The sequence below is a fragment of the Atractosteus spatula genome, chromosome 12 (genome assembly GCF_055471065.1).
Source record: "Atractosteus spatula isolate fAtrSpa1 chromosome 12, fAtrSpa1.hap1, whole genome shotgun sequence".
Lineage (NCBI taxonomy): Eukaryota > Metazoa > Chordata > Actinopteri > Semionotiformes > Lepisosteidae > Atractosteus > Atractosteus spatula.
Window position 1 is genome coordinate 30,087,534 of NC_142717.1, and position 56,361 is coordinate 30,143,894.

The following is a 56,361-nucleotide window of genomic DNA, read 5'->3' on the forward strand; positions in this document are numbered from 1 at the left end:
CCAATTCCTGCATCTCCCCAGACTCTCCACACTCCTAAAGCCTACCCCTATTTATACCCCCCTCCCGCATGACTCTGGGGGAAAAGAGACTCTGATCTCCTCTTCAGCCCTATCAGCCCACTGGCTGTCCCTTCATTTACAATATCACAAGAACATAAGAGAGGATACAAACTAAATGGTCCATCTAGTCTGATTAGTAGTTAGAAGTTAATTGATCCAAGGTTCTTATCCAGCTGTTTCTGAAAGAAACCAGGGTATCGGCTTCAAAAACATGGCTGGATAGCTTGTTCCACTCTCCCACAACCTTTGTGTAAAGAAGTTTCTCCTGGACGTGGTTTTAAATGCACTTTCTCACCCTCTGGTCTGTGTATCACCTTGTCCATGTCTTTGAGGATTTTGAGTACTTGGATGAGCTTCTCATAGTCGGCTTTCTGTTCAAGACTAGAAAGGTTCAATTCCTTCAGCCCGTCAGTCTAGAACATTCTGTCTATTCTCCCACGGTGCTGTGTGACCAGTTCTGAGATTTTATAGTTCTGCCACACACCCTGCCAGAATTGTGGGTGCTTTTCTCCAACAAGCCCCAGACTATGACACAAGGTGTTCAAAATTTCCTTGAATCAGTAAGACACTAGTGGAGGGAATAAGTGAGGGAGTGGAATATCTAAATCTTAGAAAGCAAATAATGTTTAATAAATTAATATATTTTTATTTGAACAGATGGTTTGATTAACTGATAATAATAATTTACACATCTTTCAAAATCTTTAGCAAGAGATTACTTGTAAAACTAACTGGACTGGTTGTCAAGGACCAGAGTAAGAGACCCCTGCCTTAGCCTGTCTCCACTTATTGAACGCCTGTGACTAGTTAATGGTTTTTTGTAACTGGTTTGCTTTGGGTGGCCGTTTTTCTATGTGTGATACGTGGTAAAATATGAGTTATTCATATGGGCAATGAAACAACAACACAAAACAGATTTTCTGGAATGTTTGTTAATGACAAACTTAATGTTTGTCGTCGGTTATTCTCAAGAGTTGTTAATTAAAAGGATGAAAGTATTTAAATGCGCTATTGCTGTCCTAATTTACGGAAGACTTCAAACATCACTTCTGCGTCGTGAATAAAAAAAAAACTGCAGAATATTTGTAGTTGCAACATACAGTACACGCAGAGAGAGCAAATCGGGAGAAAACAACACAGGGACATACAGTATTTGCTACAGACCAGTCCGTTTCTGTTTTCTATACTGATGAAATGTCTCCTTGCTAACACCAAATTTAAATATGTTGCTCAGCATAAAATGAACTATAGGAGTCACCAGGTGGCGTTCTCAATACTGTCAGTCAGCCTTCCAGCTTTGCTGTGTAGTGTTCAACTGCGCTTTTAGTTTATCAGAATTAGCTTTGCAGCTAGTCGCGACGCGAGTGTCGGGGTTATTTCGGAAATCTCTTTCCTTCTGACTTGATGTGTGAACCTTTTTCCTTTTAGCGGAGTCGCACCTGTGCTGGTTGTTTGTCCGAAAACAACCCGGCTCTGATGGTTTAAAAAGATTTCTGGGATTTGTTCGTTGGGATCTGCATTTCTAACACCAGACCAAATGACCATCCTCTTGGTGAAGGGTTGCTCAAGGAACTTGTAGCTGACCAAAAGCCAAAGAATGGGGAAACCCCAGTCAAAACACGGTGAGATACATTAGCGTCATAGTATGCTGTGTATGTTTTAGATTCTTTAAAAGTTAAACGATTAATTTTCACATTTTAAATGTGTAATTCCTTTCTTTTTTCTTTCCATGCTTCGCTGGGCAAGTAGCGTGTAAACAGAGAGAGAATCCCGAAGGTGAGCGGTTTATCGCCACTTACTGTGTGATATATTTACGTTAATAGATGCGTTACTCAGTTACAGTATATTGTGTTTTCCCTGCTTATGCGTTGTATACATCCTTCTATCCTTATATTAGGACACAGTTTTGTGGTAAACGCACGGAGGGGTTTGGAAGAAGGCGAGAGGTACGGCGCTCTAGAGCACAAAATCAAAGACGCACAGGTAGGTAACAAAAGCGCAAAGTTTTCGTTTGAAAAATAGTTTTAGATTTTTATGCCGTATTTGAGCTGAAATGTGGTAAAAGCTGTGGCACAAAGCGTGCATGAACATAGTACACTTGTTTTAATATCCGTTATTTTAAGCATGCTTATTAATGGAAACAGTTCCTAGTTTTCATGTATTGATGACAAAAATAATTAAAATGATCAAAAACCAACGATCAGTTTCAAGTTCAAGTTTTTGTTGATACTTGAATTGTTCACCTTAATTCTTTACAAATGAGTTCGGTGCAAATCCAAATGGGTGTACAAAACGAGAGACCACCTTCTTTCTAGGTTTTGTGTTGATTTGCATGCAGGTCTTCTGGTGTGTGGGAGACTAACGTCTCCTCCTTTTTAATTACACTCCAATAAAGCATCTCAAGCATTAATTGAAAAACTTAAAGATTTCCCAGAAACATTTTTGTTTTAAGTGAATAAGTAGATGCAGATTGCTGAAAATGAATGTCTAAAATTATCTCCTAATTACTGCCTATTATGTGTAAAGAGGTCCTATTAAGAAACCACACTTTCAAAAAAAAAAGAGTTTGCCTAGGGTGCAGTTTCGTTCTATAATTATAAAAACATCGCTGTGTGGTTGTGAGACTGGACTTGGCTACACTGTTCTAGACTGTCATAGATGGGTCTTTGAGGAGAAGATGAAATAATCATGTTTTTCTTGAATTACAAATCCTTCACACAATTTCCATTTATCCTCACAATTCCATTAATGCATGAATTGTGTTTTAAAATGAGACTACCTATCTCCAGTTTCTATGGAGTTCCATATCACCCCCCAAAGTTTACACCACAGAATATGAGAGACCTTAGGTCCACAGATCTGTTGGTACAATAATAGATCTTGAAGCCTTCTTCAAATTAAATGAACAGGAGCTGGCTGTGCATTTCAAGTGGGCTTTGAGAAGAGGACTTTCATTCAAGAATCCCCTTGTGTTCAATTGCTAACTCAGAGCAGTGGGAGATGTTTTTGCTGCTCTTTCATGGAGATGGGCATTATTAAAGCTGAAATGCAGTCGGTATCATTGGAATGCTGTAGAAGCATCATGAGGTGTATTCCAGTATACTGTTTATACATACTGTAGTATGTTTATAGTGTCTATATTATATTTAGATATATTGCATATTTTCTGCATCATCATAAGTTTCTGTTCAAAGTTGGAGTATGAATGAAGGCTTCCCTGCGATTCTTCTGATAGTCTCATCTAATCTGTTTCCCCATAGTTTTCTTTTGTCACTTTACATTAAGTCTTGATGACAATTCCTTACATTTACTTTATACAGAACTATTTATCCCCAATAGTTGGCCCAGCTTTGCTTGGCTTCTGAGATCTGGCAAATTCAGGCTAGAGGGTGATAATGCTGTTGCTTCTATCTCTATATCCATGTGCCATGTGAGTGTGTCAGATGAAGTAAGGCCAGGGAGTGTCAAGCTCCTCGAGGCCCTTTGATGATTTTGAAAACGGTAGGCTGTCACATCAATACATTAGAACCCTTTCCCCATAAGCAATGCTTGAGAACTCTTAAGTTATACTCTCTGGAGTATAGGACCTAACTTGAAAGGGTAAGTCATAAGGGGCAATGACTGTGGTCAGCTATATTTTTAATTTTAGCAATATTGGAGTGGTATCTCACTCACTTCCTTTATTTTTATATACAATCTGGCTTCACTGTGGTACGCTGTTGAATATCAGTATGATGAAACGGCTAAACACTACCTAAGTCTGTTTTTTTCTGGTTATTATTATTGGAATTTCATGGAAACTAGTTGACATTTCAATCTTGGGATATGAGGGCTGACGTTTTCATTTTGCAGCCAGTTTTAAGTCCTGCTTTGCATTCTCTCTACTGTTGTATTTAATCTGGGTCGGTTGTGAATTTTGTCACTTTAAAATGTGGGAAAACTTAAGTATGGATTGAAAGATGGCACCCTGGCTGGACACACAGATTCTTTTGAGTGAATCTGAATTGGGACTTTTCACAGTTGTTTGTTTTTTTTAAAAAAGGAGTTTAATAAAGCGTTAGCAGCGGACTTTCACAGGCACGCATTACTGAATTCTGATGCTGACATTTAAAAGTAAATGATCGAGCTGAATGAGATTTCCAGGCTCCTAGCACACAGCCAAATGAGTTGGCTAACTTCCCTTTCAAGCAGCAGAATGAACCAGATGCTTCAGAAGAGCTCCTCGGAGATATCTCAACACCTCGTCTTGCCAGAACCAGATTGCTTTCACTGCTCACATTAAGCATTACCGCAATGGCATACAGTATCTTTCATATTTGTATAGTGTAAATCATGCAGTGGTAACAGTCATCCTTCCATTAATTACAATGGGATACTTTATGCCAAGCCCCTCAGATTCCTATAGTTTGCAGCTACATATTTTACCAAAGGTAGCCTGGTGCTACTCACATCTTCTACAATATAAGCAGTCTTGAATGTTAAATGAGCCTCATAGCAATGCCTTGAGGCACAGGGACCACATTTTCACGTAAAGATCCTTTGCAGTAAACGATCCAAAATTAGCGGCATCAGTTTTCATTTGGTCATTTCTTTGTGCTTCTTAGTGATTTTATGGTCTTATGTTTAAGTCCTAGAACTCTCAGTTCTTTTATAAAAGAGTAAATACAGGTTCCCTAAGGCCATATCTGGTAAAATCCTCCAGTAGGAGTCTGAAAACCTAGAGGTCATGGTTTTGAACTTAGCTGTGCTCCTCTCCGGCTATTGCCAAGATTTCCTGATGGTAGACGCCCACAGAGGGATTAGGTGTGAAAGCCCTCAGCCTGCCACAGTGCAGCATGACAGAGCAGCAAAACTTCCTTGGTCCTCCACTTTGCAGTCTGTGCTTCTTCCTAAACGAGCCGGTAGCTCTAAATTGACTTAACATAGTAAAGGTCTTAATCTGGAGTGCAAGGTTTCCTGTAGTCCAGACATTACTGGTTTGAAGTAGGGCGGAGGTGTACAGCCCCATTCCTGGAGGGCTGGAAGGTTTCTGGCTTTCTTTACATCTGAGCCCATAATTACCGAATTTAAGTCTTATTTGCTTAACTGGACAAGATGAGGGCTTTCCTTGTTCTTAAGAAGTTGGGGATTTAAAGAGGATTATAAAACCTGCCTGATGGCCCCCGAGGACTGGAGTTGGACCCTTCTGAAGCAGGGCAATGCCTTTGATTGTGTTTCCCCAAGAGCATCGCTTGTCACTAGCAGATGGGTGGTTTCGTATTTGTCTTGATATCATTAGCTTCCTATACAATAGCAACCTCTGCAGATTTCATACCGGTGACATGCTGCCTGTTCTGTGCTGGAATGAGGACTCTGTGGTAAAAGTAAGCTGAGCTGATCGGGAGGGGGTCTACAGAGAGTTCGGCTTTAGAGACGCATCGTCTATATTCTGTTTCTTCTGGTCAAGAACTGCATTTAATTATTAAATTGTGCTTTGTTCTCCATTCATTTTAAGAAGTATGTATTTGCATTTTTCATACATTGAAATGGTTAATTTGTTTCCTACAGCTGAAACATTGCTCTTCATTTGAAAGATGAGTGGTGTTGAGAATTTTACTTATTGATCAAAGACCGCTTGCTTCAAATACAACGGACTACAGAGTTTTACAAATGTGAACGACTGGAACTCTTAATGAAATAATTTGTCTCTCAGTGAAAGTATGGACTAATTCCATTCACATATCGCATTGTTCCCTCTTGAATTTGCATTGAATTTGTTTAGTGTAGTGTAGCTGTTCCATGAATTAGTGAAAGATTTTCAGTGTTGGCGTTCGTGGTAAAAAAAAAGACCCTTTAGTGTTTTGATATTTGTGCCCTATCCATGCCACACCAAACTTTGTTAGACTCAAGTTCCATTAACTTATTTCCTTCCTTTTCTCTTCAACCCTATCCTATCCCCACTGCTATGTGATTCCCGCCTTACAGTTTATGCCAAGTGTTGTTCCATGGAAGCGATGACATCAGGTTTTCATTATAAATTATGTTCTGTTAAAAATTAATGATTTGCAAATCCCATTTGTTTTTCTTTTGTTTCACTATTGTTTTTAGTGCTTTTCCACGGGGGACATTTATTAGAAGCTGGCTAGTGTACTTGTGGGCACCAAGCCCTTGAAACATGAATGAACCCCCTTGAAACATTTTGTTAAATTCAGAACAGAATTTAAAAATTGCTCCATCTATCCAGGAAGTATAAAGGCATTAAAGTGATGTTTTATGCATTCATTAAACTAATTGAATATGTCTCTTTGAGGCCTGCAAAGTGATGTAGGAAGGTCTGACTCCTTGATAACAAGGTTTTGTACCCTTCAGTCTTGGTAATAATTGAATTGCTGTAAATTTTGTAACGGCACAGTAAAAACAATAACCCCACTTCGATTATGTGATGGATAAAATACAACTTTAAAATACTTTTAGGAGACTTTGCAGTGTGGCAGATATTCAACAAAAAGATGGTATAAAGTCCACAAAACTGAGAGAAAAACAGAAACAACCTGACGTCAGGTCTTGAAGTTATTAGCTTCTAAGGCTAAGCTTTTTTTAGAGGCTAAATAGTTAGTGATGCAAGTGTACAGTAGTTCAGCGTTGTCTGCAGAGGTCAGAATCCAGAGGCAGTTTCCCATGATTAGTAAGTGATCATATCAAAATACATGGCTTCAAAGCTAGCTTATAGAACATTGTACAAAATGGATGCATTATCAGCTTTTATTAAATATTGCTCTGGAATAAAAAGTATATTTAGAATCTAGACAGTTTCATTTGAAATTGTCAATGATTGCAAGTACAGACGGCAACAGAATTTGAAAGCTTTTTGTGGGGGGGGGAATACTTTTGCAAGGTGCTGTAAGTAAGGTTTCTTGTGTATGTAAGGTATCTAAAGTGCAGTATCATCCAGAATTACATAATTGATCATTAAAGCCAGGTTATTTATTATAAGCCTTTCAACAATTGTCACAATGGGCATTGTCGCAATGAAATTTGAAGTTTGAACCAACTCAGCCAGCCTACGATCTATGGAATGGAAATCCTTCCTCTTGCTTAGGAAGGCTTTTATCCTTGATAAAATGGTCCATTTGTCTTTTCACAGTGATGTCTGCTCACACCATGTAAGCACTATTTAATGCATTCTCAAAGATTATACAAGTATTGCCAGGAATGGAGGCTGATTACCAAGCTCGATCACAGGTGAAATGTCAGTGGTGACCCCTCGACCCTAAGCTGTCCTGGATGTCAGGATGTCAGAAGGAAGTAGACAGCTGAAGAGCATTTCATTTTGGAGTCTTTGAAGTAAAATTGGCTCTGTATCAACTAAAAAAGTTTAAAATTGTAGCTGAAAAAAATGTTATCTAAATCTTATTCATCCTGCAAAGGTGGTTTGAACCAAATGCTAGCCTCATGAAGCTTTATATAGGCTAAGTCTCTGACATAAATCAAATTTGCCCCTTTTGCATAATTTTGAACCATAAATGTCAGCCCAATGTCTGTGTGCTTTTTTTTTCTTTTGTCCGTAAAGTAAACGAGATTTAATAGTTTCAAAGAATATTAGTGTCATACAATACTGCCAGGACAGTTGTCTTTGCTAATAGTCTAGTTTCAGGTTTCGACTGATAGCATAATGAAATTACTGGTTTGTTTCCTGGTCAGGTCACTTGCGTTGCTTTTTCTTTGAGAAGTAATGGAGAGAATTGAATTCAGCATTTGGCTTCACCAGTTAAAAATAACGATTACAGCACCTGAGATCCTTTCTGAAGTGCAAGGCCAGATCCCCCAACTCCCCTTTTCAAAGGTTCTTAAGTAAACGGGCTGTGAGTTACTGTGAGGGGAGCAGAACTGTTTGAGAAACAATCTGTGTTGCAAGTCTTGGTCAGGAAGTCACAGGTCATTGAAAGGATCAGCTGTCTGTGCATCAATAGCCCGTGGAGCCCAAAGAGAATATAAATTACACCAAGAACAGAGAATTTAAAGAGTGCATTTTTGTTGTTTTTTCACTTTTTCAAATGAGAAAGGGCTTTAACAGACTTTTTCCTTGTAATTAGCAACATGTGTCTACTTTTAAACAGACTAAACAGTTTTGCAGTGACCTCCTCTTTAGTTGATAACCCCATTTCCAATCTTTCAACTAATCTGATATTATAGCACATCTAAAACATCCTCTGGTCAGCGTGACACACCAAATGAAATCTTTTTATTCAATTACTGGAAAGATATTGTGACTTAATTTTTAACTTCTAATTGTAGGACATTGTAGTTTCTCTTACGCTAATGGGTATTCTTATGGAAAATAAACCTTTTAACAATGCCATACTAAATTGGTGTTAGTGTACTTGCTACATTTTACACTTATTGCCAATTGTTCAGAAATTTATACCGGAGTGATGGAATGTTGAATATTCCACTTTCTCTTTGAAGCTCATTTTAAATCTAGATTAGCCAGGTTTTTGAGTAATTAAAAAGTTTAAATTCCTTTTTAGTGTATAGATTTGTCCAAGTCCACTAGGAACAGATTAGAACAAGTGTTCTGTTTGTTTTGGCATTTGAATAGGTTTGTCCAGATAGGGGGTTACTTATTTTCAGGAGGAAGGGAGGATCCTGTATCTTGTTTTTTCTTTCTCAGAGCACAGTTAGGTAATCGGATTCCACAGCTGTGTCACATAAACTTCAAAGGGCCAAGAGGTGAATTATTGGAGGCTTCTTCTATCAGTGGAGCCTCAGTGTCCAGCCCACATTACAGCTGCTCCACCTTCCAGTCTCCTTTGCCCAGGGAAATTAAATGAAAGGTTTTTTTGGTCTGGGTGGAGGGGAGGATAGGTCTTTCGGTGTGCTTTATTTTGGGCACAAGACGTTTCTCACTTCATGAAAGGTTTTTGTTGTTGGAGCAAGAAGTGAAAAGCTTTGCCCGTTACGCTGTACTTTTAAGACTGTAATTATTTGTGCCCCGCAGACAACCAAAACGTATTTGAAAAGATATGTCTACTCTATGAAACCCTGTCTTTCAATGTGTATATTTAAAACTTGTTTTTCTTAAAACACAAAGAAGTAGTCTGACTTCAGAAGTGTTCAAAAGAGCCTATTTAATTTTGTATTTCCTAATTTATCATAAAGCCCATTTCGGAAATACTGTGTAAGGCAGTATTGTAGTGCACAGAACCAGGCAAGTCTTTTGAAATATTTTAAAATACATTCTGCTTTTGTGTTGCACAACCTGAGGTTTGTCTATTTTGACTGTATTAGGTAGCTCTAGTTTTGTCTCTATTCTTTTCGCTATAGACTGTGAACATCTTCAGTGTATGTGAACCTTTCACTGAAAATATATTGCTCATCACTGTAGTGGCCTACTCATTTAAGTGAAATAAATCTTAAGACGGATGTTTTGACAGCTTTCTATTGAAAGAAAAGTAGAGGGCCTTTGTGGACACACACCCAGTAGATTCAGTAGCTCATGTTTGTGAAGAAGTCTGAAGATTCATATACTGACAGATTAGCACAGGTGCATGAGCCACACAAGTTATGTCTTACCTTTTGGCAGTGAATGGAAATATTTGCTTTGAATAACAAGAGGTGAATGATGAAGAAGAATACAAACCAGGACGGCATATACAACGCCTCATCTATCTAGTAAAGTGTAGCATCACATGGAGTAACAAAGTTCATCTCAAAAGTTCAGAGCGTTTTGCTTTATCACCAGTTATACAAATCCAGACAATCTTATTTAAGCAGAGAGATTTGCGCTCCCCATGAAGTTAGATCTATGTAGTATATTCAGTAAAGCAAAGTGTCTTGTAACGCAACCGAAATGCCATTGCTATCTTCATAAAAAAAGACTTTCCTTTGCAGGTATGCTAAAGATCTAAGAAAGTTATCCATACCAATCTCTTTATTACCATATCTGAAAATAGAGTACTCGTTGATTGGTAAAGCAAATGCCTCTGTTGTTTTCGTCATGTCCATCAGCACAGCTCAGTCTGGAGTGCAAACACTGAGCTCTCTTTACAAAATGGTCAATGTTTTGTAGGCTGTTCTCTCAAGTGCCAGAAAAGGCAGAACTCAAGTTATAAGATGGAAAGAAGCTCAAATATCCTTCCCCATGATGCATCAGAAGCCACAATATTGGTAGTATTCAAAAATTGGTATTATTCAAGTTTTAATTTTTTTTCTTTCATCTTTTACTTACATCCTCAGTGACACTGATTGTAACAAATACTATTGAAACCATTAAAACCTCTGTATTTGGCAGCTACACCAATATATATTAAAACTTTTTCCCTAGATAAGTCACATTCTTTCAGAATAGAAAGAAAATCTCAATTTAAGAGGGTGCATTTACAAAACTTGAAATGATGATCTTGGTAAACTTTTTTGCAAGCAGTTGAATTTATAAAATGCTTACATAAGATGTGTCAAGGGGTAACACTAAACAGAAGAAGAATACATGTATATAAAAGTTTTATCCAGATATGTGCCTGTACTGAAGATGTGGTAATTGCTCATTGCAGAGAAGATCTGTCTCTGGGCACCAGCACATCTTTTAACTTAAAGTTTAAATTTGTCAGCTAGTTCTATTTGCTTTGGAAAAACTACAGGATATCTGGATATTTTAAAATGTCACAGTCAATGATGTGTACTCTTTAAAGAACTGGGAAGTTAATTCTTCCTACTTCATTACTTTTTGTGCTATTATAGAAATATTTGGTTCAATGAAAACAATTCATTGATGTTTGTTAGGCATATTTTATCAGTCAGAGAGCTAGAAATATTGACTTGGTGTTTAATGAGGATTAGACATTTTGTGCCTTAATTGCAGTTATTGTAAAGTGGTCGCTTTCTCCTTTGGGTTGTGTTGGAGACAAGAAGGAGAGATCATTCTGAAGGGTGGAGAAATAAGCTGTGTATTTAGGGAGGATGTATTTCTGGGGTGGGGGGTGGGGGGTGGAGGGTGGAGGGGGGGCGTGTTAATGTGTAAGTGTTTATGAAGAGTTTGAGTCAGTGGGAGATTTGCTGCTTTTTGAAACTGGCTCCACTAGAAGGGGAGCTGCTAGCTTTCATCTTTGAATGAAAAGCATGTGGCTGCCATCCAGAACAGCAGTGTCTTTCATCACTGCAGCCCCAGACATCTGTTCTTGGTTTGTGCAGTGAAAATCCAGCGAAGAATGAAGGGGCTGTTGAGGGGGAGGTGGTGGGGGGGGTGAGCATTATAGAAAGTACCTTCCTAACCACAACATTGGGAGCAGTATACCATAAACAGGTAGGGAGAGACATGCGTGTGAGAGAGGCTGGTTGCTTGCTCTGAGACTTAGCCATTTCCTGAAAGCAGATCTTACAAGACATTTTGCAAATAGCCACATGCAAATCGGAGGCGTCCCTGTAGTCACCTTGAAGGGAAATGCTGGCCGGCTTTGAAATGCGATAGTTTAAATAAACTCTGGCTTCTGTGGATTTCGAAGGGGGGCAATGTTTCAAGGAAGGGCTCTCTATAGTGCAAGCAGATTGTGTTTATTTATTTGAGGGTATTTATATTGCAGGCGCTTTGAAGTTTGTTTGCTCACTTCCAGTAAAGCCCTGTTGCTTGTCAGAAGTGTGCTTGTCAGAGGAAGAGGAAGGGAGGCACGTTAACCTGTCTGAATAGGGAATACAACTTTGAATACACAAATGATTTAGCTACCTGCTTGCCTTAAAACGAGTTTCTTATCCTTTTGCAACATAATAGCATTTTAAGGTAGAATCATCAAGTGTTTGTCAACTTAGCATAAGAATAATTCTACTCTTGTTCATGGGTTTGTACTGCTCAGCATGCCACAATGGGCAGAGTATGTATGTATGGGCAAAGTTTGTGTTGGCTGCTTATTTTGATAGTAATAACCTGATTTACATATTCTGCCCCTGTTGCTAGAAGCAAGGTCAGTTTGCAAAGTAGTTCTGAACTGAGGTAGCTCAGCTGTTTCTCCTTCTCCCTGTTCAATGGCTTTATGGACATAGTTTTAGCAAAGAGATATACAGGCTCGTTACCTTTTTTAAAATTACAGCACAGTATCCTTTGTATTGGGAGAAAAACAGAGGTTAACCCCCCTGTCCTGGAAAAAGATTAAGGTCTGGGACCTGCTGAACAGTCCCTTTGAATACTGAGATTTGCATTTGGAGAAATGTCAGTGGCACCAATTAGGGTTAGTCATTTACTTATCAAACATTTTAACATCCATAATTCAATAAAATAAGCTCAATATCATTATATTTTATCATGGTTTTTGTTTAAGATGGGTTAATGCTGTTATACTGTATGAAAAGCTGGAGAACAAGTCTGCCTTCTAAGTGCTTATTTATAGTCATTGTTGTACCAGAACCACACCTTAATCCCGATGAAGCTCTGTCTTCAGTGAATCACTGTGGTGTGTCCAAAGATTTTTTTTTTCTTTGTAGCTCTTAAGTAGTTTAGTCATTCCTTTCAAAAATGTACAAAGCTAAGCATTAGAACATGTTAAATGCTAAAAGAAGTGGTCTGGTGGTATGAGTTTGTTTTATTGTAATGGCAGGTGTAAACCTGAACTGTTCCAGTCACAGAGCAGATGTTCCTTGGAGAGTAGCTCAGTGATTGAGAAAAGAAGTGTTAATCACAAAGAAAGCCTGTGATGGGATGAGATTCAGTATTTTCATATAATGTCAGCTGTCTTCAGAAACATGGAGTAGTATGCATTGCAAATTGGTCCATTAAGCTACTCTATTTGAGAAGTGGCTAACAGGGACCCAGGTCCATATTCAAAGAAAATTATCTCAAATATGGTTCCAGAACATTTTAAACAAAAGCTTTAGAGATCCCCAAAGCTTGGGTTTGCAACCAACTGTCTACTCTTTACCTTAACCCAGTGGAAGGAAAAACCTATTTTTGGTATTCTGACTGGCAATGAAATGCACAGTTCATGACTGAAATATTCTGCTCCACACTGAAGAATTCTGAAGAATTTTATCTGTTACTTTATTTTTTATGCACCAGTAATTGTAAACACGCTAATACACCGTTCATTCTACACAAAAGAAGGCTTTATAAAGCAATGCTTTTACAATGCTAAAGATCTGCCTGTCGTCTTCATGAAAAAAAACTTTTCATCGTAAAGAAACCATGAAAAACACATAAACAGGTTTTTTTTATCAGCTGAGATTATCTAATCCTGTTTATCACTGCAACACATTTTTTTAGATCATTTTTTTTTTATTTTGGTTTTAACAAGGAACATCAAGATAGCAAAATACACAAGAAAGGATGCAAGACATTTTCCCAACCCTCCCCAGACCCCAGTGCAATCAGACCTGCACCCGTGTCTCATTTATTCTAGTTGCAAGTTGCTCCAGATGTTCAGAGTGGCATTGCTAGCCTTATGTACTGTATTCTGGCGGTAGAAAGTCCTAGAATCATGCATGATGTCTTAGAAGTATGACAACCAATTCTGTATCGGCAGGCTATGAGGAAGAAGCCAGCCTTGCACGTGATCATTTTTTAATAAGTCCATAGTTTTTCAATGTATCTACTGTGAGACTTAGATCGGTACACTACAAATCATGAAGATAGACTGAAAGCCATTTCCAGACTGCAGGAAATACTTTCTCTGTTGTTAGGTTGCATTTTAGGATGAACACATGACAGACAAGATGCTGTATTTTCAAAAATAGGTCCACAGAAATAAACATGTTTCTAGAGCACAAAGATGCATATAATGTAATGTAGATATAATGTAATATTCTAAAACTAATTACTTTTCTGATTTGACCAGTGTTCAGTGCTGATCTGAAGGTGTGAGTTACGTGAATCTGCAACAAACTACCCAGCCATGTTTTCAAGAAATGACTGGATGGCATCCTTGGGTTGCTTAACTGCTGGCAGTCAAGTGAACTAAACAGGCTGAACAGCCTCCACTTGAATCTTCAAAGATTACGCTGTAGTTGGATTGTGAAAACAAATGTGGTTTTGTGCATAGTCTTTTCTAACACTGATATATACAGTAGGGACACATTATAGAACCATTAAATAAGACTTACAATGTGGTCTTTGTGTGTGTCAGTCCATTACACCTGACTTCTCAGCTTACAGTAGCTCAAACCTTTTTTTAAGGAGTCCTGAAGTTGAGGCTCTGATGTCATATGGCATTAGTGAACAATCATTCATAGATTTTAATGGGTTTTTAAATCCCGCCCAGTCCCGCCCCACCCCTCCAAACACACACGCACAGAGCAAGTTGGGGTTACATAAGGATCCCAGACATTTGCAAAAAAAACAGTTTGTCTTTTAAAATCCTTTCCTGTGTTTTTTGATGCTTCAAGGAAGTCCAGGTTGCTTCTGCAAGTGAAGTCACTCTTTCTCTGGACCAGAATTTCCACAGCATTGTCCACGATACCATACTAAAGAGGTGCTGTCCTTCAGATGAGGCACTGAACCCAGGTCCTGATTACTTGATCATTGAAGATGATCCCAGGACCCAGTTTGTAAACTGAGAGATGCCAATATTCATATCCTGATTACAGTCCACTTTGGCCACAGGTGCCAGCTCCTTGAGTGTTGCATGTTTTCAAGCAGCCCTAATATTTTTAATCTCGTTATTAAAACTGGGCAGAATGCATTTTTTGCTTTGTGAATTTTTGAGAAATTACAATAGGACTGCACTTGCACAATGCTAAATAACTCTGATGTTTGCTCCTGTAGTTAGTTTATCTGACAGTTAATTATGGTTCAGTTGATTTCTTGCTTAGCAAATTATTAGTGAATTGGAAGCAAGTGACCTTTGATCTGAAAGTGTCTGCTGCCAACCCAACAGGAGTTGTATGTTTCATAAAATAATTTGGAAAACCAGCCCCACAAAAAAGGAAAATCCCAGGATCTGCACTTAATTTTCCTCTGATTGTAACGAAAATCAATCTTTCGATGATCTTAATTGTGGCAAGGAAGTCACCAGCAGCACCAGAGCAAAACCCAAGAAAGACCAGGCATTTCAGCAGCAGCGTACATCTGCATGGCTCATGTTTAATAATGGACAAAAAGTCAGGAGTTAAGTCTCTAGAAAGGTAGAATCTGCATTTCTCAAGGAGGGTTGGTTGGCTGTCGTACATCACAACATAGACAAAATTTCCAGGTATGCGCAGCGCCATATTAAGTGATTCAGAACAAGACAATACTTCCAGTGGCGTGAAAAAGTCATATTAAATTGTAAACAAGCAGGTTTGTGAATACATCTCTTTTAATCCAAAAGAAATATTGATTTAGAGTCTGAGACACTTTTGCCGATAAATAGAATGATCATGTTAGAAATTTTCTGTGGTGAAATATCTGCTGCGCAACCTGTACTTATTTGCTTGTACATCACATTACATATAGAAAATCTGTAGATAAGGTCACTTTATTAGCCATATACAATTTCTTGCATTAAGAATTTGTCTTTTCACATACCCCAACTTGCTCTCCATGAGACACACAGACAGGAGGAGAAGCTTGGGGTCAGAACACAGGGTCAGCCATTTATAGGCACCCCTGGAGCAGTTGGGGTTAAGGGCCTTGCTCAGGGAGTAGGATTTCTCTGCCAGCCACAGGATTTGAACCGGCGACCTTCCAAGCGCCTGTACCTATAGCCATTACCTAAAGTACTTTCACAAAGTTCACGATTTTGTGCTTAATTCGAAATTTGTACATTTTTTCTATGCTGTCAGTGAATTTATTTTGTTACCGAGGCTTAATAACCGATCTGGAAAATTGGGGCTGCGGTTCGGGGGCTAAGATTCAGTTGGCGAAGCAGTCACTAACTTGGTGCTTTTACTTGCCGATCTAGAGTTGAGATTGTAGTCAGACCAGCTGTACTGACGTGAATCCTGTAACCTGTAATCCTGGATGAATGAGTACCCATGTCCTCCACCCGTCACGCTCAGAAAGGCAGTCCCTCAGTGTCCGCAGGGCTCTTGGCATAACCCGGAGGAAAACTTGGTTCTCTCTGACCATACTCAATCCCATAAGCACCTGGTGTGCCACAAAGCTTGCTGGGGTTTGGAAAGGAACATCATGGGATTCCTTCAAGCCCACATTAAACATTGCTCAGTGTAAAATGGACATTTACTGATTTAGTAATTTGAACTTTAATAGGTCCTTTTTGAACTGTTCCTTTGGTTTGGTTTTGCATTTCTGTGGCCCTGTTCTTGGTGTACAGGTGCTAAATTGCATGATAAGAATCCTTCAATGCAGGTTTTTTATACTTTCATACAGAGGTGAAGATTATATAAACTTATGCATTATCATTTTTAGCCATTATGCAATTCTTGTCACTGTAATGTGAATAAAATCTGCAAAATATTACCTTTACTAACCTTACACTATAAATATTCTAATATATTCCTACTGCTTCCAGTAGTACAGATTTGCTACAATTTCTTAATAGCAAATAAAACAGAATTATACCAATACCTTATTCAAGGCAGGGAAAAAACTTTCCTCTGTCTCTATTGCTAAATGTGCTCTTTGGAACATTTATGGTTACCTTCAGGAAGTTTGGGAAGCTTTCCAAATCATCTTGTTACTAAGCAAACCACATTGCGTTTTCAGCCACTGTAACGCTTTTGGAACATACTTCTGGTCAAATGAATGTCTAATTTTCCATTTTTCATTTCCTTCTTATACATTGCTTCCCTGTATAATTGTGAGTAGGAGAGTTGTGCACTTCAGCTGATATTGGTTGTATGGCACTCCAGCAGAATTAGATTGTTACCAGTTGACATGATGCGCTGTTTCAACAGCACGCTGCTTTGAAAAGAATTGTCATTTTTGACACGTTTGATCACCCTGTATCGATGGATCTGCACGATGAAAGCTGCTTTTCTCTGTGCTGTCTGCTTCCGTGCACTATGGATCATTCCTTCAAGATGCCTGCTTTGAAGATAACTGAGGAATGTACAAGTGGCGTATAGAGATTAAGCTTTGTCAGAAAGCATACTTGGAAAATGAGTATCTTTCCACGGCACCTTTCGTGGTGAGCAACAAATCTTTTGCAAAGGCACCACCTACCTCTCTGCGCGTGACAGCCTTTTCTGGTCATGCAGTAACCTGGCCTGAGCTTGTACCTACTCCACCTCTGAGGGGAAAACATTTTGGATTCAAAATTAGATGTGAAAGGAAATTTGCTTTATTGTAGCTCCACAAATCGACAGTTATTTTGCTGTGGAAAATTCCATGTAAAAAAAAAAACACTAGAAGTTCAATTAATTGTATGCTGTTGTTTTTGCAGTGTTGCCCTCTTTGGGGTGGGGGTTAACTGTTGTAGTGGAATTTAGAATCAAACGCCCATTGCTTAGTTTTGACATTTCCGGCAAGATCTGTTGGAAGTTATTCCATGTTTGATCTTCTTGACTGTCCAGCCAACAAAAACTCCATCAGACTTCAGAGTTATTACGTTTTAGTGTGCAAGATATATTTCCACAAAAAACAGTTCAGTTTAGAAAGCTTTATTTTGCAACCAAGTGGATTTAATTCTGCATGTCTTCAAGCACTGGATGGATATTTGTTTTAATGAATTACATTCCATGTTTTGTATAAATGGCTCGACTATGAATTGAAGGAATTTCGGTGAAGGAAATGGAGGAGAAGTCAAGGAACCCTTATGAAGTGGTGAATGTAGAGTACCTTTTTATACAAAAATGCAAACATCCTTCATCTTAGTTGTCTTGACTTTGGGAGATCTATGGTTTAGCTTAAATCTTAACCAAAAGGTTAATTTTACATTTCAAACGAGGCTTCTTGTTATAAAAGGATACATGCAAAATATCTACAGTACTTTTAACCACCTCTGTTATGAGAGATCTTTTCTAACATTTTAAATTGAATTCAGGCAGAAATATATATATAGTAGTTGTGAGTATATTTCGGTAAAACTTCTGCTTTTCATTGCTTGTTTGTAAGAGTTGGGTAGTTAAATTCTGACTATTTTCTACTTCTGGGGTTGTACAGTCTGGTCTCTCTTAATCTTCCTCTTAATTCTGGAAAAAAAAGCTGTGAAACGGTTTCTCACCTGATCTGCTGTGTTGGGGGCTGTGGGCGCACAAAGTCTAGCTCCAGGTACATTTTGCATGTAGTAGTGGATGAAGTGGGTCTCCTGTATGTAAAGGGATTTGGGCGGAAAAGTACTATTTAAATGCTTGTATAATTAATAGATCAAAACTCACAAAATAATATAAGGCTGACCTGTAAGGCCTGCTGGGCTGTGGATCTCCAAAACCAGGACTGGCCACCTTTGGACTTTAGTTGCGTTTACAGCACATAAAACTGAAATAAAAGTACTGAGTGGTTCTTTTCCTCGTTACAGCCAGCAAAGAATTGCTCTTAAAAACAATTTAAAGTAAACAATGATGTCATACTAAACAGCTACCACCACAGCCTGCAGGGGTGTGCATAACATCTCTCAAACGCTTCTATGCACATATAAATGATAAAGCATAAATAAATCTGTTGCAGATTAAGTGCTTTTCATACCCAGCCTTAAAGGAAACCGTGACTAGAAAGTTAAAAAAAACAAGCCCTGCTCAGATGAAAACCTTCTCCTATTATTGTAATCGCCCCTTCCTGGACCCCAGCTGCACATATGTAGGTATTATTCAGGTCATAAAACTACGTTGTCACATCTGAAACTGTTTAGCTGTTGAAATAGAGACTTCAGCTTCAAAGCATTCAGTAGTGTTTCCAGACAGCACTGGGCTGGCACATCACCTTGAAATGAAATTCTTCTCAGATGGAGAGCATGAGGAAAATATGCCTTTTGTTACTTAAATGCTCTTTTTTATATAGCATATATATATATAGATATCAGTGTAACACACATGGCTTGCTGTTTATTAAGAAAGAATCATCAAGGGGTTCTGTAAAACGGAATCGTGCGTGCTAGATTAAAAGGACTTGATGTTTTCTTTATTATATGTATTTAAGAATAGGATAACATGCTACTCAACAAATTCTTCCAAGGAAAGATGAACAATAAATTTATCTTTTTGTAGTGAAACATTTCTGAAGTTCACATAGAAAAACTTGACCTTGACCAATGAGGCAACATGTTTCTTACTTTAAATCATGCTGGTCGATGGGGAAGTTTACTTGGAATAAGCCATAACATGGAAGACATCTGCAAAACATACCTACAACAGACTGTGATGTAGCTGTTTCTCTAGATTACGAGGACTTAATAGGAAATATTAAACGGCAAGTTCACTTACCCTAACAACACTTTTAAATTAAAATTCCAATTGATCCATTATCCCTGACTAGCCTGGACTTCCTGTTTTAGAATTAACAAGCAGGCTGATTTTGTACATGTACAGTAAGTCAAAACCAATATAACATATGACTTAATGCATAAACCTGCACTTCACAAATATCTGCCCTTTCCACAGCTAACATAAGAATGGGGCCACAGTCAATGAATGTAAGTATTGTGGTGTTCATCAGTATACTGCTGTATGTGGATAATGTGTTCAGAGTATCCCTTTCTTTCTTTAACCTACCCTTCCACAAAGTTACTCGCATTCTTCCGTTGCTGTCTGGTTGCTTTATTATTAAAGAGAAATGGTAACACAGGAATGTCTGGCGTTATTAACCCTTTACTGTGAATGTTGACCCAGCATGTAGGTGTAAAGAAACAGAGGTTCCCCTGTTAAAAAGACTCAAATGGAATGATCAGGTCCAACTGTTAATTAGGGCTTTTAAAGTATTTTTTTTCCTAGTGCAGACGATTCCCATCATTTCATCATATAAAAGATAAATGCCTTTAAAATATTACCAGCTACATTAAATAGTTGCTGCAGCTTGAACACAAACAGAAAGGCTGTTCTTGTAGAAAATATGTGAAGTTCATACATCAAAGCTCCCAGTTAGGATCTCTTTTAAAACCAAGGGTTTACGAAAGTCGCTTCACTCTTCTCTTTGAAAACGTACTGTTCTTCCTGCTCTGTTGTTCTTTCAAATGGCGTTCCTCATGTAATTGCACAGAATAGAACCAGTTGAACTAAAGAGATTTTTGCAAACGAAGAATCCATATTAAGAATTCCATAAGTCCTCATTCCAATGGCATTTCCCTTCTTGGATTCTTCTTGGGTGATTTTTGGATCATTCAGTTGCTAGCAGCAAACTTGGCAACCTTTAAGTTCTTCTAAGCAGCCTATAACCTTCTATGTCCTGATTTGCATTTGATGTTTTTCAGAAATAGAATGCTTTATTTTTGTCACTTGTGTTCTGAATTAAAGTTGTCTAGGCATTTTGTAGTAAGAGTACAGTAACCTTGGGAAAAGTCACTTTTTCAAAGGGTGATTGCTTACAAAGCAAAATACAAATGCAAAACAATGCTCTTTTCATCTGCCAGCTTATCGTTTCAAATTTTAACACAGTATAAGAAAGTAATGGGCCTACATATAAAGCACTTAGGCCAGCTCCCTCATGCAAGACGGATAAGGGTTTTACTGATGGTATCTCCCAAGGAATGTGAGTGTATCATTAAATCTGTTGAACTCTTACCCAGATGTGTTGCAAGAACTGAAACTGCAGCCAGATCTTGAGTTATGAGAAAATCTACTTGACCATTTTGAAATGCTTTTTAAATATGAAAATTCAGTCCTGCATCCTTGCTACTTTACGTTTACCAGTTCCACTGATGGGGCTGTCCTGGTGATATACCATGACAGCATTGTTAACTCAGCTGTTCTTGGTCTGAAGATCTCACCCAACCATTACATGAATAAGCCAGGGTGTAGGAATTGACAACAGGGTGGGGTCGCTTGTTTCAGACTCCCAGGAGCCTTGCACAAAGAAGTGTGTTCTTAGTTTGAAAAGCATTTCCCTGTAGTTTTCACTAGTATTTCTGTTTGTGGTTCACTATTGTCCTTGAAGATGAAATAGGTTATTTTTGCTTCCTTTAAGGATTTTATGAATCGGATCCCCTCGTAGTCTTCTCTGCTTCAAACTTAAATGATTTTAGCCTGTTTGTACTATATATGAGATTCTTTTTAGGTTGCTCTTTTCTGGACAGATTCCAGAGCAGAAATTTCTTATAGTGTACTGATGTGGCCAGAAGTGTGCACAACATTATAAATGAGGTCTTAGTTGTGCACAGTATATAATACCAAAGTACATACGTTTCTGTATTATTTTTAATGGATTGCATTGGCATGAGAATTGACTTAGTGGTCAAATCCAGTTCATTTCTTCCGTCCTACAGTAATTATTTAGAACACGTATGTATTTTTTCTGGGTAACCACCAGTTTGAATTTCTACATTTTTTGTGGTATATATAAAGATAAAGGAAAAGGACAAATAATTGCTTTATTTTTCACTGTCTTTATCTGAAAGGGGCTATCTTGCAGTCTTTGCCAGAATTTATTGCCTCTGCTCCAGTAATGCCCTTTTACTGCCTTTGCAGTTCCACTGAGTCTCACCCCAAGAGGCTTTTCCTGCCATAAGAGCTGGAACTCAGACTGCCATTTTTTTGTTCATGGCAGTATTTGTCAGGCAATTATTTTTGACAGTATTTTTAAAATTGTTCCCTGAAAGTAGAATTTGGAGCAAATATTGGATATTAACCGCATAGCCTCTGCAATTTAAAGATTGCATAAAATGGAGCTGGAAACCCAATGGTTTTAACATTAACCCTGGAAGTGTCAACTGACAACATAAATCCTCTCCAGCTGTGACTTTCTGATTTTCACATGGATAACCAGTAAGACCCCAGAAGCTACAACACATTTGAGGTATTTCTCCTGTGATTTTAACCAAACACATTTTAAAGCAATGTACAAAGTTACTGAGTAACCTTTTGACGATTGTTTTCAAATGAACCTTAATTAGGCCTTTCGTATCTTTAGTGTTTCATTTATTTGATTCCCGAGTCAAATGTTTCCAGTTTCATTCTTAACTTAAGACGCATTCTTGAGCAGGTGTAGGTACATGATTTGAATCAGTTAATGTTCTTGAAGGGGAAGTTCTTTCTTGGTATAAGATGCTGTGTCTGATAGAATTTCAATTCTGCATTTTTACTTAGGAAATGTGGCGCAATGCATCCCAGATGGAATCTGAGTGACATTATATATCCATCATAAAGTGCACCATTATTTCAAAACTTAAACAGAGTGGTATATCAGGGTGTAAGATCACAGTGAGCAGGATTTTGAAAGAGATAAGGTGATTGAATGATCAGGGTACTGGAAAGAGAGTGCTGATGAGACTAGTGTCTTCAGGAATGCTGCTGAACTGGAAAATTATACTGAGACTGCCTTCGATTTCCACTTTAAATAGCACAGCAATGATGTGATTGATGTGTCAACGAAAATCCCATGGAGATCCATTTTAACAGCAAAAGCTGTATTTGTATTGTGTGCAACAAAGATTCCAAATTCAACAGCTGTATATCTCAAGGGTTAGACTATCATCATTCAGAAGGGAGGGGGTCAGGCATGCTTAATGAGGTGTATCACTACCCTGGTTAGACAGGAGACCATATCTGCACTCCCCAACTAGGATATTTCAGTCTTACTCCCTTGTACAGTATGCACAATAACACTTAATGGAAGGTGGGAAGCACTCATTCACATAGTGCAAAACAGACTCTTCACAGCTGAAAGCTTTCAACAGTTATTATAGATCTCAAATGATTTTGAGCTATTGATGAGTTAAGTTTTTTACAGTCAAAAGTACAGGGAGCTTTATCTGGCTCTCTCATAGGAACATTCATGGTTTTGGGATGATGCTTAATTTACCCTTTAATGTTGCTGAAAGTTTGTGAGGAAGTAGGTTTCAATGTATGCTGGGTTTGATTTGTCTCAACATGGTTCAATCAGAGGTCCCACATTCTGGTCCTGGAAGGCCGTTGTGTCTACAGGTTTTTAACTCCCTTTAAAGCTTCAGCAGTTGAGGAGCTGGTAGAGGCTGTTACCTTGGTCCACGTAAGCCAATAACGACATGATTCGGGTTAAGAGCCCACCTATACCATCTGTATAGGATTAGGATCAGAGACCTGCTTACTAGACACTTAAAGGTGGTTTGTGTTGTGGACTCTTGTCTTCTGGGACTCAACATCTTGAGAAAGCTTTTCTGCTGCAGTTTTGCAGATTAAAGACCTAGCATGGGTCACTGGAGTTTTATTACTTTATAATATTCTCCAGGCAGTGACGATGTTTACAACTGCAGATGAGTAGTTGTGTGACAGGATTGAAAGAACATGCAGTGCTAAACCATCTTCGAAGGATTCCTGGCCAAATATTATTCTATATTTGTGGCATTATTTAGCTTTTGTTTAAGTCATATGTCACATGGAATTGGGGTTTGTGCCTGAGAAGATCTTCCAGGCAACAGGTTTGACAATCTGTTAATATGTAAAGTGCGATTTATTTATTTAAATTTGTGAATAGTTTAGCAGTTGCTTTGGAATTAAAATATTGGTGGAATGTTATGTCAGCCTTTATAGCAGCACCTAACTAAAGAGCTAGAATATGGTGTGGCTGGAATATATTGTTTATGATTGTTTTTGCTTGGATAGGGATGCCAATGTTTAATGTAGTTCTTCAGGATAAACAGAAACAAAGTAAGGAAACAACTACATTTTGTAAATTAATCTTGGAAGTGAAAAGGGCACTCTAAATATTCCGGTTCCCATATACAAACCATACTTTTAGAGATACTAGTAAATCAGTTTCTCCTGTAGAGTTTGAAACACCACTCACAAGAGAATAGTGCCAAGGTATGCCCCAGGACGTGAGATTTCAATATCGGGGTTTCCAGATCGAATGGCTCTGGCTGTATATTAAGATGGCTGAAATTCTTACATATGGCATGACTAAACATAGAACCTTAGCAACAATTTTTCCAAATATTTTTAAAGGCTACAAATAGTTCTTCCCCCAAGTAACATATTTCCTGTCAATTAAAATGGTCAGCTGATATAAGAATCATAACAATTCCACTGTGTATGCCTTATTTAGGAATTCTGAAACGTTGCTTTTTTTGTTCAGATTGGTATGGTATTTGGGGTTTCTCCCCCCTGTCTGAGAAGTCATCTGGACAGTTATTTGTACAAGCCTTAGGAACAGCCGATAAGCACAGCTGGGCAACTGTACCAATTCAACAGTCAAATATTTTGCTTTGTTTTCATAGCATACACACAGTATGTTTACAAGATTCTAAAGACTGGGAACGCCACGAGCTACTGAGTCATGTACTATATTACGGAAACTTGTATTGTCCGTCTTTTCCGTTTCCTGTCCATAAAGGTATATTTTTAGTCAGTCATAGGAAAGGAGGCCGGTGAACCTGTAGTGACCCCTGTTCAATATCATGGTGTTGAGGAACTTCGCAGCTTGGAGTTAAGCCTGTTGCTGTATGAGTGTAAAAAATTGAACTCCTGCAAAAGCCAGACATGGTTAATGGAATATACTGTACCTATTGTAGGAAATACTGTTGGATTTCGGGCAAAATACATAGTATTTAGTTGCTGTTAGGATGATTATGACCACCAGTTTTGATGTAAAAATCCAGTGAATTGGAGGCACAATTCGGATTTAATTTGCACAGATTTTGAAACTTTTCATAATAATTGTTGTACTTAGAGATTTGATAAGCACCTGGGACGTGATATGAAAGGCACTATGTAGATAGAATTATATGTGTTATGAACTAACATGAACATGAACCTGAAACCCTAAAAATATTACTGGATTTAAATTAGCCCAGAAACCTAGAAAACAACATTTTGTTACTCACACAGTGTATTTTGTGAACACTAAACAAAGTTATAGTTTCGTTATAGGAACTATACTAAAGTGTTAAAGGATTCACCTCTGACAGCGTATGCTCTGAAGCAAAGAGAAACAGGAAGTGATGGAGAGAAGCACTTTAATATAGCACCATCGGAGATAAAAGTCGTAATGTACCATGCTGTTGTCTGCCTTTGCAATTTTTTCACAATCATTTCAGAAGCTGTAAACTATGTACTGTACATAGCCAAATAGTAGAAAGGACAAAAGAAACAGCTGGAAACCATGTGAGAAAAAGCTTAAAATGGGAAAGGAATGAGCAAGAAATTTACTGAAGATATGTTCAGTACGTAGGCAGTTTTGTATGCCTAAAATACCAATTACAGAGTCAGATAAAAGCATTATCGTGGGTAAATATGTGGGTAATGCAAAGTTCCTATCAATAACACCCCTATTTGAGTGATTGCCAAACCACAGCTTTGCGCTTAGTCAAATTTCCTGTGTACATTTACTCTATAAAAACAACTCCTCAAATTTCACATTTTGCTCAAAGTTTAACCTGCTGTCCAGCTCACTGTCATGAGCATGAAATCAAGGATTAGCAACCAGTGTGTATTTAATGGGTATATACACATATGGAATATGCACAGAAAACAGAGGGATCGAATATCTCTAGACTTGTTAAACTACTGTACAGTGACTACTAGTCCTAGACTCTTAGGGACCCACTATGAGCCTGAGTCATGTAACACTGTATGGCAGATGTGCATGTCTCTGCCATAGCCGTTTGGGATGCCTCCTGCACTTGCCTTATCTTTTCTTATCACCAGCTGAAAAGATTAAAGAGGCTGTGGAAAACAGGGATGAAATTTGAGCCTTTGCAACAGACTGCATGCTTAACCGAACATATTCCCAAGGAATTAAAAACGGTGCAAAATTAGCTGTGGATATTGCACATATTCCTGCCTAGTGTGAATATGTCATGAGGTCAGTCCTTAGCCATCTGTTACACAAAAATATTTCATTGCATACAAGATTTACCTATTGATCACAGTGTTTTTCTCTTTCTTAATATAGGACTGTATGGCTTTATATTCTTACTGTTTAATGGTACTGCTGAAAATGTGAGGACTGCTGTTTGGAGATTCAACTTTGAAATCTTTTTACATTAAAGTAGGTTATGTGATTGTATAGAGCATCGAAACATGTATATTCTTCTTTGCATGTGTGTACCTAGTCTACAGATTTTTTTACATTGATTAATGACTAGGCATTTGTGGCTGGGCCATGGTGCACTGGAGTGGCTTTGATTCTTGCATAAGTACTCATAAGTAAACTTCCCAACTGTAAAAAAAACTGTCCGTCAGGAAAAACGAAAGTAATGGTACTGCTAAAAAATGGTGAGGACTGAGGTTTTAGAGAGGCAACACAATGGGAGTCAGATTTTAATGAAATTTCGCATTCCTGAGCTTTAGTATAGTTCCAGTGATCATTGTTAAGTTTTGATTTAAAGGTATTAACTGCAAGGGAATATGAGCATTGCATATAAGTGTCTTGCGTTATTGATTAATACTGGAATAGTCAGCACAGACTGTGACCTAATTAATGCAAAGTGATGCATTGAAGCAATACTCTTTATAAAAGCTGGTAGGATAAAATTCTAAACCCACTAGTTACTTTGTCACTTTGAGTGCAATGAAAACATCTTAGTGCCAATGACCAAGTTTGTGTGATGCCTTCGTAATCAGTGTCACTTTCTGTCCTCACTGTCCTCGGCTCTCAAATGCTGTTTTGAAGTTATTCCAATAAATCATTTTCCACAAGCCTCATTGGAAGACGTTCAGTGCAACAAAGAGGATTGTGCTGATTGTGTCTTATCTGCACACAATGTGAAAAAGTGTCATGCTCTGGCATTGGCTTGGAATTTCTGGTCCAGGGAAAGAAGTGTGCCACTTTTTGGTTTCAGGATTCTCAGTTTATAATTGGAAGGCTGTGGGTTCAAATGCCAGGTGACACAGTGCTGCTGTACTTCACCTCAATTGCCCCATTAATAGTTGCTAATGTTTCATTTAGCTGAATGAATAGGTGCTAATTCAAGTTGCTTTGGCTAAAAACATCAACCAAATTAGTAACTGTTTTGTCCTTCTAATTACAACACAAGTGCTTTGAGAACAAAAGAATATCAAAACAACCATTTTAGAAACTCATTGCATTAGTACAAAAACAAGCAGTGTAAAAATAGAACTATTAATATTCCTTTATTTTCTTAAATATTTGGTAATATTAGTCGCTTACAAATAGTCTTTATTTTTACTCCAGATAATTTTTCAGGCTGATTTGACGGAATGTGTGTGTCTGTCAAACATGCGCTAAAGCAAAGACATTTTCAGTATCTGGCTGTATGCACTAAGGTTTTGCAGTTTCTTTTAAATCTAAATTTAGTGATTTCTGACTTTTTCCGCTGCCTATCTTGCATGTTTCAGGAAACATTTACCTGTCCACTATTGTTTGACTGTTTGTGCAGCACATTTACAATCAATGAGACAGGGTTTAAGCAAAATGTTGCTTTCTAAATTTAAATGTGCTTGCTTTTCTGAATCACAGCTAGTCCACATTAAAGAGTACATGTTTGTAGAATCATGATTAAAAGTTGTTGATCCTCCTGCCCCCTGAGCTAGTTACTACTTTAACCACTATACTTGCATCGACCCACATAGATCAGTGCTCCTTCTGTTCAGCTGTAGCCTAACCAGTTTGTCCAGGTAACATCTGGTCATCTTGAGCTTTAATAAACACTCTTCAAAGAGGAGGGCCAGAAGTAGAGGGGACTTTATGTTTTTTTAAGAGCTTAGACTGTGAAAGCTGTTTTTGTCTGAATTTGTAGCAAACATGAAGATGTGCAGAAATATAACAGCTATTTTTAAATGTCCTGCCAATGTTTTGGTTCTTTTGAATAATTTGGTAGGAGCATATCTATGCTGCTGCAACAGAAAAACCATGTACAGTACTTTGTCGCTTGTATGCCTGATTACTTGATGAATCCCAGCTGGAGGCAGTCATCACAGATTGAGTAGCAAAGTGTCAGTTGTTTCTAAGGTTCATTCATGGTCTGTGATCCGCCTCAGGTACTGGAGTGTTGCCCCCCTTTTTAAAGGGCCTCTGGAATGTGGAACAAATCCTTTAAGCTTTATCAGCTTTTGCATTGCGTTTACAATACCATTGGCATTGTAGGCAGGCTGGGGGCTGGGAGTGGACCTCCAAGAATTTAGCATGAGAGCCAGAAACAGAGCGAACATCCTGTTTGATTTGAAGCTGCTTTCCCACACTGCCTTTGATATGCAGTCTTTATTTTCTGTATTTTTTCCCCTTTTGTAATCCCTTTCTGTTTTATTTTTGAGACAGTTCAGTATTAACAATTGAAAATAGAATGTGTGAATTGACACAGTTTATCTCTCATGATAATAGTATTATATCCGTTTTTGTCATTTGTCATAAATGTTCTTTTGGCAGTTACTAGCCTTTTCTTTTTTATAGAATAATGTATACTGCAATGTGAATTCAGACTCACCAGAAAGAACTTTATTAAAACTCCTCTACTGTTGTTTGCCTCTTTGTACAGCACATTTGCAGTTAATACATAGGAAACTATGAAGAATAAACCTTCCTCCAATCATTTGTGGGTCTAGGCAAACTTTCTTACTGGAAAGGGACAGGAGTGGGGTTAATATATGCATGAAATATGATGATGCATTTAAAGTACTAACAACATTTCCTTTTACGAATGCCATTGGGAATAGAAAAAACATAACCAGCCTTTGTGTCATATATCCCACATAAGACTCCATCTTTCTCTTATACTGTACATACATGCTCGCAATCCTATGGCACTTAAAGGACTGGTTTAAGTAAATAACTTCCTTCTGAATCTGATTGAAGTTGATGGGTCCAACTAGAAGTAACCAAGTATGAGGAACCACTGCCAGCTATGCTGTGGTGTTTATTCTAGTTATGTAATAATAACAAGAATGAATTGCCCTTATTATGAAAACACTTTTAAATAGTTTTATTTTCTCATTGTGGAGTTCTACATGTCTGTTGTCTTTGTTGAATTAATACCCACATCTAACTTCATTAGTACAATAAGGATGTGTCCTAAGCTAGTTAATAGTTTAGTGTTCCAGTATTAAAACAGTACTAAAAGCACAAGAGAAATGCTTTGTTTTTGTTAATACTAACAGCAACAACAACAACAATAAAACTGTAGATGAATTGCCTTCTTTTCCTGCTTATTCATTTTGTATATTTAGCCTGTTCTAGCTCCCTGAAATGATTCTATATTTATAAATCAAAGGAACAGGACTGAGCTCCTACTATCATTGTGGGGCACACGAAGTACAGAAGAAATCCTAACAGGACATCAAAGATTGATATGCCACTAATGTAGGCTTACACATTGCACTAAGCAGCTGTTGTTTAGCCGTGACTAAAGAGAATTTAGAATCACTTCATGTGAAGCCAAAAGCTTGACTCTATTTAACTGCCCTGCACAGGGTATCTGAAAGACATCCTTGTGCAGTCCAGATGACATGACCTGGTGAAGCTTAGATGTTTATAAAGCTGTTTGAAGCAGACCACCAAAAATAATTTGCAACAAGTAAGTTCTCTAGGAGAAAAAAAAAACTGGAATTATAACAGACACCAAGTACAATGCTCATCATGGTGAACACAGATTAATCTTAATGACACTAGTTTTGTTCTTTCAAATGACACTTTCTGAAGAGCTTTTCTTCTGTAATCTTAGCTTTATGCAAAAACATAACTATATATGAATCAGACGTTCAGGACACCTGAAGAAGGCTCCATAGCTGAAACATTGTGTCTCTTTTCTCAAACCTTTACCTGTTTCATATATGGATCTAGCCCCTCTTAGCTTATTCATCCAAATACGACATAAGTTGAATAAGTTTACATGACAGTATTTTGTAATGTCCCTTTAACACCTGCATGGCATCGCCTTATCTGATTTGGAAAAGCTTTTGAATGTTATGCGTTTTTAAGATGGTTATGGAGCTGTTGCTCAGAAAACAACATTGTTCTAGTCTGGGGCATTTCCTTAAAAGATGGATTACTGATCTGCCAATAAAAACATAAAATGCCACCACTGTTTGGATTTTTTTTTTTATTTCACCAGTATTGAATTGCACAAAGAGAACCTCACCTTATGCAACAACAGTTCTTCTTTAAAGTTGTTTACCTGTGATAACTATTTCAAATACTGAAAGAATTGATAGTAAAAAATACTTCTGAAACACACCATAAAAGCGCAATTGTTTATGTTTTGTACATTTTTGTTTGTGGAAAATCAATTGGATGATATTCCCATTGGCTTAGTTCTCAAGAGGATTTTACAATTAAAAGCATTCATTTGTATTCAGTTTATGGCTAAACAATGGCATAAATACAAAGGAACAGGTAAAGGTTTATTCCATGCTGAAAGGTAAAGAAAAGAAACAATGTTATGGTTGTGGAGCTTCCTTCAGGTGTGAGGGAGAGAGGGAAAGTAGCAAATAATTTAGGCATCAGAGAGCAAAAGACTGAGAGGGTAAGAAGGGGTAGAGAATAGTGAGGACATTGGCAACAAGCAAGTGAGTTAGTATCCAAACTCAAAGAGAACAGGAGGAGAGGTGTGGAAAGCTGAAATCTGCAAACGAATAGGAGGATTTAATAGTATATATACTATATTATTAATACTATAAGTAGTAGAAATAATGCAATTAATAAGAATTACACAAAACAAGAATATTCAGTTTGAGCGGTATTTCATAATTGCTGAAAGCACTTTGTGCTGAACCTCAAATAAAAGCTGTCAGCTGTCTTGTTTTGTGAAAGGGGGGAATTTTGCCAGCATACAGGTTTTCAGCTCAGTGGTATGTTTTTAATTATTATGTAACTGTATTGGCATTTTCGGTTTTGACCACCCACCAGCCTGAATTTTCCTGAAACATCTGCTTTCAAGAATGAAGGGGTTTTAAAGCTACAGGTCCATTGCTAAACATTGGGATCTCAAAATAGTTTTGAGGCATTACAGGTTATCAGTTTTTCTATTTTCTAAGCCCAGGAAAAGCACTTAATGAAAGTTTTGTTTTTAATAGGGGAGGAAATGTATCTTTATCATCCAAAACAAATCTCTTATAGGGCAAATTAGAGATCAGGATTTATTAGGTGTGATCATTATTCTTATGGTATATTGCCTACACTTCTCAGATAAGATTTTATATTATTTTTAGTGATGAATGTGTACGTTCTAGCTTGTCCTGTTGTGGTAAGATGATAAAAAATGAAAGTTTACTTTTCTATTGAGTTTAGATTTTACCCAAAAATGCAATGAAATGAATGGATTTTGATAGTCTTTTGTGTGCAATACTCTTCTAGATCAAAAGTACCCTTTTTACCATTTTACAGTCAAGTCACCTTTGGCACTAGAGATGTTGATTATTAATCAATCAGTTTTACGAGTTGTATCATCCCGGAACTTTAATAATAGATCTTATGTCCTCAGACAATAATAATATATAATATATGTAATAATATATAAATCCTTTGTGTAGAGTCTAATTGCTACATAGTAATGAATTAATTTTTTAATTAGATATTTTCAAATTAAATTTTTAAATATGCTTTGTGTAGCACCCCATAAAAGTGCCAAAAATTACTTTAAAAGAGCCTAAAATAATCCTTGAAGTTTTCTTTCCGTCTGGTTATAATTTACAAAGAGAAAAGAAGCCTTTAAGAAATATCCACCCTTGACTTTTCTAAGCCTAGTATAGTTATATGCTAAAAGACTATACAGTATATATGGTGCATTTGAATTGGTCCATTAGAAGAAGTGTTGTCATAACAGAGTTGTGGCCATTAAGGTGAGAACAATGTTTTTCTCAACCAGGCTGACTCCTGCCAGGAAGAGTGCTGGCCCAAAAGCTTTGATCATGGAAGAGGAGGAAAATAAACCAGTGGGAAAGGTGCTTGGCTCACTAGGGTCAACAATGAAGGAATTGGGAGACCACAGGCTTTCTCTTCATAGGAAATTACTGGTGAAAACTGAGTTGTACACACTCCCCTTCTCTTCCTTCCCCCTACCTTTCATTCACATCTGGTTTTGTGTTGGAGCTCGGGCTCCTCTGGAAATAAGACTTTTTGTTTTGTAGTGGGTTCTTGTTCTCCAGTTGCATTCAGGAGTCCTGAATAAGATATTTGTTGACAAAGTAGTGTTCCCCCTTGCCACACTTAAAGCCCTTGGCCTGAGACAATGGCCCTTTCTACAGTAGGTATCCGGAGCTTATTTGACATCGTCACTGGGTCAGGAAGCTGTTAGCCACTGCAGTGATTCTCCTCTGTGACCTGCTGTCAGAGCTCAGATACATACTGTACATACTGTCTGTTTCAAGTTGATATTCATATTTCCAGTCATTCCAAAAAAATAAAACTTGATTCTGACCTGTCCTAGTATTCAAAAGAAGTCTGTGATAACCCATTAGCTGCAGACCCCCTCTGTATAATTTTGTAAGCTCTAATAGTAGTGTTTGAAATGAAGGAAATGCATACAGTTAGAGTTGCATGAGTGATAATAATCAACAGGAATCTTACAGGTGAATCTTGCTGAACAAGTGCTGTACCTCTTCATGGTATTTTTGATTTTATTCAAACTTTCAAACAAGCAGAAAGATTTAAAACAATATAATGTCTCTAGATTCTCAATTAGGAATGTTTTCAGAAAGGCCTGAAGGAGTTTAAAAATGGATGTCTCTTGTTCGTTGGATATTAAAGTCATTATGGGAGCCTGCTTTGCCTACAAAGGCATTTCTTTCATCATTGTGTCATGCACCTCAAACTGGCCAACGTAAGCAAAATGTCTGCCTTTGATGCTGTTGATCTTTAGGTATTATATAAAAATAGAAGATCCTCACTAGCCTATCCTCTGTAGGACAGCATGAAGGGTAAAATCAAAGGCATTACGTACATTTCCATCAACACCAGAGTTCAGGTCTGAACAATGTAAAAATGTGGTAGAAAATTATAAAACGTTTAAGTAGTGTACTAATTACTAATGTGTGCTTGAACATATGGGTGATATGTGACAAGATATTTGACAGTTCATTAAAATTGTAGATGTACAATGTTGAAAGTGCATAGTTAATATCTTGAGAACTAAACAGTTTCCATCAGACTAGATCTGTTGCATTTTTCAAAAAAAAGGCAGAAGTGCAACTGTACCTGCCCCTGACCAATCATTTATTATAATAATAAAAATAATTGCTTACACTTGTATAGTGCTTTTTCTGGACACTCCACTCAAAGCGCTTTACAGGTAATGGGGATCCCCTCCACCACCACCACCAATGTGCAGCCCCACCTGGATGATGCGACGGCAGCCATAGTGTGCCAGAATGCTCACCACACATCAGCTATCAGTGGGGAGGAGAGCAGAGTAATGAAGCCAATTCATAGATGGGGATGATTAGGAGGCCATGATTGGTAAGGGCCAATGGGAAATGTGGCCAGGATGCCGGGGTTACACCCCCTACTCTTTTCGAGAAACACCCTGGGATTTTTTAATGACCACAGAGAGCGACCACAGGACGCTTGAAAGCGTGCTTTAAAACACAGATGGCCAACAGGATCACAGTTCTGCTGTTGAAAAAACAAAGTATTAAAACTTGGGACCTTATACTGTACATCATAAACTAACATCAAAGACTGACCAATGACTGTCTAGAACCTTATACTGCTTTGGTGGCCCAAGAGCTCCAGTGATATGACGACATCATAGCCTTGAATGAAACTAGAGGAACATGGAAGTGGTGCTAGACTTTCTTCTGGAAGGGAAAATCCAAGGACGAATGTTGGATTCGTGGATTCAGAGCCATCAACAATTAAATACACTCAAACACTAATTAGCAGGGGACACAATAAGCTTAGATGATTGCTCCTTTTCTACAGATGATAAATTCAGATGGTAAATCCCAAAGGAGAATAAAACTTATTTTATTTGGTGATTTCAACAACAAAGAAGTTTACTCTGGTGAGCATTTGGAAAGGAGAATGTATGGGCTCATCAACAACATCTTGTTAGAATACCAGATACAAATCGTTCTGTCCAACCTTCAAAGGTTCAGACACTGGCAACTGATTAACTTTATGATGTCTGCAATCACAAAGATGTCCACATGAAGTATGCAATGACAGGTACTCGAAACTGCTGGAATATTCAGTTACGTCTGTCAAAAATCACTGAAGCACTGAAGGATCTGACCAAAAGAAAACGTTCTGAAGAATGCATTAGTGAATTAGCTCTCAAGGCACAACAAGCCACAGAATAGTGTTTATACCACTTGGAAAGGATTCAAGACAAATACTGTCACTGGAGCCGAATCCGACTCCCGTGGAGTGTGTTGTTAAAGACCCTATGCGTGACAGTATAATCCGGAAGTGTCTGGAGAAGCACATCAGGAAAGACACAGCAAGGTTAGGTCAGGTTGACAGACAGGGGGCGGTGACCGGTGCATGGGGAAAGGCCAAGGCAACAAATCCAATAAAGTCCAAAGGGGGGGTAGTTAGAGCACAGTCCAATGTCGAATGCCAGGAGGTCCATCCGAGACGAAAACAGTTAAAAACAGAAAACGGGGAACTAGGAACACGGAAGGTTAAAACCATAATGGGGCAAGGTGCTCTGGGCCCTGGACTCAGAGGCCTTGCCCTCAGACTGCTCCTGAGCCCGGTGGATAGGCGGACCTTCAGACGTCCACCTTCCAAAGCTGAGCCCAGAACTACGGAGACACCAGGCTTAAATAAGGGAAAGAGGATGAGACACAGGTGAAACTACTAAACTAAGAACAATACAGAAAAAGGTAGGAGCGCCCTCTAGAGGAGGGATGACGACTGTGACAAATAGCTTCATATCTGGAAATTAGATGCTTGGATTTTCAACCAAAAAACTCCAGGCTTGGTTGGAAAAAATAACCAGGTGAGCATACCGATCTGAAGCACAAGGCTTTCTGTGTATAGAAGAGGAGTCCAAACTCCATGTTTGAAACCAAGTTGAAGAAGCTGAGCCGATAAGCAAAGGTACAGGTTAAAAGGAGAAATTGTGACAAGGTGGTAGACAGACCCTACAAAGGAGATTCAACATCATGCAGACATAATCAATATTCATTAAAATTACTCATCATTATTCACTATCCCAAGGACCAGTACAGGACACAAGACCTGAGGAAGTGGAAGGCATCATCTAAGAAAGTGGGGCAGTGAGCATCTTTTGGAAGGAGCAATATGAAGATCTGTTCAATCAAGAATTCTCTGTCAACAGTTGTATTCAGTTCTGTCCTATTGCACACAATTAGGAACAACCTTGGAACTCTGCCAAAGCCTAAGGCACTTGTAAGTCATCACACAAATGAAAAACAAAGCACAGGAGGTTATAGGATTCTAGCTGAAATGAAGAACTGTGGACGGGAACCAGCAATATACCTCCACATCATGCAGATCTAGAGAAAAAAATCATAATCCTACATGATTCAGCGGTGCCATGTTTGTGACAATTGAAAAATGGAACAACTGTGGAAATTAGAGGGATCATTTTTTGTCCATTGTAGGCAATGTCTCATTCCTTTTGCTGCTCTTTAAACACTCAAGAGGCGTTAGCTGACCTGACTTTTATAGCAGCATGTCAAATAAAGAATTTTGGGATTCTGTATTTGACTAGAAGGCACACCCTTTCTAGTATTATGACAGTGAATCATGTTTTTTTTTTTTAGATATTTCACTACATGGAAGCAGAAATCTTCACTAATGGGTCCATTACATATCCCCTTGAAGGTTCTTACCAATTGGATTGGGTCTAGCCCAGAAAATATGCATTTTGATCTGAGGAAACTTCTTAATGTTTTCTAGTCCACAAAAGCAAAAGTGTCTTCACTTGGATGTCATGTGAAGAGTGTACAGGGTGTACAGAGAAACCGACAAACCTACAGAGCTTTGTTACTGGAGTTGTTGTCTTTCAGTGCTTATTAACCCCTTCTGTTGGTTTATAAATATTAAGGCCTTATAATAATTGTGGCTCCAAAAGAATCGCTTCCACGCTTTCATGGGTCTTTTTGATGCCCCGTGCAGAGATGCTGACTGAAGTGCAGCTCCTTGAATATGGCTTTTTGACGGATTGATAAGCCATGCCTGGTGTTGTGTGACAGGAAATGTAGAAACAAAGATCTGTAGTGTTCTTAAACGATGAAGACTGGGAGGTCGAGGCAAGCTAGAGAGCTGCCTGGTGTCACCTGGTTTTTAGCAATGAAAGCTTCGCTCAGTAACTCAATCCTACTTGAAAGACTGTCAAAAGGCAGGGCTGAAGGATGCTTGGCAATGATGCTGCATAACATAAGAACAACCAGCCAGCTCCTTCTGTACTTTGTTTTCCAAGCGTCTGTCACTGTTTGCATGGTGTCTGATGCATGTATCAGTTGTACAATACAGTTCTTCACCTTTTTTGTGCTTTCTCAGGCTTGTTGCTACAGATCTGGAAATATAAACTTCTGCGTTGAACTCCAGCTCTGGCTTTCCTTAGTCTAATCTGAATACCATGCAATTTGATAACCGCAGAGGGTGCAATGGGTGTGTATAAGACAATTGGATGTGTTTTCTGTTGTTGTAGGCTGACTGTATTCAAGAACCTCATTGTTCACACAACCTGAGAATGAAAAATAGATTTTTAACACAACTTCGTGTGGATTCCATTTGCATAGTTTTAAGTGAATGTAGTGACCGATGAAGCCAAAACAATATAGTTATTGAGTCACACTGCCACAGCTCTTTTTAGAACACATTTTGACAAGAGGAAGCCTTTGTCAGCCCTCGATGTCTGCTAAACATTTTTCAATGTGAGACAGTGCATAGATAACCAAATCTTCCGCTTTGCAGTATATGTGCAATATTGCTAATCTAGGTCATTTTGCAATAAAACAAGTTTCACTGCTCTCTTTGGATGGGAAAAATAAGAACCCCCCAAAAATTCAAAGTTTAAAACCATGCACTGATGCATTCGAAAGAGAATAAAATACATAATGTTATGGTTCATTTGAGGCTTTAAGTATAACTGACAAGGCATGTGAAAATATGATAAACTGTACAGATTTATTTCAAAGTCAATATTTTAATACAACTTTTATAAGTTTTATAATACTCATGTCGGGAGTTGTGATTAGTACCATCCAAAACATCTGGGTTGCAAAAGCATAAAGAAAAAAGAAGATAATATCCCATAAAATATAGATTTAGGTTGGTCTTATAACACCCATCAATAAAATCAGCATGAATGTATGATCTTCTCTGTTTGACTTGTCTTTCAACAGCAAATTATATATAAGAACATATGAATATTAGTAGCCTACGAATGGTGTCTGCTAGTTGAATTGTTTGAACAGAAAAATATAATTAAAAAAAACTGACAGGACAACTATGGATTTAAATATATGGGTGTCGCTCTAGTTAAAAAAATCCATTTTTTTATATATTAGTTTTTATTGGGGAAGTATACATACAAACAAGCAATTTACTACATGATTATGAATATAACAGAAAGTGTATCAATTTTACTCATGGGCAGTCTGGCTTCCTAAAGAACTTAATCCACTTCATATTTTTCTAAAGATCAAAACATTTTAGTTCAGTTTTCCTGAGTTTGTAAGCCATCAGCTGTTGTGCACCCTGTGCTATTTAGTTTGAGAACTTGGAAAGATAAGAATTATGAATATGCTAATGTTTTAGGTCTAACCTGAAATTATAAACTTTTCTATATTTGTTATTGTACAGTATAACTGGTTTGGTAACATATTACTTGAGCTCAATCAATCTGCTTTTTTTCTGTTATGAAGACCATGGTTGCATTTGCACTTTGAGAGCTTAAAAATAAAAGTACATCTTACTGTTGAATGCCATATGCTCTGTTCAGTGTACAATGGCATCATCACAACCAACAGTGCTTCATTGTTAATGAGATGGAAACCCTCATACCCTCAGGTTTATAGCTGTTCTCAGTTAAACATATGGCTTGCACATTTGTGCTTCACAACAACCCAGTGGGCAATATTATTTAATTGTATACTGAGGCACATTAAGAACACAATAAATACTTTTGGTTCCAGTGCTCATTTGTTTTGTTTTTTAATGCTTCTCAGTATAAATGACACATGACTTGATGCAATTAATTTTACAGTAAAATCTGAGTTAAATGCTGGAAGCATACAGTATTAAAAATAGGACTTTCTCTTTCTCATTAACCTGTTCTGGACACTTTTCACCTATGATCGCATTATTTTTCATTAAGCAATATTTTCATTAAGCAAGATTCATTTGTGAAGAGCTGTTCATATGTTAAATTTAACAGCAATGTAATTTTCTCATGATGATGACATTTCAAGTTCTGATTTTGTACAATGGGTGTTTCAGTCGTAAATCTGGTCCATCTGCACCCTGGGTAATAGTAAGGTAAGGGGTTGAGATGGTATGAAACAATCTTGCCAACCATGGTGTTGAAGCCAATACAGGGCTTCTTTAAAAAAAATGGATAAATTACATCTTCACATCATTGAGTTACTAGCAGTCAGATGAGCTACTTGGCCAATAGGGAATTATTATGAGCCCTTTTATCGATTCCATGCTCAACTACTTTATCGGTTCTAATCAAAGACGCCTTTTTAAAGAAGTAGAAAATAGCCACACTACTATTGTCATCTATAAGTTTGTGTTGACTCATCTTTCCCCTTAGTTTAACTGTTGTGCAGAAGGTTGTGGATGTGATCCTGATTTTAAAGGCTGTAAACTTCAGACGGTGCTTGGCCCAAGGATTGATCCTAGGGGAACACCAGATATTTTTGCCTTTTGAAGTTTTGTTTTCACTTTGAGAGAAGATTTTTCTTGATTCAAAATCCATGCCATTGAAAAACCAAGCAAGCAGTGATATAAGGCACACATCTGGGATACCCTGGCAAAATCAGTACAGTGAACTAGCAAATAAACATGAAATAAAGACATATTCTGTAAAATGGTGTATTTTTTATCCTTTCAAATATAAGAGAAATATTAAATTTGAAACTAGCTTCGAAACAAATCAGTTGGCATTGAGTGTATTTGTATTTGTTTTAATGTGTTTTTAATTTCTAAATTTGAAACCAAAAGCTAAACTGTTTACCCCAGATTATAATCCAGTTTCGACCCTAACGCCACCTCCTTCCTTCCAGTGGACCTGTGTAATTAGAGAGGGCTTGAATGAAAAGGGGTCTAGAGTTTAACTTGCTCTAGAAAAAAAAAGTTGCAGGGAGATCTCCTGCTGGGGTCCTTGATTAATGGCAGCTGCTTTTTGGAGGCTCGGAGACGAGCCATTTACCTCTGTTTTAGGGAGAGCTGGACTTTTCACTGGCCTCTGAAGGCAGATAATTGTATGACATGATGGAGTCTCACCATGGCGGGGGAGGAGGTAATCAAAGAAAACAGACTTGGCTCAAATGAGGTTATGTCTCTGTGTTTCACTGATGCTTTTATCTAGAGCCACTTACATTGGTATCCATCTGACTGTTTATTGCAGTAATGTGCAATAGCAGTGCCCATCTGGGACTTGAACCCACAACCTTCCGGATACAAGTCCTAACCTTTAGTCCATGTTGCTGCCTCCAGGCTCCTGGCTGCTTCCCAGGTTGAATTCCATTGTGCCCCAGCCTGGCCACTGGCACATGAGCTCCTACTCAGGATGGTTAAGGAAGATTATAGGGTTAGGTTTCAACTGAAATTCCTCCAAAGCAGAAAGTAATTATCACTTCTAAGATTGGTAACTGGTGCTATCAGACTTAACACTGTCATTAAGCTTTTAAGATGTATAGGAGTGTATTTTGTTTGCGACTGATGAAGCAGGCAGATGTTCGTTTTTGCCTTTATTGAAATGCATTTATGTATTGTAAAATGTAATTATAGTAAATAAACTTTATTTTTATCATTAGAATTTCAATGATTACTGGCTGGAAAACATTGTATTTACAACTATATGCTGGAAAAAAGGGGAAACAATTATGAACTTCACTGTATTTTAAGTGGCCCCTATGTATTTAAATTGTTTTTATACAATTGTACAATGTCATTTCAATGTTTTCAGTTCATTCTGCTGTTTTTCTTAATAAGCTGTGATGATTTACCACAGTCAATACCAATGCAGTGAATGTAGATTTAATTTGAAGTGTGCAGATTTATAAACCCATTGCTGCCTTTGTAGGACACAGAATGGTGTATTTTGTCACCGTAAAATCCATTTCCTGTATCAAAGGTCAAAGTACAAAAGTGACATTTCAGGTTTGTAATGCTGAATAGATCCCTTTTGAGGAATCCCTTTTCAGGGAATTGCAATTCAGTTACTTGTAGGTTTTATTTTGCCCATTAGAAAGGGTTGCTTGCATAGATAGACAGTGCATCATATCATAGTGGTCATAGACTCAGCATAGTCCCATTTCACACACACTGGCTTCAGTCTTTTATACACATAAAGCTTTGTTTAAAACTTAAATTTAGTTGTTTTTGTATTTGATTCATGATCTACATTTTGACCAATTATAATACTATTAATAATACTGTCACTGATGTATTATTACGTTGGAATCATCAAACCTCATTACACTTTGGCAAATAAAACCATAATTGTACTTTTTCAATTTGATAAATCATGCACTGTGTCAAGTCAGTTTGTCTTGTGTTGAAAAGATGTTACACAACAGGCCTTTTTCTCTCAGAAAAGCACAGCTCTTTCCCCTGTGAAGTATGAATAGCTAAAGCCAAATGCGGTGAACAGTTTTCAAGGAGGATGAAGATAGAGTACATATGGCTCTTTGGATATAAAAGATTTCTAAAACTTGGACCAGGCTTTAAAGATTTGGCTGCAGTTGCAATCTTCTGACCCAGACAGTGAAACACAATAACCATGCAGATGTTCAAAGAGTTTAGTGGGACTCATTCCCAGTTCTCACATCTCAGACCTTTCGGTGTAGGAAATGCTTATGCCTGAAATGTTTGTTTTCATTGTGTCTGTGGTTGAAGTCCTGTAGATTCACTTACACTCTCTCTCTCTGCAGGAGTTACAAAGTGGAGAGCTGAAAGATGGCCAGTTCTTTGAGCATCACTGTCCCCTAGAGGGTAAATACAAAATTACAAATTTCTGTTTATTTTTTTTTGCTAATATTACTTAACTATGCAAATTCAAAGAAAATCTTTAGAGACAGAGTGTGTTAAGGGAGAATCTCTGTTGTATTTTATTGATCGGTTATGAAGTTAAGTTTTTTACTTCACTTTATTATGAAGGAAACAGCTGAACAAAACAGAAATACTAGCTATTATATATAATAGGTCATAATGACTTAGTTGATGGTGTCATTTTCTTAACCACATGTTTTTGTAATTATTTTTGTGACGAAAATAGTAATTATTACTTCTAAGATTAGTAAGTGTTGTTATCAGATGACACTGTCATTAAGCTTTTAGATGTACAATATAGCAGGGCTTTAACTATATTTTTCTGTCTGTGAATGATGAAATGGGCAATGTTCATATTTGTCTTTATTGAAGTTTGTATTGTAAGATCTTTTTTACAGTAAATAAATGACAGTTCTATAAGTAGAAATTATCAGAATTATATCCCTTCATTGCTTCATTTCAAGGGCTCACATCAACCTCGTAATCTTATCGGCATAAAGTTACATACTGATAAGGATGTATGCTTCTCTGAATGTTTAATTATAAAATTGTAATAATGACCTAGTTTTTAACAAAGTGGCCTTTTGTGGGCTTATATTGGCGGATTTGAAGGACTTGCAATAGAATTGGTTTGCTAATCGTATCTCATAAGAACATTGGTTACAAACGAGAGGAGAGTTCAGCCCAACTAGTTTCATTTTGATTAGTAATCATTTATTTGGAATCCATTCATGTTTACAACTTGGCTGGATACTTGTACCACATTCCACAACTCTTTAGATAAAGACGTTCTCAATATTGAATGCAATTCCACATACAGTAGTTTTCACTTATGTTTTAATGTTGATCCTGAAGAAGTACACTGGATAGTAAGGATTGGTAACAAGTGTGACTGTTTTCAAAGGTTTGTGGTTTTTTGCCCTTCCACAATGATTTTAAATGGTTAGCAAGCAATTATTGTTTGTTCTGTAAAATTCTAAAAAATAAAGAAATGTTAAGAGAATGTACTCATTACACAAATCCAAATTTATATATTGAATGCACTGGATATGCACATCTTATTTGTTTTTTCTTTGCCTTTATTAAAAAAACATCCTCTTTCTGATCAGTCTATACCAGGCTAATTATGCTGATTCTGAAAACAGGGTTACAGTTTAGCTCAGTGTAGCACATATTGTAGTTTAGTTTGTGTCAGATCCTTTGAGTAAAAGGTCAGCCACGGTTTTTAATACTTTTTTGTAAAGTAAAATTGTTTAGAGCCGGCAAGGAAAGGGAAATGGTTCGCAGTTGGAATATCTTTAAAATAAAATTCCAAACTAAGAGAAAATTCACTTCCTCTGCATTTGCCCTGTCATGTTCTGTCACACCCATCTGGAAAAATATTAAAGACTGCATTTCCATTAAATGTTTTTCCATTTTATAGAAAGCCTTAAACAGGGTTTTGACATGTGTACAGCATGGATACTAGTCTTAGTATGTATAAATTTTAGTTAATGTGCTTTTAACAATCTGTGATATTGTTGTTCCTGATTAATTCTGCTTACATATGTGCCCATTTATTACAATGTGTTACAACCAGGTGTTAGTTTGTGTGTAGTGGGTAAGTGCCACATTTAAACTGGTGCTTTTCCATCCTGTTTGGTTTTCTTCATGGATTTTTGGTAGTATTTCTGTTTAAATGGTAATAAATGAGTACTGTAGATACTCAGCCTATGTACAGTTTCAAAGCAGTTTTGCCCTGTGCCTTGTGCCAGTTTCAAAGCAGAATTCCTCACCAGCTGGCTGAGGATTTTTCTTTCTCTTAAATAATTATACCTGATATGGTGTGAACCAGTAAATTTCTCTCCCTTTACACACTATGGGCATCATGCCTCTCAGATAAAAGCATTTGAAATAGGCAAAACATATTTAATGAAAATTCCGATGAATTTTGATGACTCTTGGTGAACATTCCAAACATTAGAAAAACACCTTAAGTGCCTTCAGAAATTTGCCACATACCATAGTGTAGGAAGTTTCTTATTTTCACTTCACTTTTTATCACAGATATGCTGTGAGCAAAATTGTATTGTAATTGTATGGGCTGAATGACCTCCTCTTGTTGGTATGCATTTCAGTGTTATTAGTGAATCCCATGGGAATATGGTGTTCAAAACCAAGATGGAAAAGTGGAAATGCTGTATAATTAAAAAGATAGTTAATTACAGAATTATTCTACAGGTTAAACAAAGCACAACGTCTTATTTAGTTTGAAAAACTGAGTATACTTATTGCTTTCATTAAGTACTGTATATGAGAGTTAACAGTTGAGTGACCTAAATAAGGCAAACAATGACTTGCTGGTCAGTGAAAAGAATCAGAATCGCTTTTATTCGTCAGTACGTGTCAGGTACAGGAATTTGCACTGGTACGTTTGGAACCTGCTGAACACAAAACCCACACAGGTGCAAAAGGAGCATTAACATTATAAAGGTGCATGACCTTGTGTTTTGTGCTGCAGTGGTGCTACCGCCGGAGAAAGCTGAGGGGTGTGAGAGTTACACCCAGTATGTTCATCAGGAGGATGGGGAGAAAGAGATCACGAAGGACCTCTGTAAAGGGAGTGGAAGAAAGAGGATCAACCTAGATGTAAGTTGAGATGTCACATTTCCAAATGCTAGTCTGTTTTACAGAAGGAAGAGCCCAAATTGTTTGTGAACATCAGTAAGGAATTATGGATTTATTTTCTGCTATAGATGCTTCCCCCTCCAATTTTTACAAATGACTAAAGGGTTTTCAATTAAGGTAATTTGAGTTATATAAACAGAAAACCTGGCGGTGCAATTAAAACCAAGACAGATGTCCTTCCTCTTTTATATAGGCTTTGTATATTTATTCCTTCTTCAGACTGTTGCTAGCTCTGTTCTTCAGTAGTCTAGATTACACTCCCACAGTTTATTTTTCTAATTACAATCCAGTTACAAGATATTGCCGAACTGAAGTGCCTGCCAAAAGACCTGTAACCGAGAATTGTGGTTAAAATCCTTTCCTGGAGCAGGAAAAAAGGCAAAAACAAAGTGCAGGACTTTTTCCAGGCGCAGGTGATCAGAGTTAAAATGTTGGCCTGAAATTCAATCTTTGTCCTGGATCTTGCGGAAAGTTTTATAAAAGCTAAATCAAAATAAACCCAGCCAAATAAAATCGAACGTATCAGGACTGCACAAAGGTTCCTTTTGTAGAGGGGAAGAATTATTTCTTCTTTGCGGTCTCTTCCCAGTGGAAATGAGAGTTTATTTTTGTGTTCCTAGGAGCTGGAGTGTGACGTGTCTGTGGAAGATGACAACAGGCAGGAGTGGGTCTTCACGTTGTATGATTTTGATAACAGTGGGAAAGTCACCAAAGAGGTGAGGTGCTGCCCTGAGACTCCACATTAGACATTCAGAGTTTCCCTTTGTCTGTTTAGGAAGCCATGTTTAACCAAACCTGGTTAAAATTCCAACTAGATACCTATCCTGATAGGTATGTTACTTTATAGTCGTGCTGTTTTCTTGTTACGGTGCTTTGTGACAAGTATTGGGGAAAAAAACATTTCAATGCCATTTTTAGTCCAAAACAAATGGAAAAACCTAAATCTTACAAACTTCTTGTGGTTTTTGTTTTTGAGTGAAACACTGGAGTGAAACTTGGAAGAGTATGGTGAGGTGCGGAGTTTGTAGGCACTACCGTTGTACCCTTGAGCAAGTACATCAGCCCAGTTGATCCAGAATACCTTACTGAATAAATGAGTACCAGCGTTCTTGGCAGGGGGGTTGTAAACTCTTAAATGAACGAGTTTGAGTTCCCCCATCCTGGGAGGGAGTCCTACATTCCCAGCCCACTTAACACTACAGAAACTGGGATAAGATCCAGCTGGATGAACCACCAGGCCTGAGAATTTAGAGAAACTGAAAAAAAAAGGCTCATTATTTTTTATCCTAGATGTATACCACAGACCCAGTTTATTGTAATGGGTTTGTTTCCAAAATAGCCTCAGCTAAAACCTGGAATTAAATTAAAGAGATAAAAAATGCATTATATACTACATCTCAAACGTTCTGAACTCCTACAGATGCAGACTCTATACAGACACTGAATATTTTTTCAGCGAAGAATAATTTGGGGCCTTAAGAAGAGGTGCCAGTTTATACTATATATATGTAAGCAGTCTTCATTGAAAGCCAATAACATCCTGAATCTCACACACGAAAGACCAATGTTGCACCATTTGCATTTGGATTGCAGGACATGTCCAGTTTAATGCACACCATTTATGAAGTGGTCGATGCCTCAGTGAATCACTCCTCCAACAGCAGCAAGACGCTGCGAGTGAAGCTGACTGTCACTCCCGAGCCCTCTGGCAAGAAGAAGGACGCTTCTGGACCTGGGCTCGGTATGTTGCCCTGCCAGGGGTGTGATTTCCCGGTTGAGTTGCATTTGGCTGATCATTGCTTTGCACTAGGCCATTAGAGAGGCTGTCCGTCTGCTGATTACTGTGAGCTGTTGGGTCCTGCAAACTGTGTGTGCTCTGGCACTGTTATTGTTGGCACAAAACTACAGGAAGCTGCAATTTATTGCACCAGTCCTGCAATTTTCATTATATTTTGTAACTATTAAGGATTTCTATTCCCAAGAAACCATCAAACGTTCCGTGATTTTTATATTAAGACCTTCGTATTTCTTTACCAAGTGTATATATTCTCATTGGGTGTAAGGATGAGTTACTGCTCTAGGCCATGTGTATCATGCAGAATTTTAATCTTTGAGGGTGTTGGGGTGTCATTTTGTAAGGTACCAGCTTTTGGCTAATCTTCCTCTTTACTCCTGTGCTTGGTCTCTAGATCGAGAAGCTGCCCGCTGCAGAGGTGAACCTGCACACCTGGAAGATGACCGCTGTGGGGACAGACGGCTTTCCACTCACATCAGGTAGTGAGATGTGCTGGGTTTGCCGTGTGGGAAAATAGAAAATCTGTAGATGAGATCGCTTTATTGGCCATATACAATTTCTTGTATTAGGAATTTGTCTTTTTCCCAACTTGCTCTCCATGAGACACACAGGCACACAGACAGGGAGAGAAGCTACCGTGCCCCTGGAGCAGTTGGGGTTAAGGGCCTTGCTCAGGGGCTCAACGGAGTAGGATTCCCCTGACGGCCGCGGGATATGAACCAGCAACCTTCCAGCCACAGGTGTAGATCATTTTACCATCAGTGGCCAGTTCACAAAATGGGGGGGGGGGCATGAAAAGGAAAATAATGTGCATTACCAAGGGCGGAAAAGACAACTGTAAAGGAATGGCATTTTTAAATTCCTCGAGTTAAACAAGGGTGTGTCATTTCTGGTTTTCCCACAGAAAACCAAACAACAATCAGCCACCCCCCAATGAAGGCAACCACTACTGTGTGGATGAGAACACAGAAAGAAGAAATCATTACCTGGACCTGGCTGGGATAGAGAACTATACATCCAGATTTGAAGCAGGTACAACTCTGCAATGCAGTCCTTGGGATATACAGTATATGAACTGTTGTGTATCCGTTGTGTATCCAAGGATTGTGTATCCAGAAACAAAATATTTTTAACTATTGGGTCATAAAATTTGTATTGGTTCTGCACTGCTGTATGCCTATTAAAGGGTAGAGGTAGAAGAAAATGTATTCTTTGGCTGAGTGTAGGTATTATTTTAACTATGAGAATCGTTAAAAACACAGAACTAAATCTCCACTTTTGTCCTGCTCTGTCAGGGCACTTATGGGAAATCCTATTACTTGTCACAATCCAAAATACTCATCTAATTAATGAAAACTGTTTTGTTTCTTTTAAAAACATTGCACCAAGTCACATTTATGTCCCACATGAGTAAACGGTCTGCAGACCTCAGCTAGTTGACAAAAGGAACATTTTTGACATTAAGCCTTGAACAATAAACATTCCAGTGTCCTGGAGCTCCTTCCTTCTAAACGTGATCATTTGTTGCAAAGGAACAAATTTCCATTTCCTTTGCAGCCTACGCATTCTGACGCAGCTACCCACGTGATCATTTGTTCTAGACCAACAAGTACTGTCCAGTTCACAGGGAAGGTTTCAGTATTATTGGAGTTGAAGGAAATGGAATAGAGTGGAGACAATTCAATATGAACTTGGTTACCACAATAACAATTCTCTTTTAGGGTCCCCGCCACTGCAGCTCAGACAGGAGCAACATGGGAAGAGTTCTCATTCACAAAGCCGTTCGCGGTCTCAGGAGGCCGAGGCTAACAACATCCAGCACCGCCGGTCCCAAGTCCTGGGCGATTACTTCCCTCTGCCGGGAGACCCCTTGAACAGGGGCCTGGAAGGGCAGCTGAGGGGGAAAGGCCTGGAGAAGCAGTTCCTGAAGTCTCCCAAAGGCACCTCCAGGGGGCCGGGAGTTTTGGGAGGAACTGGTGGGGGCAAGTCGAGCAAATGCCACACCTACTACGCGCCCCACGCCACCTCACAGGCTGGAATCGGGGGGCAGGATGTATACCACCTCCAGCAGCAGCAGCAGCCCCCGCCCTCGGTACAGCTGCCCCAGCAGCACATCCACAAAAAGCTGCGACCAAAAGGAAGAGAAGTTCTCTCCCCCTCAAAGGGCAGCCACTGCCAGCCGGCCGTGGTGGAGCAGGAGCCGAAGCGCGATTATTCGGCAGCCCTCCACAACGGGGGTTACATCATGCCCGTGGTGCAGAGACACGAGCATCACCACCACCATGAACACCATCACCACCACCACTACCACCACTACCACCAGACATGACCGCCACCTCCTGCTAGGACACGCCAGGAATACAGCACTGCCACCTTGTGGAAACGGGCAGGGAAAACCAGTGTCCAGACTAGAGACCTCTTCCGCACACCTCTTCTCATGGTTTCATTTACCAGTCAGCCACCCTGTGGTGAAAGCCTTGGAAAGTGTGGGACAGCAGCTGGATATGAAAAGAACCCATTTAAGCGCGTTTATAGAAAGCGTTCGCTTGTTATTCAAAAACGTTATTGAAAGCATTCGCTCGTCAAACCTATGAAAAGGGTTTCCAAATCCTCCTGCTGGAATCTTTCACACCTTGTAGAAAACAAAATTGGTGCTACTTGTATAGTTCTTGCCGAGACGGAAGTTGTGATCTTGTTTCTTGTCCCAGAAGGATGAGAGTAAATGTTGAAAGCTGTTTTTATGATTCACCACAATTTGTGTGCTCAACAAATGGATCTCAGGTGTCAGGTGTTGCAGGTGGAAGCCTAGCATACTGTAGACTGCTGACTTGGACATTTGAAACTTGTTAATCACCACTGCCATTTAAATGCAAAATATCTTTTTATATATAAAAATCTACAGAAATATACATATATAACTTTATGTAGTTATATATTACATATCACTGTGTCTTTTATATATTTTAATAAACTTGATTATTAAAAATAGTGTTCTTTTTATTTTATAGAGCGAAATGCCTTATTAAATGCAACAAGATTTTAAGCTTTGTATTAGTAAAGTTATTTTTTCATTCACTGCTGTTGTGATGTTTTTGATAAAATCTGATGGCATTAATTTGCCTAGTTCTGTTTCTGTTGTCCCCTCTCTATCACATGGAGTGGAAGAGGTGTTCAGTTTCGTGTTCTTATGGGCATCAGCATTGTGTTCCTGGAGTGATTTACAAGACCTGCAAGCCAAATTATTAGACCCTGCTCCTGGAGACCTACAGTTCTGCTGATCTTGTAGCTCTGTATTCAATCATCAGGTGATAAGGACTTGGATTGTGCCTATTAATAAGTTTATTGTTGAAGACAAGACCAGAATGGCAGAACTGACATTTTCAAAGGATGCTGACATTTCAATTTAAAATTCTCTAAACTTCTTACTTTTATTTAAAAATATATTTTTAGTTATAAGGATCAGTTTTTTATAATTGTTTTTAAGATGAGTATTTCAAAGATTACATCGCAAAAGAGCTTTAAGGATTTAGCCCCTTGTTCCTTTAGCTATCTCAGGGGTAGCCCCTCCAGCAATCTGTAGTGAGCATGACTTTCAAGAAGGCAGGTAGACCTACAGTATATTCTAGCAAGCATGTTCCAGGCTCCTGAAAATCATTATTTCAGTGGCAAATATGCCTTCGTCGATGGTGTGTAACCTTGTATATATTTATATTAAAGTGCACTTGTATAACTTGCTACTTATATTCAGTGGCTCGTAAATGATATGTATTTCCACAGGATCATACTGTATCTATCAAGCAACCATATGAAAAATGGCATATGAAATGTCTAGGTTTTGTAATCTAATGTAATTATTCAGTCCCAGTCCTGGCCTGTTGCTGTGCATTAATTTTCACTCCAGACAGGACTTGAATTGAATCACTTAATTGGTTTATATTAGCACTGTTTCCAGTCTTGACTCCTAGTTCATAAGTTACTTATGAACCATGTATAGTGCAGTACTCAAGCACCAGGTGTCAATAGTATTGTATAAATAAACAGCACTAAAATAATGAGCATTATGGAAAAATAAAGTGTAAGGATCTGGGGGACAAAATTCATGAAGATATAAAAATAAATAGAAACAAACCTTATTTCCATTATTTAAATTTGTATCCATTTTTTTAACTCCTTGGCAATCTAGGCCGTGAAGATAAAACATTAACAAGGTAAGACAAGACAAACTTTTTTTATGTAAATGTGCTCATTTTTGACGCTTGTCATTTTGATTGATACACATGGACAGAGTCCTTCCTTTATTTGGCTGCTATGCTCTGTGCTTCAGTTACAGTAAAAAGACAAATGGCATGCTGGATTTTCCCTATTACAATAACCAAAGTCACATGTACACAATTGCTTGTGGGTTCATGAGCTGTCCCCTGACCGCTAACTTCATCCCCAGTGCTCCCTCTTCACTTTTGCTATTCCTTGTACTTGACAAAGGCATCTTCCATGTTGTTCCCTAATAGATTTCATATACTTCAGGGGTGATAAGGAAACCTTTAATCTGAAATGAGAGCACACAAATTTCTTGGGTGCCATATGATAATTACAGTACATGACTTCCAGGTGCTGTATGTAATGGATGATGTTCCTAAAATAGCTCAGTATTAGCACTGGTTTATTCACAGTAAACCTTTCATTTAATATTGTTTTGCCCGGCTTCTCCTTTTGTTTGACACCAACATGCATTGATTACAATGCACATCATTATTTGCCTAAGCAGATGAAAAACCTTGTTGCTGAGACTTTATTTCAGTTCACAGACCCCAACAGTAAACCATCTTTTACTTTCGATTATTTCCTACTCCTTTTATAAATCTGTGCACTCTGTCATACCTGAGAATATGTTTACAGGCATTACAATGTATAAAACAGAACTACAGGATCCTATGCATGGCAATATAAGGATTATAAGGGGATAGGGATACCTGGTTTTTAAGAGAGAGGTTTTGTTTAAAAATTTTAAGAGTTTTTTGAACAAGCAGCAAAAGTAATAGAAATGCACAGAGCATGTGATATGAAAGTAAAAATAAATGTTTTGACTATTGAATTGACTATTGACTTCTTCTGGTGTGAGCAAAAGAGAAACAGGTTGCTGATATATAAACAGAACAGTTCTGGAAATCTGGAAGCTCTTTAAAAGGATGTATCGTAGACATATCAGTGTCATGGTGAGGAGAGGTAAAGTACAGAATATTTTGGCTTTGGAAGATCTTTGATTTTCAATTCTCTGACACATTTTTTGAAATGGTCTTTTTCCTCCTTCAAATCGAAGAAATCCATTTATTAGAACTCAACTCGTAACACAGTCAGGGTCTTACCCAGAGTTCCTGCAGCCAGCGCCAAAGCACAGTTGTACAGATTTAGAAGCATTTCACTGTCAAGCCTCCACCGCCATCTACTGGTCATGTCCATTATGCGCAAGGAGGTTCTCCTAAACTCATCTGTGTTCTCTGGATGCTTTCTCTGGCAGTAGCAGTTACACCTTTTAACATCAAACTGCACCTTAAACTATGACATTTACGTTCCAAATCATATTTCTAAAATTGTTTTGGTTTTTAACATACTAGTGCAGTATTTTCATTGAAAGTGTTGATGTTGGCTGCACTTTTAAAACTTTTTTCTAAATGGTGATTTTGAAACTAGCCAAGGATGAACTGCATCAATCAGGCAGAGGTATACTGGTACAGATGGCCCATTTAATGTGTAACAAAAGCAGATCTGCATTGATTTAGAAGGTATCCCAAGTCCAAGTGGTGTGGGTGACGTACTTCCCCACACACTAGCTGATTTATCTCTTCAGGTTATTTGCATCCTCATCTTTCCTTGAAGGACGACTCAAGGTGGCCACAAAGCACCAAGACTCTGCAACCGACCCAGCCTCTTTTGTTACAGTTTAGGGATGGTGACCCAGCTGATGTGCTATACGGTATGCAGATTTCTGAGAAGAGCAGCATCTCAGAAATGTAACTTTTCTGCTTTCCCCCAGGCATGGTGCCACCGTCCCATGGGGATCTTCCCAGAATTATGCCATGAACGTGACTATCCACTTGACTTTATACTCAGCTACCCAAGAGATTTGGAAAACCCTTTTGGCTGATGTTCAGGCTGCCTGTAACACAGTGGGAATGCTTCAAACTGTAGTCTATAAAAACTAGAAGAGCCTTTAACAGTAAATCGGACCTGATAGTACATTAAGTAATTTTATTACTTTAATTTATTCATTTTTAAAGGGGTCTTTCAGTTTACTTATTCAATATCTGTTACAGTACTAATTTATAACCTCAAGTGTTTATGATCCAAAATCAAGTGAGATTGATTGTGGAAAGAAAGCTAAATGGACAAAAATTTACCAAAATGGTGGCTTTGTGGTTGTGACAAACACTAGGTGGCACACTGATACTTGTCAAGAATCTGATGTCATAGGGCACTGAGTGAGACAACTGTTCATCTCTGCTGAATTTGTAATGTGACACTGCCATAGCAAAGTAAAAATCAAAAGCGTGACACAACCATATCAGTCTGAGTCCAGTGGTGACTGGGATGAGAGCAAGTCTGGCGCTGAAAGAATGATTTTGTAAGCAGAATTTGGTCACAGGTGACTAAAGAAGGGTTCATGGGCAGTGAAGGGTTCATGTTTGCTGTGAACTGTCCCGTGCACTCTATATTAATGGATAATTATGTCTAATACAGTATGTCTGCATTTATCTGCAATTTATGTCATGATATATTAAGTAAGGTTAGGTTAACACAACATACAATAGGCCTTTGTCAAAACAAGTATTATACATGCTTGATCTCCGATAGGAAACATAGTGAGACAGTGGTTAGCATTGCTTCCTTGCAGTGCCGGTGCTCTGGGTTCAATTCCTGGGGTACTATCTGCACTGAGTTTGTATGTTCTCCCCGCGTTTGTGTGGGTTTCCTCTTGGTGTTCTGGTTTCCTCCCACAGTCCAAAGACACATACTTCTGGGACAGGCAGTGTGTGCATATCTGTGTCTGTGTGTGCCCTGCTATGAGTTGGAGTCCGATTCAGGGTGTATCCCACCTTGCACTAATTGCATGCTCTGACAAGCTCCAGGTCCTCTCATGACCCTGTACTCATAAAACAGTTAGAAACTGGATGTATGGATGACCACCACATCATTTCGAAACTAACGAAATGAGACTTTCTAAAACTTGAAAAAATGCTGTGAAAGGTTAATGGATACCAAAAATGTTTTTCTAACAACAGAGTTCCAGTACACCAAACATAGAATAGACGTTTGGGCTGTTGTCATTATACAAGAGTTCACGAGTCATTGTACAAGAGTACAAGAACATCCAGATGGAAGGGATTCATAAATTAAAATTATTTATTGCAGAAAAATGCTGTATATCAACTGTAAAGTATTATATAGGTTACAAAATGCACCACCTCATCCCACCAAGATGGAGATCCTTGTTTGAACCACAATCCCCAGAATGCTATGGGGAAAAAGCGGCTGCTCATAGTCACCTGACCGGTTGGAAGAAGACAATTGGTCAGGCAATAATTTAAAAACTAGGAAGCAGAGGCTTTGAAGGCTGGTTTGATTAGATGCTTCCCTCAGAGAAGGACTGGTTGTTGGATTGTGGAACCTACATGTGAGTTTCTGAAAGATTCTTGGAGAAAGATGTGTTTTGAAGCTTGTAAGCAGCTTAGCTGCCCCACTACATCAAGCAGAGTAGGTCTAGTTAAGGGCACATATTACAATTGGGAAAAAAACTGTGAAGGATGAAGTTAAATGATTCCAAGATGATAATGGACATATGTCTAGTCAATGAAGAGGTAATGGCTAATAAACTAAAAATAACTACTCATGTAAAATAAACAATTAGAACTAAAGAATTACCTATACAGAAATAAAATGGTAGGACAAAATCAGCATTGATTTAGAAAAGCTGGGCTGGACCAACCTGTTATATTTTTTAGAACAAGCAACAGCAGTAATGGAGATGTATATGATATTGTATGGGATGTTAAACCTTTTGATAAAGTTCCAAATAAAAGATCAATTCTGAAATTGCAGGTTTTGTTTTGTATGTAACTTTTTCTGCTGTATGTTATTTATTTGGTAGGCTTCTATTTTACAACCAGCCTAACTCTTGGCTGTTTGATGTCCTAAGTACTTGGGGTGTTCCGCAGGGACCTCTGTTGGGACTTTTATAATTTGGTTTACATATTTCCTCTTGGTCAGATCACAATCATGGACTTGTGCTTCACTGGTACACTGATGACACTTAGATCTGCTAGCAGTCTGAATCTGCTACTGTCATTGTGGTGTCTGCACTTTACAGGTGTTTCTATTCTTAAGATATAGATGCCAGAGAAATTTAACTTAACTTGCAAACTACCATCATCTTTGTAAAGCTGGTGACTTCAGTGTTGTTTTCTGTGCTGAAATGAATCCCTTGAGGGAATTGGAAATTTTGGTGTTACCTTTATCCCTGTGCTGTAATTTGGCAATAATAGTAGTTTCATCACTAAGGTATCTTTCTTCTGTCTGCGAAACATTGCTTGGTTAAGTCCCTAGCTCTGTCAAATAGATGCTAAAATATTGACACACATCTTTATATTAGGGAGTACTATAACACCTTACTTACTAGATTATCTACTAAAGAACCAAGCATGCTTGTATGGCCAGAATTCTCCAGGTGAAAACTACTCTGCATCAGCAAACGCCTGTTGTCTCTAATTCTGTCGTGTCTTTTGTGAACCAAAGAGTGGATTTAAGGTCCTGTTCAATCCTAAAGACTATCGTAAGGGTTAATTGTTTGAGCTCCACACATTGAGCTGTCGAACTTTCTCATGTGTAGCACCATGTCTGTGGGAGTCATTACTTGAACACTGAAGGTGTCGATATTAAAATGTGCTTTAAAGATCTATGTTTTATATAAACTTTTAATGAGCTTATATATTATGTTCTATTTACAGTTATTTTAATAACTGTTATGTTTCATACATGTTTTATTGTACAATACTTAGTGGTTTTTTTTAAAAGAGCCTTAAAACAGAATGCATTTGAGCTGTTAAATGGATTGTGAAGGAGAAACGCTTTCTTCCACAAAGTTGTGACTGTCAGGAACAGATTTCCCAGTCAGGTGATCAAGGCAAAAACTTTGAACTCTTTAAGGAAGTGCTGGAGATAATTTTAGATTAGCTTTGTTGCAAAACTCCCAAGACTGGCCAATGGTCACTTCTCATTTGGATGTTTTCTTGTGTTCTAAATTTGCACCTGAAATTAATATAAATAAAAAATATTTAACCTTCAAGCAACAAACTGAGTGTATTTCATGAGAGTATTTGAAAATGGGTCTATTGTTATCCTCCACTCCTTTCCCTTGATGAAATGAAAACAACTCAGTTCTTTAATTGCAAATTTCAAACTAGGGATATTTTGTATTCAGTCCCATATCATTTTTGATTGAACCCAGTCTTTTGTCACTATATAAATAACACTGTTATTCAATTTGTTTTCAGATCCCATCCATTTGTATCTTTTCAAATAAAAGGCTCAGCAGCTGAAACATTTCTAATTAAACCCAGCTGTGAAGATATGCTTTAAATTGTTTATATAATAATAATAATAATAATAATAATAAACTTTATTTTATATAGCGCCTTTAAAGGTGGCTTCTCAAAGGGCTTTACAGAATGACAGCAACAATAAATAAGAAGAATACACAAGATAAAACACAATTACAATATACAGAGGAGACCGTGGATGGTGGTACTAGGAAAAGCAGAGGGGTGAAGAATGGAACCAGTTAAGCAAAGGCTTTTCTGAAGAAGAGGGTTTTAAGTCTGGATTTGAAGGAGTTTAGAGAAGGTGACTCTCTGATATCCTTGGGGAGAGAGTTCCAGAGCTTGGGGGCATAACAGGAGAAGGCCCTGTCACCCATACAATGTAGACGGGCTTGGGGGACAGTAAGGAGACCAGAATTAGAAAAGCGAAGGTTGCAAGGTGGGGAGTAGGGCGATAATAGTTCAGACAGGTACTGAGGTGCCAAGCCATGCAGAGCCTTATAGGTGAGCATGAGGATTTTAAAGTCCACATGGAATTTGACCAGAAGCCAGTGTAAGGACTCCGGGATAGGAGTAATGTGATCATTTGCACTAGATCTGGTCAGGATTCTGGCTAATGAATTTTGGACATACTGCATATAGATTAATGGCAACTGTAACTAAGGAGGCAAACTAGCATAAGATACTGCAGAGCTCTAGAGATAATGAGTTCAAATGGGTGAGACACTGTTTTAGCTGTATTTTAACAGCCTTTCTATTAATATGATCTCTCTTACATTGTGGCATTTATCATTTAAAACCAGGGTCAGTTAACGGAGAGTAGTAAAAAAGATCATTGCTCTGCACTCTTCATCAAAAGAATGGATTTATTTGTAATGCTACAAAATTGTAAATGTCCTGCTGTTAATTGCAGACTTGAAGCTGCTGAGCAGAAATAACAATCTCCAGACTTGGTTCATGTCTCACAGTGATTTTTTTGTGGCTTAAGAAATAGGGCATTTCCAGTTTTATGACATTACAAACAAATTCATTCTTTGATAAAGAGTGCAGTGCGACTTTTTTTTTTACCGTTCCCCAATGACTGACCCTTGGTTTGGAATTCCTCTATCCCATGTGAAATTCCCGGCATTGCTATTTTCCTGCTGTGACCTGTGTGGGATTAACTATTAAGCTCGTACACTTGGGGAAAGCTGTCACTG

The 56,361-nt window shown here is 38.1% G+C and overlaps 1 protein-coding gene across 1 annotated transcript; it reads left to right on the forward strand.

Annotated features, from left to right (window-relative positions):
• Window positions 1-1,345: 1,345 nt before the first annotated feature.
• Window positions 1,346-48,647, forward strand: nkd2b (NKD inhibitor of WNT signaling pathway 2b). Its single transcript, XM_088929591.1, has 10 exons — window positions 1,346-1,682; window positions 1,810-1,836; window positions 1,958-2,043; window positions 40,993-41,053; window positions 43,611-43,738; window positions 44,398-44,493; window positions 45,371-45,518; window positions 45,967-46,051; window positions 46,477-46,604; window positions 47,294-48,647. Exons 1-10 carry the CDS (start codon window positions 1,658-1,660, stop codon window positions 47,899-47,901), a joined length of 1,392 nt encoding a protein of 463 aa, XP_088785717.1. The 5' UTR covers window positions 1,346-1,657; the 3' UTR covers window positions 47,902-48,647.
• Window positions 48,648-56,361: the final 7,714 nt, after the last annotated feature.

What these genes read in the sequence shown, in the direction of transcription:
- nkd2b (XM_088929591.1), top strand. Translation starts at nt 1,658, where the DNA reads ATGGGGAAACCCCAGTCAAAACACG. An exon ending in GCATCACTGTCCCCTAGAGG is followed by an intron (nt 41,054 to 43,610) that starts GTAAATACAAAA and finishes TTTGTGCTGCAG; the next exon opens with TGGTGCTACCGCCGGAGAAA. An exon ending in CGGCTTTCCACTCACATCAG is followed by an intron (nt 46,052 to 46,476) that starts GTAGTGAGATGT and finishes GTTTTCCCACAG; the next exon opens with AAAACCAAACAACAATCAGC.